Source organism: Aotus nancymaae, unplaced genomic scaffold (assembly GCF_030222135.1).
Source record: "Aotus nancymaae isolate 86718 unplaced genomic scaffold, 86718_ANA_hifiasm-v0.15.2.pri h1tg000058l, whole genome shotgun sequence".
NCBI classification, from domain to species: Eukaryota; Metazoa; Chordata; class Mammalia; order Primates; family Aotidae; genus Aotus; species Aotus nancymaae.
Window position 1 is genome coordinate 30,914,908 of NW_026988472.1, and position 72,089 is coordinate 30,986,996.

The window sequence follows — 72,089 nt, forward strand, 5'->3', positions numbered from 1 at the left end:
TCTGTTACCTTTTGTAACTAGTGAGAGTCTTCCTAGGTTTTTCAATTAGTTTCAGTTAATTTAACCTGAGGTATAGTGAAGGTTTTTTTGTTTGTTTTGCTTTATCTTTGGCTCAACAGACACTATTTAGGAAGACTATGAAAGGAGGTATTTTAGTAGCCATATCCGGTTTTAAGTTAGTATTCTAACTTTCATATTCATATATAAGTCTTTTCGACAAGTCTTGCTTCTCAATCCTCTTCATTTATGACAGTTTTTACTTTTTCAAATTAAAGTTAAAGCTACAAAATCAAACTTCTCAGCAAGATACACAAAGACCTCCATTATATCTCCTCCTCTTCTCTCTCCAGCCTCTTCAACAGCCACTTCACATTTCCAAACAGACACTCACGCATTCCCCAATCACTTTCCACCCCTAAATTATTCCTTGCTCTCCTTATCTAAATCCAAGTTTTTCTTTCTGCCTTCAATATCCTTTCTCCTTTTCTGTTTCTGATTGATTCTTGCACATATTCAACAATCAGCTTAGGAATCGCTTCGGTAAAGTTCACCCAACCCTTGCCCCTGTCCAATTCTGGGCTTGTTTCCTTTGCAACTGTCTATAATAGTACTTATCATCCTGTTGCTGCTGCATCTGACAGCCCCAAAAGTATTTCCTAAATTTCCCTGGCTTCTCACATTCTCATTATGCATCTCTTCTTTATCGTGAAAAGCAAAAATCAGTAGCATATGTCACACAATTTAGCATTTAAACATAAATGATAAAGTATATGAAAATGTATTACATATTTGTATTTATAAATTAGATAGTATGAATACAGATATAGATAACATATACTGATACGGACTTAAAGTCTTAGATGGCTAAACACAGAATGCAATGGTAATCACCCATCAGAATCATTTGCAAGTGATTGATGAATTGTAAATTTCTATAGAAATGACAATTATTATCCCTTAGATGTACTAATAGTATCATTACCCAGTTTTTTTAGTAATAAATTTTTAGTTAATAAAATCAGTCTAAATTACTGAGGAAATCCAAGCATAGCCTTGGAAGGTTTACTTTGTCTACAATAAAAAAATTAAATTTCATTTTTTCTTTAAACATAATATTGGTGAACTTGTTATATTTTGTAATGAGTAGCTTGAGTCTAATGAAGGAAATTTTAAGATTTCGGAAGTTTAAATAGAAAAATAACATAAATGATTTAAAAAGAAAATCAATGATTCAAACTATATTTATTTACATACTTGAATATAATGAACACCATGAGTCTTGTTTGTCTCTGTTGTCTAGAACACAGCTTGGTACATAGAAAATACTTAAATACTGGATGAATAATTTTGTATTGGGTTCTAAAGGAGAAAAGAAGTTACAGAGTAACATTATTTAAGTTAACAATAATTCTGTTCCCCCAACTATGATCAAATACATTGCTATATGCTTACGTTGAGTTGGGAAAAGTTTAATACATTATTAAATATGCATATCGGAGGGATTTTGAGGAGGTGGGTGAGGGTAGACAAAAAATTCTTAAAAAAATAAAAAATAAATTTTAAAAATGCATATCATTTTACAGAAGACTTGCACCATAGCCTAACTTGAATAAGCACATTAATGATTTGAATGTAAATGTAAAAGCATCAGTGGGCGGTAGAACAATTCATTTAACCAGCTAAGCCTCAGTTTGCTCATTGATAAGATCAGGAATTTGGTTGTGATATTTCTTTTAGCTCTGACATTCTAAATTTCTATGATTCTACATTTTACTTAAATAAACCAAGTTCATTAGACAACCTGGGTTTTATTGGTTATAAATGGGAAAACATATACTTAGTTCACAGCACCAATAGTACATAATGAAAATAATTTATATCTTGGAACTATAGAAGAAAAAAGAGCCAATTACTATTTAAAAGGTCTAAAAATGACTTTGTGTAGGAGACTTGCAAGTTATAACAATGCGGGAATTTCTGTTTCTAAATTCAGTGTTATGGTTCCCAAAGGATTGGGAAGTATTTTAAAACATTATGAGAGTTCACCTTCATGACTAATTGCTATGAAGTATATTGTGCTCATATAGTATTAGTATTTGTAATATAGGAAATTCAAATTGACATTTGGTAGTACCCATCTCACAGTTTTTAATTGTAAAAAAAAATTAAATTTGCTGATGTACAGTTTCTATGGAACTACTTTTCTGAGCTTTATCTCAAATGTTGCAAAGCACTAGGGAATAGTATTAACTGCTCCTCACATAGTCAACAAATCTAGTGTTGAGCTAATTTCAAAAGGTTACCCACACTAAAGAAAAAGAAATTCATAGAAAATTAAAGGAAAATAGGAAACCTTTTTATTTTGATAAAAATAGTAAGTACCTAATAATTTGAGATTTTATTTTTGCTCACCAATGCAGCACAAAAGATATCAGGGAGGGGGTTGCTCTGTTTATTTAAAATGACATTTGGTAGGCACATAAACCTTATCTGGATGTATTTTAGTTAAATTTCTTAAAATAATTCACTGCTGGGAAAAAAGCAAGCAAGAAATTTCAGCCCCCAAAAGTGATTTTTCCACGGCAAATAACTGAAGCAAGAATTTGGAAGGAAGCTGTCATCTGAACTCAAGTTGTAGCACTGATAATTTCAAGCCTGAGGAAAACTGATTATAGTGTTTGCTCATCTTGGAAGACAGGGAAGTCCTAGCTAACAGAGGGAGGAAAAAATGTAGTTTAAAAAACTAAATGTCCATGCTTAAAAATAAATAACACAAATAACAAAAAGCAAAGAGATTTCTTTCTGTTATTATCCAATCATATGTGTTAAAGTCTGGATTGGAATCCCTTGAAGTAACGGAATTCACTTAAGGAAATTCTAAGTGCCTCTATCACTACAGAAAGTTCTAGTGTATACATGGCCAGAGACAAAAGTCCTAGCTGAAAACTAGACTGAAAGTGGCTCATTACATTGTGGCGTAACTTGACAAATGTGATAAAACACAGAGTTGTGTACCTACAAGGTTATAGTAGTTCATTATTTTGCATATTTTAACTAAGTATGATAAATGAATTCTTTTTCAAAAATTCTGAAAACTTTCCAAAACGTGGAAATTAGAACGTTAATGCAGGAAAGAATACTCAATGGCGTTTAATTACCCTCCACTTCTTACCTCCATTTTAAAGATCTGGAAACTGAAGCTGTGGAAGCATAAGTGACCAGATCAGATATTTCTTTTAGTCTACCATGGGGCTGAAATTTAATCTTACAACACTCTGCCCTTGGATTTTTCTCTCCTCACTGTACTGACTCCAACACTTAGCTTTCCTTTTTTCTTTGTATATATTTTATGTGACTTTTTTCTCTTCATTGCTCACTGGGTAGCAAGATTAATTAACCAAACATGAATGTCTGATTTCCCAGACAATTATCAGTTGGTATGATTGTGTGCAGGATGTCATGGTTTTACATAGTCCCATGCCTGTTGAGAGAGGAACAGGCAAAAGTCAGGTGCCAGATGCCAGGACCTGCTCTTCCGTCCTCCTCCAGCCTGACACAGTTACTGTCTCTGGGATTTCCATACCTTGGAATCCATTCCTGCCTAGTACTCAAAATGATAAGAGGACTCAGGTTGAATTTCTCTCCTTGGGGATTACCTCCTGATGTTTTAATTATTGACATCTTGGTTTGCCTTTTCATATTTGATAAATTCTTGCTGTAACTTCTGTCACGAAACATTAGGGAATGAAGTATCCCCAATCAATTGCACTGTGGCCCAAGTGTGTGGTCTGGGAGTCAGAAGATAGGGTTCTGGTCCTTCGCCCGATTTCTAACCCACCACCATACATAGACCTACGGTGACGGATGGTTCTGGAACATAGTTGTCAAGAGTCAAACACTGAGTTCAAAGTTAGCATGTTTTTAGGAAATAAAACATGCTAAGGGATTAACCTGAGTGTTAATTTTAAGGGAATAACATGAATGTTCTGTGCCAGTTTCCTCATCAACCAAAAGAGATAATAAAAAAACATAAATCGCACAATCATTATGATGGAAAAAAACCAGCAATTTACTTGAACAGTTTATCATGATGCCTGGCAAAGAGTAGCATTTGATAAAATATAGCTATGATTATTATCATTATTGTGGTGGCTATTGCAATATCTATACAATAATTGCTACCACTGTCTTCTCCCTCCTAGAAAAAGTTTGTTGAAATCTGCTTCTACAAGCTACTAGATACATAAACTCTGGATCAGTTATTCATTCTTTCACAGGCTGGTAGTCCTGTTAAATGCAGCTTGTATATAATAATTGCTTTTAAAAATATAATAAGATGTGACAGTTACTAAGTGGGTGTGTGCCTGTATTTTTCTGTCTGGTGTTGGTATGGAGGTAGTAAGCCTTATGGAAAAACGTGTGCAAAGCAGGAGCCAGAGGAGGGAATGGAAACTAACAGGGAATTCAGAATCCTGAAAAGTTCTTAAGTAAATAATTTAGTACTGGACATAGTTGTGTACTTGGTAGTACTTTGGAAAGTTTTGTATATGTGACTTAGAAAATAAAGTGACCAAATGAAAATGTAAGATTATCTGTGTTACACTGTTTAATATAAAACAGCATCCATAGCAATTTGCAGCTGTTGTGGATTTGGTATGTATTAAAAGCCCAAAGGTCTGCAGAAATTTGAATCCTCATAGATAATAAAGAACACAAATGAAAATGATAATGTTGCAGTTTCAGTAGGCTGCGTTTTGGATTATTTTATAATTATGATGTTATGATTTTCTGTTACGAAAATACCAACAATTCACTAGGCCAGTAAAGCCTAAAAGTTGGTGGCTTGCCAATTATGGTGATCACATTGTTTGATTTGGTCCTGTGGTTCCATAAGAGTCTGAGTGTTTCTGAAGGAGAAACAGAGCAAAAGAAAGCTTATTTAAATAATATTATCCAGAAGTGAAATAGAAGAAGGAGGAGGAGGAGGAGAAAGGAGAAGAAAATCCTTTCCCATTGTTCAGGGCTGGTCTGTCTATGGTCTATAAAGGTTCTCTCTAGAAATACAGCTCACATGGGAGCTCTGAAATGACACCATCAGTGATTACATTTATTTTATGTTTGTTTTTCAAAATACAAATACTTTTCCAAAAGATAGTACATCAAGTTGCTCATATTGTGAGTCCATTTCTTACTAATTGTTTTTTTTCTCCCAGAGCTAAAGAAGGGGCCAACAGAGAAGAAGCAGAGAAGAAAGGAGGGTGTGGTAGATTATATTATTGCTCAGAAATATTTACTTACTCCTGCCTCCCCCACTGAAGGAGTGGAGTATATTGCCCCATCCTTTGACTTTTTGGGTTTATCTGTGTGACTTGCTTTGGCTAATAGAAGGCAGTGAAGTGACAGTTTGCCTGGTTTGAGGCTTGGTCTTAGGGACCTTCTGTTTTCCTGTTCGCAGTCTTGTGCTTCTGCCATTGCCATGAGAATACCTCTGAGCTTGTCTGTCAAATTAACCAGGAGGAGGAGAGACACACTGAGCAGAGCTGCTCCAGCCAAACCCAGCCTAGATTAGGTGATCCCAGCTTATGCACTGGTGCATAAGAATTCGATGCATAGTGTTGTATGTAACGTAGATTTTGCATTTGTTATATTGTGTGCCATAGTGATAGATAACTGATACAGTGGGGCATGCTGAAAACCAGTTTTGCTTACTCTCTACAGTTTTTCAAGTTCCTTTCTCCTTATGTTAGGCCTGGGGAAACTTGATGAAAGTGGTGTAGTATAGACACAACTCTGCTAAAATCATTAAGCATTTTCCAGGCCCGAGTAAGACAGTCATGATTATGTTTCCTCTTGAAGTATATCAAATTGCCTCCTTAAAGTCTGATGTTTTTAGTTGTATCTATTGTTTTTATTCCACATCATTTCATGAAGAATCTCTTACACAAGACAAATGATCAGTGAGGGAAGTTTTACTCATCTCTTTTGGTCTAGTTTTCTTGAACCTTCTCATGGTGATTTATATAAGCTGACTCTCTCTCTCTAAGATTGTCTATTCACATTCCAGATCCTTAGTCTTAATATTTTCCTCTTTAGCTCAGTGTTACTTGTTATTTTGTATTGTGTGGAGGAAAAGATAATTATTGGAACTTCAAAAAAGTATATGAGAAGGAAATACAGTTAAGCATGTCTATCTAATTTTATCCTTTCAGACATGCTCTTTCACTAACTCATGAAACTTAACAGAAACTTGGGCACAGGGTAATGGCATCTTGAAACTCTCTTTATTCATGTGCATTCCATTAGTCACAAAGTAAACCAATTCATTCAGAACCGTAAGTTAAAACATTAACTTCCTTCTTCCCTCTTCATTCAGGTGAATCCTGCCACAGTTTTGTAAAGGGGAGACCGTAGAATTTAGTTCCTTGGTAAGCTATAAAATTTTTGGTAAGTTGAGTGGCATACCTACAATAAAAACCTCTGACTTTCTAAATGTTCTCAATGTTTCAGTAGGAAAAACAGAACTTTCACAAGACGTTTCTACATAACTCCGGTATTTGCATGATTGATTTAAAAAGACGACATCGTTATTTTTCAAAACATAGTTTTCTCTTGTTCAGATCTCCATTTATATTGTGATAAATTGACAATTCTGAGTATTACAGTATTTTTCCTTTCCTATTACTGTAAATAACATTAGAGAACCTTTATATGTTCTAAAAATTATTTTTTTACTCCTACTTTTAATTTTGATTCATTCTTCATGTAATAGTCAAAGTGACATTTTAAAAATTAAAATCACATTGTCTTGTTTTTTTTACTAAACTTTTAAATAATTTCCAATCACACTTGGAAGAAAATTTAAAGTCGTAAGCATAGTCTTGGAAGAAAATTTAAAGTCTTAAACATAGTCCTAAATTCTCTATTTCTTCTACTTATGTCAGCCTTGCTATCTTTTATCATATGCTCTGAGAATCCCTTTTCTGAAAAAACTATTTTTCCATTACAGGCTAATTCATCTGGCTAATCTTCTCCCAGGTCTCAAGTTAAATATCACTTCTTCATAGGACCCTTCCCAGATGTCTCTCTAAAATAAATTGGGTTTATCCTATCCTTTCTATACATGTCCTTCATGGTATTATCAAAATTCAGAATATGTATTTGTGTGATGTTTAATAGCTGAATGTCTTCCACACTAAAAGCTACATGGTTTAGGAATTTTATCACTTTCTTAAAGACTCAATTCAAGGCAGTATTTCTTACACAGAGGAATCCTTTTGTGCTGGTCTTCATTCTTCACGTCAGTTTCTGTTCTTAATTAATCTCAACATTACTCAGATTGTTGTACTGGCCCGAGCATAGAAAGTCAACACCAAGACAAAAGTATGCCAAATTGCAGGGTTTTTATTGCCAGTGGCCACGGAGGACTCAAGTCTCTCCAACCCATGGCCCCGAAAGGAGGGTGTCAAGACCTTTTATACCCGTAAAACCACCTCAGGAGTGAGGGTGAGGGGCAGGGGTGGAGGTGAGGGGCTTCAGAGGTTCTGAGGGCTAGTGGATTCTGTAAATCACCTCCTGGGCAGAGATGAGGGTGAGGGGCTCCGGACTTTCTGAGGGCCAGGGGACTTTTGACATTCTGATTGTTACTTAAATGGTTCACAAAAGTTAAGATTAGCATTTGTTTACACATTGTCTGGGTAGGGTGGAAATTACAGTCCTTAATTACTTATTCACATTTGGGTTATAGAGAGCAGTTTCAACAGAAAGCCGAGGTATGGTTGAGGTATGCAGTTTTATGGGGCTTTTACCATGTCACAAGATAAACCTTCTCATTGTGCAAACTTTATACTCTTATATCAGCTCTAAATTGCTCTGCTACTCTAGCCCTGATGATACCTTCATTTTAGGAGAAAATTCTGTGCTCCAGATCTTCATCTCTCACCTCAACCATATTGCCTCCATCATCCTTACCCAGACAACCTCAGCAACTAGTGGGATTTAGATGGGGAATTGAACATTCAACCTCTAGCTATCATTGTCCAGCCTCCTAATCATTTGTGAAGAGCTGGATGGCATTCATCTCATCTAACCCTTTCCATGCCTAAGAAATATGAATTTTCAAGAAAAAAATCAGAGATGAATTAATAATAGACCAAGGCAGAAGGGGGTGAGAATCAATTCTTCCCGCTTCCTACTTGTAATAACAACATTTCTTCAGGAAAAAAATGTATGTTTCCAAGTTTGAAGATTTATGGTTATTTTTTTCACATATAGGGTCTATCATTAGAGGAAGAAAGGTAGAAAATATCTCTTCTACCCTGTAAAGGGATTGCTGGGGTTTGCTGATTACCCTCTGGCCTCTGCCTTTCCATCTCTACCCCCAATAATAAGATCATGACAATCACTCTTATCTGATCATGCTAGCAAGAGAAAGGAAACAATCATCTAATAAACTTCCAATTTCTTTGTATTGGTTCAACAAATGAACTGAAATAATCCAACATTTCAGATTCCAGGGTGGCCCATGCTTTTATAACCAGTGAACCTGCAATAAAACATGTGACTTTCTAAACATGCTCAATGTTTCTCCTTTAGTGTATGCATATGTCTGTATGTTTGGGGTTGGGGAGGGAGGGAGAGCAAACGAAGAAGTAGAACACACAACCTGAGTCAGAGAAAATGGAATTTTGTAGGTTTAGTTTCTCATGATGCACCAAGGACTTCATCCTCAGCAAACTAACACAGGAACAGAAAACAAAACACTGCATGTTCTCACTCATAAGTGGGAGCTGAACAGTGAGAACACATGGACACAGGGAGGGCAACATCACACACTGGGGCCTGTTGGCAGGTGGAGGGAAAGGGGAAAGAGAGCATTAGACAAATACCTAATGCATATGGGAGCTCAAAACCTAGGTGATGGGTTGATAGGTGCAGCAAACCACCATGGCACATGTATACCTACATAACAAACCTGCATGTTCAGCACAGGTTTCCTAAAACTTCCTAAAGTTAAAAAAAAAAAAGCTAAATTAACAGATAAATTTTTGAGTAGAGGTAACATAAATGCCAAAAATGAGATGGGGGGATTGAATACTGATATAAGACTTTTGGATTAAAAGAGTTATGGTATTACCCAAGAAAATATCTCATATATCAAAACAAAGTGTCAAGGGGGGTGATGCCAAGGAAAATTGAAATTCAAAGACAATCAAAAGAAAAAGAGGGCTGAGAGGAAATTCCTCCTTTGTCTTTTGTGCTACTGTATAACTTGAAAACACAGTCTCTGACTGATTTGTTCTAAACCGTCTTTAGACGAAAACAGAGATCCTTCTGGAGCAAAAGGCAGGCATGCTTACTACCCAGAATAAAACATTTAGGTTTCCTAAGCTCAGGACTCCTTGCATACTAATGCAACCCACTCTTTATGTATGCTTCACCTAGCCCTCTTCACATCACTCTGTGGGACCTAGGCTCAGGGAACCAACACAAATGATTGGCCACTGTTATTGCCACTGGTAATAAAGTCTTTTGATTGTAACTTAGGAGTCTTGTGTTTTCGGCCATCAACTATACCAAAATGCCAAAAATGAGATGGGGGAACTGAATACCTATATAAGACTTTTTAAAGCTAATTTGTTAGTTTGAAATAGGATAAAAATCTCAGACTCTTGATCATTCTTGATAAGGTGCTCATAGGAAAACTAAGAAGCCAGATAAGTTGAATGGAAAACAAGAGAGGACTCTATAATATTACGTATACTACACTGACAAAAAGAGGAACATGAGAATATTATAGATAAATGAATTTCACTACTTTGATACTCCTGTATTGTCAGCAGCCAGATCAGGAAACAGAACATCACTAGCAACTCAGAAGCCCTCCTTGTGCTTCATCCCCCACACTTTGAGTAATTCCTCTCCTGACTTCTAATAGTGTGAATTAGTTTATTTTGATAAAAATGGAATTATATATGATATAGTTTGTGTTAGACTTCTTTTTGTGAGTTTGATCTAAAATTGTTGAGTGTGGTTGAATATCAGTAACTCTATTTTCTTGGCAGCATTTCACTGGATGAATATATTATGATATATTTATTCTTTCTACTATTTATTGATATTTTGATAATTTCCAGTTTTGAGCTAATATAGTAAAGGGCGTTTTGATAATTTCCAGTTTTCAGCTAATAATACTTCTATGAACATTTAAGTATATATCATTTAATGAGCAAATGAACATATTTCTATTGGGTTTACACATGGAAATGGAATTTCTGACCCACAGGTAAGCATATGTTTGGATTTAACTGATACTGCCCATTAGTTTTCCAAAGTAAGTTGAATAGATTTACACTCCAACTAACAGTCAATGAGAGTCATCTTTATTTTTTACCTTCATACCAACAGGTGACATTGTATGTCTTTTTTTAATTTCTGACATGCTAGTAGGTTTATAGAATAGCCATTAATTTTTAAACATAATTATATGCAGATTCCTATGAAATAAACAGGGGAGGATCTGACATTTATTGAACACATACTATGTACTGGTCATCACCTTTAAGGTTAAAAATCAAAGACAAATACAACACCTAATAGGCTTCAAAAATGTTAAAATGCGTGCTTTAAATGAAGAGCACCCCAAACAGGCTTTGTGTAAGCGACATGGCTGTTTATTCACCTGGGTGCAGGTGGGCTAAGGGCGATGGGATAGGAGTTGGTTTTATAGGTTTGTGGTGGGTAGTGGAAAGTTACAGAGTAAGATCAGTTACAGTGGTGGGGATAGGGGCAAGGAGTATACATTACCATAAGTTCAGTTACAATGGCGGGTGGGGTGAGAGTAGTTAAGATGATAGGGTGGGGTGGTGAGTATTCACATTATCATAGTAACAGTTAAGATGGCAGGATGGGGTGAGGGGAGGCTTATGTCCCTGGGAAGCTCTCCTGGGCAATCAGGGATAATGGCTAACGCAGGAGTTGGGGGTTGGGTCGTAGGGGGTGATCAGCAGAGGCAGGCAGGACTTTAGACTTTCTGGGTCCGGGCTTGCACATGGAGGCCTACCAAAAAAGACTATAGTCTGAGGATAAATCAGAAAATGCCAGGGAAGCTTTCCTAAAGGAAGTGACGTTTAAGCTGTAGTTTAAACAAGAAGACCTAGGCAGACAAAGTGGGGGCTGGACATTACACACCAAGCAAGCATCATTTGCAAAAACATAAAAGCACAAGAAAGTATAGAAAACTTAGGGAAGGAAAAATTGTTCCTTATAAATGTGGCATAAGGGGTAGGTGAGGAGTAAATGCAAAAATTAGCTCATGTTTGTTCATAAGCTAAAGAGTGCATTTGTGTTTTCATTTGTGTATGTGTGATAATATATGCATTATATAAATGCATATAACATGTTTTACTTGATAAGTGAAGATTAAGTGTAATAAATTCAAGTTTGCAAGTGTGATTGAATGTCTCTTACAATATAGGTGATATAAATCATTTAAGCTCTCTGCGCCTCAGTTTCTTATCTGAAAGAGAATAATAATACTTACAGGGTTGTTGTAGAGATTATTTTTTTGTACAGCCACACTAAGCATTCAGCACATTGAAGATATTTTGTGCACATCAGGGAGTTAACTGCAGTGAGGAACATTAAACACAAAACATAGATTTTACTCCCAATGAGATTATAAGCTCCCTCAGAACAGAAATCTTCAAAGTGCAAAAGGGGTAAGTACCCATTAACCTACTCATCTTTTAATATAATGACTAAAAATAGTAAAGCTTTCTGGATCAAGAATTCCATTTCCCAAATGCAGACTCCTGCCACGAGGTCACTAAGGGAAGCTTTGATTGTGAGCATTGACCTCAAATATTTAAACAACTAAATTCACCATGATGTGTATCCAGGACCCATTCCCCTTTAGGTTCAACTGCCATATATTTCTCTCTGATTACTACACATTCCAATGTTAACTAACATCTTAAACGTGATTACTTCTTGCTAAGCAAAGCTTTCACAATTACTTCAACAAGCTGTATTATTCAGGAAAACAACTTAAAATTACTACACTAGTTTAGCTTTGAAAATATGAGCAAGTCAGGTAATAGAGACTACTGCAATGGCCAAAGGAAAATGAATACAGAGAACATGTGAAAAACGAAACAAGTTAAGAAATTGTCTGTGTATCACTTTGCAAAGAGATCGAAATTTTAGACTTAAAAAAATAAAGAGAACCTTGTTCTTTACAAATTTAGGTGGGAAAACTTACAAGGACACATTTTTTTACCAGATTGCTAATGCTCTTGGTAAAAAATGGAACTATTGCTAATGCAATTGTAACATTCTGACATTCAATAATTTTATTTTGGTCAGAAGCCATAATTGGAGAAAAAAAGATTATTAAAAACAAATTCAACTTCAAAATATTGAAGATCCACATTGATACTAACAGGGAGAGGCCTAACAGAATAAAATGCAAAATTAATCATGACTTTAAAAAGGAACACAATCAATAATTATTGCATCTTACAGAAACTTTTGTTTTTGTTTTTAATTTACTTTATGCCAAACACAGGACTTGGTCCTAGGAATTTTTTTTTTAATTTAGAAAGTTCATTTTGCCAAGGTTGAGGATGTGTGCCTGAGACATGTGCCCAAGGTGATCAGGGCACAGCTTGGTTTCATATATCTTAGGGAGACATGAGACATCAATCAATATATGTGAGATGTACATTGATTCCATCTGGAAAGGTGAGACTGCTGGAAGCAGGGAAGGGGCTTACAGGTCACAGGTAGGTGGGAGACAAACGGTTGCATTCTTTTGAGTTTCTGATTAGCCTTTCCATAGGAGGCAATCAGATACACATTTATCTCAGTGACAGAGGGATGACTTTGAATAGAATGAGAAGCAGTTCCCAGCTTGACTTTTCCCTTTAGCTTAGTGATTTGGGGGCCCCATGATTTATTTCCCCTTCACATTTCCCCCTTTTCTTTTAAAAATCTTTTGGAGAAAGCATTTTAGAGGAAAATGAGGAGTCTCTAGTCTCAGGCTTCTTCTGATCTCTCATGGCTAGGATGGTTTATTCCTAGATGGGTAGGTCCTGAGTTATTAGGAAAGCTGATTTTTAGCAGGTTGTGAAGTCTCATGTCCTACGAAGAGAAAACAGCAGGAGGAAGGGAGAAAACAACAAACAAAGGAACAACCCTGGAAAATCGATATAGGCTACATTACTCTGAAGTCCGTAATACATCAGTAGGCAGGTATGAAAGTGGCTTATGTATGTAAATAGTTTGCTGTTATTTTCTTCTGAAGTTTAAGTTGTCTAGTTTCGGTTTGCAGGACTTAAAGAAAGCACAACTCAGTTTTCCGTGCTTTCAAAATAGGAAAAATGTGGGGGAAAACCTTACATTATTTTGGAAACTTGTAGCCAGAAAAATTAGAATTCAGTCCAAACTCTGTAGAAAATAATAAAAATAAAAAAACATTAGGCAAGACATTAAGGAGTTGGTTAATGCTTCAAGTAAACATTGTTAATCTGACACAGGGGCCCATATGCTGGTTTTGTCTTAGTGTCCCTTTGACATTAATGGTGAATTTACAGAGAAACTGAACTTTTTTCATTTCCCAAAATCGGCCCTTACAATCTCACATGCCCACCTCTTCTGTGATAGTCCCCGGGCCTTGAGTTGATTTTCAGAATAACCTGATAAGTTTTGTATCACTTTCAACAAGTTACTATGAAGAAATTGATGACAAAAATGGTATGTGTAAGCCTTTTAATTTTATAAAGCCACTATATAGTAAAATAATTTTTAACAATATTTAAAAATCTAAACCTCATGGAATATTTAATTTCAAAGGTGTGCTTGGCTTTTGCTATAATTTATACTTTATTCAAGCTTTTAATGCCTGCAAAGATTTTGCTTTTTTATATGCAGTAGGCAACAAGTATCATAATGAGATTAAAATGCTAGATTTTTTTTCATTTTCATATGTTGGTATAAATTTATTATACTGATTTTATGGCATTAATAAAACTTGTATATCATATAGATATTTGGACCAATAGATCTAGAATTTTCATAAACAGCTGACAGGTATTCTTGTATTTTATATAAAATGTATTGGTGCCATAATTTCTTACTGTATTATTCATTCATTCTTATTTAGAAGCAAGAGGGAACTGATACAAATGAGTAGTAGTTACCTGTTAAATGACAGTATCCAAAATAGAATAGACTGAAAATATCACAAGATATAATGTATTAGGCTCAAGTTAGGTAGTCTCCAAGCAATGGACAGTTATTCACTTTGCCATCTCAGAAGAAGGCAAGCACAAAAAATGATAAATAAAAACTGTAAATATTTGTAATACTTCACATACTAGATAAGTCATACCTAATTTTTTTTTGTATTCAGAATAACAAAGCATAGGAATTTTAACAGTCTATATAGAGATATTTGATATGATGATAATAAGTAGTTTCCACTGAGAGATCTTAGTAAGAAAATTAAAATGTTAATCAATGAAAGATAAAAAGAAAATATCAATTTTATTGGCAATATAGATAACTAAATAACCTGGAAATTCTCCTGCTATAATAACCTAGGGAGAGATGTTTCTTATCTTTAAGCTACTTATTATCTTCAGTCCCTATATTCAACATTATTTTCAGCTACCTATCCTCAACAAAGGACACATGATATTTCCACAGATAAAACCTTGATGAACTCAGTACACCAAATTTAAAAGCACATGGGAAAATGATATATTATGAGCAAAATTTAGCAGACACATACAGAAAAGAAATGCTAAATACTGGAAAACTCGAGATACTAAAACAAGCAACTAGCAACATTTAAATACATATACTTGAATATTTTAAGACATAATTATATAAATTTTTAAAAAGTAATGAATAAGTTTGTTGCAATATTATTCACAATACCCAAAATAGGGAATCAACCTAAGTGTTTATCAACAAATGATTAAAGAAAATGTGATATGTATACACAATATAATACTATTTAGCCTTAAAAAGAAGGAAATCCTGTCATTTGCTACAACATGGATGAACTTGGAAGACATTTTGTTAAGTCAAATAAGCCAAGTACAGAAAGACAAATACCACATGATTTCATTCATACGTGGACTCTAAAAAAGAGAAACTTGTAGAAGCAGAGAGTAGAAAGGTGGTTACCAGAGACTTGGGAGGGAGGATATTGGGCAGATGTTCAAAAGTTACAAAATTTCAGTTAAACAGGAGGAATAAGTTCAAGAGATCCATTGTATCACATGGTAGTATATGGATTATAGTTAATAATAAGGTATTTTATTCTTGAAAATAGCTAAGAGAGTAGATTTTAAGTGTTCTCACCACAAAAAAATTAGTGAGGTAATGCATATGTTTATTAGCTTGATTTAACCATTCTACAACTTATACATATATCAAAATATCATGCTGTACACCAGATATACAGTATTTGTCAATATAAATAAAAAAAATGGAAAAAAGAATATGATATTATTTTAATAAGAAATAAATATTGAAAATAATGGCAAAAAAAAATGACAATTACTTTTGCACCAACCTAATAGAAGACCTGGAATTGAAAGAATAAACTAAAGTTCAGACAGAGTTAAAGAAAGTGTCAGAACAATATAAAATAGGTCTGAATTTCACATAAAGACATAAAGATAGGGGAAATATGAAAAATACGTAAAGACACATAGAGATGTGTCAGTTTCCCAAGGCTGCCATAACAAATTACCACGAACTGGGTGGCTTTAAAAAAATCCCAGAAATGTACTCTCTCACAGTTCTGGAGGTCAGAAGTCCCAAATCAAAGTGTCATTAGGGCCATGCTCCCTCCAAAGGCTCTAGGAAAGAATATTTTTTTACCTCTTCCAGCTTTTGGTGGCTTCACAGATTCCTTGCCTTGTGGCTGCATAACTACAATCTCTATCTCCATTTTCCCATAGCTTTCTCTTCCTTTCACTATGTGTCTCTCTTATGTGGGTCTCCGATAAGGACACTTGTCATTGGATTTAGGGCACACCAGGATAATTCAGGATGACCTCATCTAGACATCCTTAATTACATCTGCAAAGAATCTTTTTCCAAATAAAGTCATATTCACAGGATCTGCTGGCTAGGACATGTCTTTTAGGGGGCCACCATTCAACCCACAACACGGAATATAAAACTAAGTTCTAACATTATTTTTAGTATGCAAATTGTTATGAGTTAATATTTATTAGTTGATATAGCTTCAGCTATTTGTAAAGCAAAACATCCGAAAATATGAGAAATAGACAGAAATACCACAAAATAGAATGTTTTCACTTATATCTGTTAGTCCTAGACAAAGTAAGCATATAACATATTTGTAGAGAATTTTTCCAGAATAGGGAGTCAGAGGACTTCTAGAATCATCACAAAAGCTTACCCAACAATTTTGAGCTACAGAATATCCTTCCAAATGTTATTTGACACATTAACAAGTAGAAACATAAATAACTATTAGAGCAAAGAGAAAGCAATAAAATGTGTTGGAGCTAGAAAATAACAAAACATTGGCCATTGAAATCTTTGCTATTTTGACTAAACCAACTTATTTTTATTTATTTATTTATTTTACACAATTATTTATTTATTGAGAGCCTCCTCTCCGCCCTTGCAGTCTCTAGGTCACTTTTTCCACTTGTAGATTTTGCGCGCAAGCCCCAGAAAGATAGCTGGGGGCAGGGGCGCTGCGTACTGTTCAATGAGACCCATAATGTGGTTGTAACTGTCTTCCTCATTCTGCGAGAACACAGCTGGCAGATCCAGCTCCTCATATAACGCCTTCACTCGGGCCACCTTCTCAGTCTCCTTCTGCCCGTAATTTTCCTTCAGGATCTGGCGTTGTTGCGCAGTGGATCGTTGCAGACACTGGACCACCAGCCAGCTGCATTTATTGTCCTGGATGTCAGTGCCAACTTTGCCAGTCACACTGGGTTCCCCAAAGAGGTCAAGGTAATCATCCTGAATCTGAAAGAACTCTCCCATCTCCAGCAGGATCTTCTTAGCATTGGCATGCTCCTTCTCGCCATCAATTCCCGCCATGTACATGGCTGCAGCTACAGGAAGGTAGAAGGAGTAGAAAGCTGTTTTGTACTTGACAATAGATTTGTACCTGTTTTCAGTGAATCTGCCGAGATCCACATTGCCCTGGGGGGCTGTGATGAGGTCCAGGGTCTGCCCAATCTCAGTCTGATAGGAACTCTGCAGGAAGAGCTCAATCAGGTTCAGGTAAAAGGGCTGCTCCCGGCAGTAGAGCTTCAGCAGGTGGTAGATACATGTTTCCAGAAGGATAGCATCATTGATAGCATCCAAACTCACGCCTGGCTTCTGATACCAGCAGATCTATCCCCGGCAGATGAGGGATGAATCCATGATGTCATCTGCCACCAGGAAGAAAGCTTGCAGCAGTTCCACACACCAGCCCACAGTCAGGGCCCGCTGGAGACTATCAGCATCCTGTTTCCTTGGCTCCATGAGCTCCTGGAATGCTACTAGCACCGTCAAACCCCAGTGATACTTGCCTCCAATGGTGTTGTACTCCAGGACCTCCTTGAGCCGGGCAATAGCATCTCCTGTCTCTGGGTGCCCCATCTCGTCCTCAGTCAGCACCCTAACGATCTGGGAGAAGTGCTGAACGAAATCCTGCTTTTCTTGGGCATAAACATCTGATTTCTGGTCTCCATTCATTCTGAGGGAGGAGCAAAGGGCTCTGTTCCTGGATGCGGGTTCAACCAACTTATTTTTAATAGAAGTTACAAACAGAAAGAATTAAGAAAAATGGGGGAAAGGAAATATATGAACTGGTAATAGCTAAGGATTATCCAGAATTGAAGAAAAACATGAATGTGTAGATTCAATAAGAACAAGTCCTAAGAAATGCATACCTATATCATTATGTAAATAGAGTAATCTAAATAAAATAGAGTATCTTAAAAGCAACCATGGAGCAAAACATGTTAATTTCAAAATAATAAAAATTATATTGAAGAAAAATTATTGAACATTAGAAGCTAGAAGACATTGGAATAACATCTTTAGTCAATAAAGAAAGGTTAATCTATATTCAGAGATAGGATTAAAATATCATTTCAGACTAAGAGGGTTTATAACTGAGGAGTTCTTGTTTCCATATACACTAAAGGATGTATATATAAAACAAATAAATAAAGACAACAAAAATAACTGAATGATGCTTTCCCATGTAAAACAAATGGCAGGCAGTGAAGAGGAAACACATGGGTACATTTAATTAAGCATTCACCCTATGAAACAAAATAAATATAATGACTAAATTGGAGTTATAAAATCAATATTAAAAATTTAACAAAAACTTTATGTAGACTTTTTTGTTATTTCTTTCTTGAATGAAGTGAGATCTGCCAAGAATCAGTATAACAGAAAATCTACATTTTTCTTGGCTATGCTTACAAGTCTCTTAACTGATATTTCATGGTCCTATTTCACTGAAATAGAGGCTAGTGTGCGCAATTGCCAGCCATTTTCAGCCAGATTGCAAACACAGAAAAGGCAGAGCATTCTACTAACCTTGGACCTGTCGGGAAGGTAAAATTGTAGGATAATGGCAAACACACACATTATGGAGATTGCTGATGAGTGATTAAAATGTTAAAGCATATATCTGAAAGTGGATATGGAACGATGATAGTGGGAATCGGGCTTATGAGAGGTGCTGAGGAAGCAAATAGGTCAAGTAGGGCTCAATGAGGTCTAAGCATAAAACAAATGAAATTTATTATGGGTATAGTAGACATAGTGGGTATGTAAGTTAGGTAATAGAAGATTTAAATTTAAGATTTCAGTACTACAGCTTTTCTGAGGAAATATTCCTCCATTGGAGTGGATAGTTGAAGTAATGATGAGTTGAAGGTCACTGGAGAGAAGGAGATTAAGTACCTGAGAGTGTAAAGTTTTGATAGGTAGACATTGAAATAACCAATGATAATAGCAGTGGACAAAAGTGAGGCAGGTGTTAAAGTCTTTAATAAATTAGACAGACTTACTGAGATGATGGTAAATTATAGCATAACGGATGGCATGATTGTCAAAGGGAGAGAGGTATTGCTTGGTATTTAGGGATGTCTATACTGAAAGTAGTGGTGGAATACACTGTGTTCTCTGAAATACATGAAATAGTGGAGCATATGCAGTACACCATGAGGAGGTATTAGAGAATAGCTAGGCTTTTGAAGTAGCTCAGATATAAGGCAGGGAAATAGATGGCATATTTAGTGAAAGGAATGAGAATTTAAAGGCATTTCTCCATAACCAAGGGCTCTGAGAAAAGTCCTTACAGGTAGAGACAAAGTGAAAAGGAGATCCAGGTGAGAAAAAGCAATCATGGGCATACAAGTCTTAAGGCAGGCAGATAACAGGAGTGGCTAATGTTTTGGGCTGTGACCAAGCATTGCAGGCATATAAAGCATGTTGGGATTGGTTATTTTAGAATGCATCCAAATTGTTTTTCTCAGCAGCTCAGTGGTAGAAAGGGACCACAGCAGCCTCCAGGTCATGAGATCCAAGATTGCAGCTTCATCACATGAGAATTATTGAAAAAACTCCCCCAGGCTATGGCACAAAGTTCTCAGAGTGATTTAGTCTTTGGCAATGATATAATCTATTTTTCATCTTTTGCGAATATGTCTTCACAATATTTTAGAGGCAAATTGGGATGTATTGCATTGGGACCTGGCTGCTATATTAAGGTGAATTTTAATCTGGAATTTATCTAACATTCCTTTTCATAGGACTGGCTCGATAGCTGGGAAATAGCAGTTTACCAAATCTTCCCCATATAAAAGCTAAAATCCAAAGAATTAAGTGTAGTTTGTCCTGGTTGGTCCTGATAAAAACTCTTTTTCTAGAGTGACAGTGGGTACGTTATTTATTATTCTAGTAGTCCTAGTGTAGAACAAGGTAGAAATAGAATGTCACCTGGCTCATGCCTGCAATCCTAGCACTTTGGGAGGCTAAGGCAGGAGGATCGCTTGAGCTCAGGAGTTCAAGATCAGCCTCGGCTACAGAGTGAGACAGTGACTCCATTAAAAAGAAGAAGAAGGAGAAGAAATAGAATGCCACTTTGTACAAAAATGGAGATTTGATTTGCTAATTTTGGAAATAATTATTTTTAAAAAAGGGTTTAGATTGTTTGAAGATACCAGTGTTGTATTACTATTCTTGTTACATGCATAATAAATTTAGAAGCTAAAGGATGAGGTGCTCACTAATGACAATTGAGGAAGCTCAATCTGAAGAATCTACTGCTAAATAAAGCCAGGGGACCTTCAATGTCTCAGGGCAGTGTCCCAAATAACCATTATGTTGGCTCCAGTGTACCTACAACTTCCTCAGGTAGATTATAATACAGAGAAGTAAACGTTAAGGAGCATGATAGGAGCAGTGGTGTAGGAGCTAGGAATAGGTGGATAGAGAGCATGCAATTGAGGATAGTCCTTCTTAGTGGACAATTCTAGAAAGACAGTAGTAAGATCATATCTCTTGATTATCCTATTTCAGGGTCACAATGACAAATAACCACAAAGATTATAAGAAAATTTATTTATTTTTTTATTTTAATGAAATCTAAGTAATTACTTTTTATTTTTATTTTTTATTTTTTTATTTTTTAGATGGGGGTTTCACCATGTTGGTCAGGCTGGTCTTGAACTCCCGACCTCAGGTGATCCGCCTGCCTTGACCTCCCAAAGTGCTGGGATTAAAGGCGTGAGCCACCACGCCTGGCCAAAAATAATTTATTAAAGTGACCTTGGTGTATGGAATACTATGCAGCCATAAAAAAGAGTTCACGTCCTTTGCATGGACATGTATGAAGCTGGAAATCATAATTCTCAGCAAACTAACACAGGAACAAAAAAAACAAACACCACATGTTCTCACTCATAAGTAGGAGTTGAACAATGAGAGTACATGGACACAGGGAGGGGAACATCACACACTGGGGCCTGTAGAAGGGTGGGGGGTAAGGGGAAGGAGAGCATAGGATGAATACCTAATGCAGGGGGGGTTAAATCCTAAATGATGGGTTGATAGGTGCAGCAAACCACTATGGCACATGTATACCTATGTAACAAAACTGCATGTTCTGCATAGTATCCCAGAACTTAAAGTAAAATTTAAAAAAAATCCTTGGTGTTAGAGGATGCCAACTTTGGTAAGGAAATGGGTTACAGTTATCATCATCATGGTGAAACTTTCTTAAGCATTTAGATTAACCAGGCAGTTTTCTACGTATTTTTAAATTTGGTGCTTCCCTAAGGACCAATCTTCAATTTAGATAAGGACCTTGTGCTAGAATGAAACTCAGTGCACTGCTTCCTTCACTGAGAAAGGCTCACTGTGAAAAGCAAAAAGTTAGCTAAATTGGATACTGTGCTTAGTGATGTAGTTGATTTACATTCCGGCATCCTTGTCTCATTGCAGCCTGTAGTACTAGTTCATGGACAGCCAGCCAGTATGTGAACTCGGTGTAGCATAGTTTTACATGTATCATTTAATTTAATCCTCAAATCAATGTGGTGAGGAATAAGTATTAACCCCATTTTATAAGGAATTGAGATCCAGGGAGTAAGTGTAATTCACTCAAGATTGTGCACTTACAAAGTGCTGGTTAAAGATTTTCAATGCAAATTGACTCCAGTGTTCTCTTATTTAATTATGGTACTTTACTGATGTTCAGGATATTAATGGACTTTAGAAGCTTTTACACAATAATTTTTAATGAAATATCATGGATATATAAACATATAAAATAGATAAAAGTGGATATGTCTGGTTTGACTTGAGAAAGCAGGGAATTTGACATCTTACCTACTAAAACTCCATGAAAACCACTCACCTTATCCTGTGTCTCTATACACAGCTTGGAACACTCCAGACAAGATATCCTATTGGCATCATTATTAGAGCCAAAATATTTTGCTTTATTCACTTTACAAAAGAACATGTGTGTGTATATATATATATATACATATATATATACACACACATGTTCTGTTTGTACATATTCTGTTTGTACATATATATATATTAGAGTGCACAAATAAATATATATCAGAGTGCACAAAATACAATTCCATTTTGTGGATGAAAACTATAGAGAACAGAACGAAAGGAAATACATATTTAAAAGTCTGGGAGAACATTGATAGAACCTACCCCAAATCCTGTGTGGGAATATCTTAACTCCTCGTTGCAATGGCTCCTGTAAGTTGTTTTTCACCATATCTTTATTGGCAGAAGGAATCACTGGGAAAGCTCAGATGTGATAGAAGAAGCATGATTCTTCAGTCTATTGCCTCTGGCTAAGTAGGTACATGTTTATTCCATTTAAAAGAATTTTTTGGAGGGTGTTAAAAGTATATCAATATTTTTACCATTTTATTAAGAACACCATGTTAGGGTCAGTTGCCTCAGGTTTTTTTTTTTTTTTAAGTGTAAATATGTTGTTTCTTTTACTGAAATAAGCTTTTCTTAAGGCCCAGAGGGATAAAGTTTGAATTGCATCTGTGATTACCGATGTTCCTAAATTGAAGTTTGCATACACTTAAGGTTCTACAATGTATTAAAGGAATCATCAACAAATCTGTTAAGTTTGCATTTCTTCCAGGCAAAAGTTAAAAATAAAAATATAGAGTTAACAAAGAGACATTGCAGTGTGAAAATGTTTTATATAAAAATAACCATATAAACCAAGTAAAATAGTTACATGTCATAACCTTATTTTCAGTAAAATAATTTTATACCACATGTGTGACTATTCTTAATAAGTGATCAAGCAAAACAGCATATTGATGCTAATTATTTGGCTTATCCCCCTCAAAATATTTCTTACAATATGCTTCCATTACTAAAACCTTAAATGAAAAAGCTACAATATCATTCAAATAAATATTCCTGATTATGCAGTTTGCCATCAAAAGAAAATGCATTATTAAGTATCAGAGCATTTGCTAGCTCCAGTCACATTCTGCTGGATAGTAGTTACTGCCATTTGCCACGACATAATTTACACCCCACTCAGACCTAACTGCTTGTAGCTTCTAAAACAAACAAAACTGTCGAAGTCTCGGGTGCTTGCTGACACTGTTCTTTTTCTCTGGGAACCACATTCCACTTCTAATAGAGTAATTAACGCTGCCTGCTGTAACAAAACAAAAGAAAACAAAAATTCTCATAATCTTATTGTCTTAACATATGAAAAATTTCAGCATTTTATCAAATCTGTCATTTATCATAAGATGCATCATTTTGTGTAGAGTTAAGAAAAATACCAAATTATTCTAATTAAGCAATGGCACATTGCTTTCTTATCACCTTCATTTTAAGACATACTCTGATTACAAAAAAAGTGAAAATGTGTGTGACTCCTCAAATCTTTCCATAGGATCCCTTCCATCTGGATTGCCAAGAAACCAGGAGAGAAAGAGGGAGGTGGGGGGGCGGGTGGAGAGGGAGGTGGGGAGAGAGAGAGAGAGAGAATAGCAGTGGTTGTTTCAAGAGCCAGCCATTTATTTTGGTTAGAATGTGTTGTCAAAAAAAGTTAAAATTGACTACAGAACAGTGAACAAAGGGAAATGATATAAACAGTACTTCACCATGCAGTCAGATATTATCAACAGTGGTGAGTTAATATTGTTAGTTTTGAGACTAGTTATGGTTGGTATTTTTAGAAAAATAATTTAAGAAAACAAAAGAATACTATTTTTCTAAGTAGGAGGAAGTTAAGAAAACAAATATTCAAAAGAAAAACATATAACTTTAGATTTGCAAATGTTTTAAAATATATTCATTTCTCTGTAATTACAAAGTTTGAATCTTTCAAATGATATGTCTGTGTAGAAAAGCAGGAATTAAAAATTTTAAAGAATCTCTCATTTATCTATCTAGCAAGATTTGGGTACAAATCAAAATAAAAAGGTTGTATATATACATATTAATATATTTACCATATAAAAATATGTATGTATGTGTGTGTGTGTGTATATATATATATATATATCACCAATGATCATTAGCATTGTTGAGCCACACTGTATGTCAGGCACCATGCTCACTGATTTGCAATAATATCACAATAAATGTTCACATCAAGCAGATGAAGTAGGTGCAATTAACATATTGTTTCATAATGTGAAACCTAAGGCATTAGAATTTCATGCCAATATTATACAATTACAAAGTTGTGGAGCCCAAACAGTTTGGCTCCAGAATCTAGGTTCTTACCCTCCACAATACTAGATTATTTCTGATAACACTGAAGCATCAATTATGTGATTCATATCTAGAGAAAATAAAGTCTTAATAAATGTCATACCTCTTGTGTGTGGATATAAGTAACTTTTTATAGTACATAATTAAGAATAGATTAGAAACATTTTATTTCTATTCCTGCCACAGATGTACAAACAGAATATAGCCATAAAAACCAGCAGACAAGCATTCTACACAATAATTGTAGTTTTCCAAAATGTCAAGGTCAAAAATACAAAGAAAAGCTGAGGAACTGTTCCAGAATAAAGGATAAGGAGACTAAAGAGGCATGACAACTAAATGAAAGCATAACGTTGATTGGATTCCAGACTTGGTGTGAAGAGGGATAGAGAAAAAGGAGATTATTGGGGAAATTGACAGAAATAGAATATGAGCTGAGATTTAGATAATGGTATTGTATCAATGTTAAATTTCCTGTACTGTGGTTATATAGAAAAAGTACACTTGTTTTTAAGAAATAGATACTGAATAATAAGATAATGTTAAAGCAAATAGGGTAAAATGCAAATATAAACAATTGAGAAATGCAATGTTGGGAATAAGGGGATTTTCTTGCAACTTTTCTGTAAGTGTGAAATTATATCAAAATAAAACACTAAATTAATGGAATAGAAGAATGTATGTTATCAATTATTTAATTCGTAAACTTACTAAAATATAGATTAATAAACCATCAAACGCTACAACAGGCACTAAGGATCAAATGAAATTGAAACTAATATCAGGAATGTAATTATCTGAGAAGAAATACTTGAAAGTAATGAAAACCTTCAGTTAAATAGAGAAATGGGATATATTAGTTTAATTGTTTTTTAATGAAAAAAGTATCAAGAGAATAAAATAATATATTCCAACTAATAGTATTATTAAAATATGTTGGCTTCATTCACATAAAATATCCATTTTAACCATAATGTTTCCTTTCTTGTGGATTTCTGTGTTGGTAACATTTTTTGAATAATACGTTAGGTACTTTCAATTTTATTATTTTTAAAAAATTTACATAATCATTCTCTGAGTTGTGTTATTATTTCCATTTTGTAGATGAGTAAACTGAGGCTTACAGACACTAAATAATTTGCTGAAGGGCACACAGGGAGCATTCCTCTTGGATTTCACACCTGCATCAGCATGATTTTAATCCCATATTTTTTTTCTACCGTAGCCTTTGGCACTCAGCACAAGGTGATTCATTAAAATATATTAAATTAAAATAAGCAAGATCATTTTCAATGAAAAACAAAATGAGATTCCTCTGGATGGCAAAATGGGTTTTGAGCTGTGCTTTTGTTATGAAATGCTACCCCTTTACAAATTAGAAGTTTGATCTTTAAACAATGGCTATTTTCAGTCTGTTTACTGGAGGAAATAGACTAAAAATGGAAAGAAAGAATATAAGGAATAAAGCTCTTATCCAATAATGTCCTAGACATAAAGGTGGCTGATTAACTGAAAATTTTCACTTCTCACATAGATGGTCTGATACTGAACAGCTTCAACACAGTTTGCTTAAAACCAAATGATACCTTTGAGACCTTTTTCTACCCCCATAGCAGCAATGCACCTTAAGAAACCCTCACTGGCAGGATTCTGAAAGCTGCTGCAGTGTTTTGTATGACAAAATATCTGACAGGAACTCCTCTCACTGGGACAACCATTAGGATCCCAGGAAATATGCCAATAGACTAAGCGATCCATCAGCCTAGAAAGATGTGCCTCCTTGGCTTTTTCACTCTATTTTATACAGAATCATAAAATAAATGTGAGCCATTAATATCTGAAATACTTTTGAAGAACTACATAATTATTTACTTAACTATTTAGTAAAGACAATGACTTGTGTTAAATAATTATTTAATACACTTATTGCTTCACCACAGTTATTTTCAAAAGTGCGTTAGAATCACCTGGGAGGGCTCTTTAAAAGCAGATTGCTGGACGCCTTACTTTCAAATCTCTGGTTTTGAATGAGGCTTGATAAGTTACATTTCTAACAAGTTCCTAGAGGATGCTACTGCTAATGGTCTAGGGACCACACTTTGAGAACCGTTGGCCCAAAATATATGTAAAATTTTTAGATTTGCAAACTAAGATTCTTCATTGGTTTTCTATAATCACCTAAAATCTTTTGTATTCAGTAAAATATAAATACACAAACATAACTATCTTGAAAAGACTAAATCTCAAGATTTGTTAACTAACCCTTGGACCTAGATCTTCCCTATTCAATACAGTGGCTCTTAGATATATGCAACTAGTTAAATTACTTAAAATTATGTAAAAAAAAAAAAGTCCAGTTCCGCAGTCATACTAGCCATATCCAAGTGCTTAACAGCCACATGTGGCTAGTGGCTACTAGATTGGACAGAGAAGAACATTTTCTTCATCAAAGTAAGTTGTTTTGGATAGTTAATAGCGTCTTCCTTTACTTTTGTAAGTAGCTTAAACCCAGATCAGCCTTTTGCATAAGCAGAGCAGGCAGACCCATCTGTAGTGAGATTTCAAGCATTTGGCCTTCCTCACCATCCCCCTCCAGCTCGAAGCATCTGTGTATAAGTGCACACATATGCACACACCACACACACACATACACACACAGTTTTTTTTCTCATTCAGCAGTTAATATCTAAAAGTTAATCTTTGTGGCTTCAATCCAATTTAAAGACTTACATACTGGGAAAGATTGCCTCCTACACATTCTAATCATGTGAGATATACTCTGTGAGTTATAAGAGTTTCATAAAGTTCTCATTTGAGGGCATAAATGATAGAAAAAAAAATTTGATCCCTGGATGTTGGAAGGGGCTGATAGAAAACAGGAGAATAAACCATTTTATGAAACCTGTAAAGGCTTCGATTTAACTTCATTTTCTTCTAAATCAGCCTGGGTATTACTTTGCAATCTTTCTGTGGTGCCAGTTGGGCTGTGAGGAGTGGAAAGCAGAGAGCTGTGAGTTCCTATAAGGAATGCTGTATGCCCATGTCCCCACTCTACTACTCTCCTGTGGTACTGTGTGACATCTTTGGATCTCAGTGCCTTGTTGATAAAATAAAACCAATTGGAGTGTTGTGAAGAGGACATGAAGAAAGTGTGCTTGAATATACTTAGTACACTGTCAAGACTTATGCAAATTATGTGTATGCATTCTCTCATGCTATGAGAGATCTTCTGGTTGTGAAAGAAAGCTGATAAACAGCTTGACAAGAGAGTATGGCAGTGCAACCCCAGAAATTCTCATCTCTGTGAAATAGACCTGTCAACTGAGTGCTCTTCACAGAGCTGTGCAAAGATAAACAACAAAGTATTTCAATCTTTTAAAGCGTTACATATTTCACTTAGATGTATAAAATCAATATGTTGAGTAGGGTTGTCAGATGACCCTGTATGTCATTCATCCGCCCTTGTGTGATCTTCTGCCCTTGAGTGTGAGTGGAACCCTTGAACATAATAAGGTATTTCTTCTATGATTATATGAGATTACACAGAAAAAGGAGTTTTACAGATGTCATTAAGATCTCAAGTCAGTTGATGGTAAAATAGGGAGATTATACTAGATGAGTCAGACCTAATCAGATGAACCCTTAAAAGGCACTAAGGGTACCAAAAATATAGTTAGAAAGAATGAATAAGACTAAATATTTGATAGCACAACAGGGTGACTATAGGCAATAATAATTTAATTGTATATTTAAAAGAATAACTAAAAGAGTATAATTGCATTGTTCATAACACAAAGGATATATGTTTGAGGGGATGGATACCCCATTTTCTAAGATGTAATTATTATGTCTTGAATGCCTATATCAAAACATTTCATGTACCCCATAAATATATAGTTATTATGTACCCAAAAAAAATTAAAACAAAAAAATTCAGTCCTATTAAAGGACTGAATCAGCCAGGCACAGTGGCTCCTGCCTTAATCCCAGCATTTTGGGAGGCCAAGGCAGGCAGATCATGAGGTCAGGAGATGGAGACCATCCTGGCTAACATGGTGAAACCCCGTCTCTACTAAAAATAAAAAATTGGCCAGGCATGGTGGCATACACCTATAGTCCCACCTACTTGGGAGGCTGAGGCAGTAGAATTGCTTGAACTTGGGAGGCAAAGGTTGCAGTGAGCCGAGATCACACCATTGCACTCCAGCCTGGGCAACAGAGTGAGACTTTGTCTCAAAAAAAAAAAAAAATTGAATCAATAATTAACAACCTTCCCAAACAGAAAGCACCAGACCTGGACCAGTTAACTGATGAATTCTACCAAACGTTTACTTATTTATCTATTTATTTATTTATTTAGAGATGGAGTCTCTCTCTGTTGCAGAGCCCGGAGTACAGTGGTGTGATCTTGGCTCACTGCAACCTCTACCTACTGGGTTTAGGTGATTCTCCTGCTTCAACCTCCCAAGTAGCTGGGATTATAGGTGTATGCCACCATGCCTAGCTAATTTGAATTCTACCAAACTTTTAGGGGAAAAATTATACCAATTCTATACCATCTCTTTCAGAAGACAGAAGCAGAAGGATTATTCGCTAACTCATTGTATGAGATCAATATCACCCTAATACCAAAACCAGACAGATATTACAAAAAAAAAAAAAACTACAGACCAATATTTGCATAGACATAGATGCAAAAATCCTCAATTGAATATCAGAAATGAAATCTAATACTGTATAAAAAGAATTATATTCCAAGACCAATTGGAATTTATTCCAGGTATATAAGGCTGGTTCAGTATTTGAAAATGAATAAGGCCAGGAGCAGTGGCACACACCTGTAGCCCAAGCGCTTTGGGAGGCGGAAGTGGGACAATCACTTCAGCTCAGGAGTTCAAGACAAGCCTGGGCAACATGGCAAGACCCCATGTCTACAAAAATTTTAGAAATTAGCAGGGTATGGTGGCATATACTTATAGTCCTAGCTACTCAGGAGGCTGAGGTGAGAGGATTGCTGGAGCCAAGGAGATCGAGACTGCAGTGAGCTATGTTCATGCCACTGCACTCCAGCCTAGGTGACAGGGCGAGATCCATCTCAAAAAAAAAAATAATAATAATAAAATAAAAAAAATAAAAATAAAAAAAAATAAAAATTATAAAAAGGCACTGAGCTCTTCATAATGCAGGAAATTTGAAATGTGAGGAATTTAATGTAAGAGAGTCTCTGTTGCTGACACTGAAGATAGATGGGGCCTACATGGCAAGGGTTGTGGGAGGTCTCTAGAAGCTGAGAGTAGCCCCAGATGGTAGCCAACAATGGAATGGGAAACTCAGTCCTACAACCACATAGAACTAAATTCTGCTAACAACCTGAATGAGCTTAGAAGAGGATCCCAAGCTCCATATGAGAATGTAACTGGTCAGCACCTTGAGCTGAGCTTTGTGAGATTCTGAACAGAGAACTCAGTCATGCTATGGCAAACCTCTGACCTATAGAAACTGTAAGCACATAAAGAGGTATTGTTTTAAGCTGCGAAATTTGTGGTAATTTGTTATAGAACAACAGAAAACTAACACTGTGGACAATCACTTTGTATTTTTAGAGAAGAGAGTTTGTAACATTTTTATTTTTAAAGTATTTGAAATAATAGAATGTTATTAATATTCAGTGTAATTCAATTCCTCAGAATTCAGAGGAGTTAAGGGGGAAGAGAGTACACAGTGAGGAGACAATAATTCCTGGGCTCTAAATCAACAGGTCTGAGAATGTGGCCCACAGATAAAGCTATCCAGGAACATCTTTCAGCGGTTCTTGGGAAAAAATTAAAGTCAAGACCACTAGGCCCATACAATGAATTTTATGAGATTTTATGGATATACAGCATGAAAATCAGGTAATAGCCTCCCAAAACAGACTTAAAGAGAAAAACATATGCATAAATATATTAATGCATCTGTGATTACCAAAGTGTCAATAATACCCTAAGCTTTCTTACAATTCTTTCATCTTCCATTCAAATAACATACAATGTTCTGGAGGAATGAGGATGGAGAGAACATTATTGAGAGGTATCTATGTTCTGGAAAATCTAATATTCCAAAATGGCCATGATCAGGCTACTTTGTCATCTTAGGCTACACATCCAGTATTTTGATTCTGTATTATTATTCTTTCTTAAATAATTACTATTATTTTAATTAAGGATAACCAATTATCCTAACATCTATCTTTGGTATTCAACTCAGTTATCCACAAAATCAAGAAACAAAAGACTTTGCTTATTAAAAGTCATCCTGGCTGGGCGCGGTGGCTCACGCCTGTAATCCTAGCACTTTGGGAGGCTGAGGTGGGCGGATCATGAGGTAAAGAGATCGAGACCATCCTGGCCAACATGGTGAAACCCTGTCTCTACTAAAAATAGGAAAATTAGCTGGGTATGGTGGCACGCACCTGTCGTCCCAGCTACTCAGGAGGCTGAGGCAGGAGAATCGCTTAAACCCTGGAGGTGGAGGTTGCAGTGAGCCAAGATTATGCCACTGCACTCTAGCTTGGTGATAGAACAAGACTCCGTCCCAAACAACAAAAAAAAAGCCATCCTGTCTTAACACTTGAGCCACAAAAATGATTATAAGATTGAACATTTGAACATTTCCTTTTCTTTTCTTTTCTTTTTTTTTGAGACGGAGTCTCCCTCTGTCGCCAGGCTGGAGTGCAGTGGCACGATCTCGGCTCACTGCAACCTCCACCTCCCCGGTTCAGGCAATTTTCCTGCCTCAACCTCCCTAGTAGCCAGGATTACAGGCGCCTGTCACCACACCCGGCTAATTTTTGCATTTTTAGTAGAGACGAGGTTTCACCGCGTTAACCAGGATGGTCTCGATCTCCTGACCTCGTGATTCACCCACCTTAGCCTCTCAAAGTGCTGGGATTACAGGTGTGAGCAACCACGCCCGGCCCGAAGATTGAACATTTTCTATTTTTCTCAGTTAACTGCAAATTTTCCTCTGACATTAATATTAGACTGCCAAATATTTAATTATACTATTTCGCAACACACATGAATCCATATTTTTAATAATTCTTCAATTTCATTCTATTAAAGCGGGTTCATTGATCTACCTTTGAGAAGCAATCAGCAGTATCATTAATAGAGTACATTAAGAGTGACTGAGAAGTAGTTTGAGCACACCTAAAAAAGTTACCAAGTCTGCCTATAGAACCAATGTCGACAGTAAACTCCTGGTATAGGGATTTCTTTATCTTGAAAATGATCTCATAGACATACATGGTGGTGTTTCTGAAGATTGTTTCATGAACCACCCATATCAGAATCACCTAGACAGCTTGTTCAAGCACACATGACTTGGCCTCACCTCCAGTCTACTCAATTATAATTTCTGGTTTTAGAGCCCAGATGTTTGCATTTTCAAGAATCTCCTTACAAGGTTATTATGAACATCCAAGTCAAAAAATAATAATAAATGGAGGATAAGAATTGCAGTTGTTTGGCTTCCTCACAAAGTGCCTAGACCCTTTCAATCTCAGCATTCCTTCTCTTGTGAGCTTCATGAGGCTTATTTTCATGAACTCTGCTCTCAGTTTTAGTGACAAATATTACCTTGATATTGAGTGTATTTCTACCTTCTATCAATAATATATTTCAATTAAGAGACTATTTCCAACTTCTCTCAAGTTTTGTAAATCTCTTCAATTTCTCCCAACTTTATTCAGAATAGTAGATCACCTAAAAGGCTTTTGAATATGCTATCACTAATTTTTGCCAGGTAGGTTAAGATGCTAGGAAGTCTGTGCTTCGGGGCTTCACATTGTTATATGGTACAGTAGCAGAAGAAAAAATGGTAAAATTTTTAAAAATGACTTTTCAGTACAAAGCAAGTTGCATGAGAAGTTCTATTAAGTCAAGTCATGAGATTACGTGATTAGCATGAAACTTCTGGGAATCTAAAGAGGGATAATTAACTTGTGTAACCATGGATGAAAAGAGTCCCCCAAAAAGTCAAGTGGTGACTTTTTACCTATGTTTTTCATATGAAAAAATATATATGGGCTGGACGCAGCTGGTTGCCTCCAGTTACTGCGGAGGTGACTCACTTCATTCCAACGTCCTGCTACTTTGCTTCTGGAGGTCATATTTCTCTAAAATCTTCCAGAAAAAAGTCTTAAGGCTGCCTTAGACATTTTTCCAGTCCAGGTCTTAAATTTTTTCCTCCTCTTCCCCATTAATAACATGAGTATGGATCCTCTTTGTTCACAAAGCCTGCCTTTCTCCGAAGCATCCGACTGTGGAAAATCTTCACCTATGCCTGTGATTTGTGGGCCTGAAGAAAATTATCCAACCTTGCAAATGTGTTCTGCTGAGATGCCTCACACAGAGACTTGTCTCCCCCTTCCTTCCTCCATGGATCTGCTTATTCAGGCAGCCCAGATTCTTCCACCAGTCCCAAAGGCAGACAACCCACTGCTGCAGAGAGTAGCACTGCAGCAAAGGAAGACAAGGTCCCAGTCAAGAGACAGAAGACCAGAACTGTGTTCCCTTCCACCCAGCTGTGTGTACTCAATGATAGATTTCAGAGACAGAAATACCTCAGCCTTCAGCAGACGCAAGAACTTTCCAGCATCTTGAACCTCAGCTTCAAACAGGTGAAGACCTGGTTCCAGAACCAGAGAATGAAATCTAACAGGTGGCAGAAAAACAACTGGCCAAGGAATACCAGTGATGCGACTCAGAAGGTCTCAGCACCCACCTACCCCAGCCTCTACTCTTCCTACCACCAGGGATGCCTGGTGAACACAACTGGGAACCTGCTGGTATGGAACAACCAGACCTGGAGCAATTCAACCTGGAGCAACCAGACCTGGAACATCCAGTCCTGGAGCAACCACTCCTGGAACACTCAGACCTGGTGCACCCAGTCCTGGAACACTCAGGTGTGGAACAGTCCCTTCTATAACTGTGGAGAGGAACCTCTGCAGTCCTGCATGCAGTTCCAGCCAAATTCTCCTGCCAGTGACTTGGAGGCTGCCTCGGAAACTGCTGGGGAAAACCATAATGTAATACAGCAGACCACTAGGTATTTGAATACTTCACAAACCATGGATTTATTCCTAAACTACTCCACGAACATGCATCCTAAAGATGTGTGAAGATGAATGAAACTGACATTACTCAGTTTCACTCTGGGCACTGGCTGAATCCTTCCTCTCACCTCCTCCCCTTCCTCATAGGATTTTTCTTGTTTGGAAACCACGTGTTCTGTTTACATTATGCCTATCCAGTCAATCTGAACGGAGAGTGGGGTATGGTTGGAGCCTAATCAGAGATGTTTCTTTGTTTTTTCCTGTTGGATCTTCCTGGGGAAAAGACATTTTAATAACCTTGGCTGCTAAGGACACCGTGATAGAAGCTGTCTCTGGCTATAGATAAGTAGATCTAATACTAGTTTGGATATCTTTAGGGTTTAGAATCTAACCTCAAGAATAAGAAATAAAGTACAAATTGATGTAAATAAAAGAAAAAATATATATGAAAAATATAGTTGAAACACACACACTCACATGTATAAATAAATTAAGTCTAGAGAATTTCTGTAACCTAAGGCAGTGGAGTAGGGTAGAAAAATTGGGGGCTTTGGAGATGGATAGACCTATAATTGAATTCTGATAGTGCTACAGTGTTTCATTCAAACCCTATGTGTCTCGGTTTTGTCATCCTAAAATTCACCTTCCTTTTATCATAGGGTTTCCAAATAAAACATAGGATGCTCAGTAACATTTAAGCTGCAGGTAAACAATGACTTTTTTTTTTAGAATAAGTATGTCCTATAGAATATTTGGGATATATTAATACTAAAAATTATTCGAAGTTTACCTGATAATAAAATTTAGCTGGGCATTCTGTACCTTATGAAGTTTCCTAACTCTATCTTAGATATAAAATTACACACCTCTAAGGATTTTGGGAATAGTTAAATAAGTTGGCACATGCAAAATGCATGAATGAATGCTTGGCAAATATTCGTCACTACTGCATGCCATTCTACTATTCCTTTGCCTTAACTTCTGCCCCAGTTTGAGCACTCCATATAGGTAGAAGTGCTGATACAGAGAGCTCTACTGGCCTTCAAAATTTCCTATCTGATAAAACACAACTTTTATAGCTAAATTTCTATTAGTTTTCATAGCTTAGCTATAAGTAGATTAATAAGAAAATAATTACTTTTCTTAGAATAGGTACATTCTCATATTCTACCTTAAAAATTAGCCTCATAGAAAATGTGAACTAAACAATTTTTATTTACTCTCTCGAACAAGTTAATAAATATATCTAATAATTACCAATGAATAGTCCTTCTTATTAATATGAAATCTCTAGGTTAGAAGTAGGGTATATTACAGAAAAAGTTATTTCCTTTGGGTCTATCTCAACAATTTCTGAAAAACTTTATGCAATTGCATAAGCAGCTTTTCTCATAATGCAGAAATATTTCAGCAAGCCAAAACAGTAAGCCAATATCTGTATTACTTCTTCATAAACTAAAATGGTCTTTCAGCCTGAATTCTAGTTGTGATTTTGTTGACATGAACTTTTGTATAGAAAGAAAATTTTTTGTTGTTAAATTTCATGTTAGATACTTATATAAATAAGTCCATATTAGTGCAATGAAAATTGGAGATTTGTTTATTATCATTCACATGAAATTGATGATTTGATTTTCAGTTGGGCTGTATTCAGCAGATCCAATTAATTTGAACTTCCCAGCACAGTTCAGCAAATATGGCTAAGTGATTTTCAATTGTCCTCAGGCAATGATTAGGAGGAGGATAATTTTTCTGGCCTTTTTACATCAAATATCCCAATATTTCAGATTGAATATGTCTAATAGTAAAGAGACATATAGTACTACATACTACAGTAAAAGCTATGTGCTATTAGACATAGACAGAACAAAGGAAAATGAAACAGGCTGCCTCTGGTAACTTATAACTCATTGAGAAGATAAGTTTGTAATTACTTATCTTTCTGGAGTTTTGAGAATATTCTTTTCTTCAAGTTCCATATTGGTTTCTTAAATCTCAGGAGATTTTCACTTAACAATTATGTCAAATTTTGGTAGAGATACTGTATCAATTGATCACTAGATTGTGTAGTCCCCAACTTTTTCCTTCTTTCAAAGTTCAGGGACTTTCTTGTAAGGGGGAGGAGAATGAATGTGAAACAGATGGCCTACTCTGCTAAAGGAAAAACAGTTCCCTCAACAATGTGACCCTTTCAAATTGTAATGTGGATAGCTGCAATTCATTTGTGATCTCTTCCTAATCCTATCTCTCCAACAGAAAAGACCATGTCTTCTAGTAGTAGCATAGGTCCCACTGGGTCATATCCCTCGAAAATTTCCCAGCTTTTTAGACAAAGATTGCTCTAGGTATGTGTCAGAGAGTCACCTTGGAAAAGAACACAAATAAATAAAGTTTATTGTAAGCTTAATCAACTGTGTCAATTTGCCATGCACTTTTCTAAGTACTCTCCATATATTGTCTCTGTTTATATTCTCCACAAACCTGTGAGATGGACATCATTATCATCATTTAAAAGATAAGATAACTGGAGCACAAAAAATGTAAGTAGCTACCTAGTATCACAGGAGAATGAACTAACTAGTGGAAACCAGATTTGAACCCAGGTAGTCTTATTTCAGAGCCTCTGCTCTTATTTTTATACCATATAATTGCATATGAGATGGTTACTCATTCATAATTCAGCTTTCTTCAATCATGAAACTATTACTATTGAGTAGCACCCAAGTTAAATCTGGTATCAAAAGTGTTAGCCTAAATTATTGTCTTCCTTATTGTCTGTCACTTGTCTTTAGTTTCTCGGCACATTCAGCCATTCAACAAATATTTATGGAGCATCCATAATGTTTTGGGGATTATTTGAAACTTCAAGGTAAGGATGCAAATAAAATAGAGCTTTTGACTTTAGGGAAATAACAGCCTATTAGGAAAAGTCAATTATTTAGAAAGTAAGGTCAGGGAAGTATCAGAAACACTCCTCTGTGAAATACTTGCTGGAGAGCACAAACAAATAATAAGGGTTTTAATTCTACCTGGGCCTCTAAGAAAGCCTTCCTTCAGATTTCCTCCTTAAAATTATATGGTTTTAAGGTCAACATTAACAGAAAAAGATTTTGATTGCAAACATCAGAGATCTACAGCAATCACACTCTGCCTTTACAAGTCATTACATCAAAAATAAGCCATATGAAATATAATCTATTCATATAATTTTGATAATGCAGAGCATGTTCTACCAGTTCTTACTCATAGATTCTGTTGAGCAAACACATAACTATACATCTATGTTATTTAGAAATGCTCATAATCTTCTTCATGTAGAGTATGATCGCTTGATATCCCTCTGGTACTCTGCCCGTCTACACTAGGAAAGAAATTTTCAAAAGTTATTTGATCTTGTAACATTGCCATTTCTCCACCAATACTATCTGTAATGATGACTTAGAATCTTCATAAGATGTTTAAAATTATTCCATTTAAATGGACATGTTTTCACACCAGTCTGGGTACTATTAGAAATATAAACAAATGAATAAGGCAGCATGTTTGTGTATGCAACTGTGTGCATATATGTATGACTATGCATGTGGATGTGGTTTCCGAACTTTGGGAAACAGGGAAAAGTTTTATGTTGTTACTTGTGGCCCTAAAATTACCTGAGTTCCCTGGTATTCTTATGCCCAGTTTAAGATAATAGAGTAAGTTGGTACAGAAAAAAATATATAATTCAAGCCCTGAATTATATTTATAGTATAATATATAATCTTTATTTTCCAAGTGTGTTTTTATTTACAGGTGGTTTAATCTTGTCCTATTCATTCATCTGTACATAAGAGAAAGGTAGAAACAGTTATAATAATAAATCATCTAATAAGAGGTTGAACTTAGGGACTACTGAAAACTTACCATAACTAATGAAGTTTATAATAGAGACTTCCGGTGCTCTCCCATAACCAGTTCTCTTTCAAGGAACACAAGAGGTCTATGCATTCTTACTCGTCTACAGTTATGTTAGGCTACAGTGAATTAAAATCTTTGTGTCTTGAATCACTTCTAGTCTGAAAGATTTAACTTTCAGAGTAAGACTCTAGTATTTTTCTTTCCCTATTAACCAAGGAGACTGCATGTTCCAGATGGTACAGCGAGAAGATAACAGAGCTTTCATAAGCTTGGACTACTATGTCGCCACATGAAGTATTGCTGACCTGAAGAGTTGCCCAGAACTACAAGAAAATTTGCATGCTGTGCTAAGCCACTGAGATTGGAGATTGTGTGTAATGCAATCCTGTTTAATACATATTTCAAGGGATATTATATAATTTTGCAATAACATGTTTCCAAATAGTCTTGCCCACTTGGGATTCTTCATTTGTTTTGAATGTCTGGTAAGATTTAAAAAGAAGCAAGTAACAATTATGTTACAGATATTACAGATATATCATTGATTGCAATTTTGCAAAATGATTTCAAAGATTTTATGCCATTTGATCCTCAATCTTTATACAAATTAAGTGAGGGAACTGAGGCATAATAATTTAAATGATTTTGTCAAAAGGTAGAGTACAGATGATTTTTCTTGCCTCTGTACTCCTTCTATTTTACTAGCATTAATAAATGTAGCCTTACTTTTATGTGAAATAACCATATTATAGCAAATCTGATGACAGGTGGAAGAACGAAATATGGTTTGTTGCATTTGTGTCTTCAGTAATTCTTTAAATAATCCTGTAACTATTTTTCATGGTATTAATCTCTTATATTTAAATAATATGCAGATTGTTCTTAGATTTTTTTTATCCATTCCATGTGGTTATTTGCTTTGTCCACCAAAACAGATGGTTGGAACCCCAAATAGTTCTTCTGGGAGAGTTTAATTTGGGAAAATGGGTTCTGATGATCATAAAACCTCAGGATCGTAGCTATACTAATGATGTCTATATTACATCAACTTGACTCTGTAAGAGATTATCATCTTAAACAATGAAGCATTGAGCCATTAATTATTTTGAGGAAAAGTGGCTCTTACCTTTAACACTGACTAAAGGAAGAAGACAAAGAAATTCCCTTTCTATCCTTTTTTATCTGTCTGGTTTTTGGTGGTTAAATTACAGATGGAGTATCACAGCATATAATACACACATAAAATGTATACACCAGCAAACGTACTTCCCCTCCCTCCCATAATATGTGCATACACACACTAATACACACACACAGGAAAACACAAACTCAGCAAATTTCCATTTATCTTGCATTTCATATAGAGCAGAAAAATACTCATACTTGTTTTTCTCCTTTCTTGTTTGCTTTTCTAAACAATTCAGGATATATGACAATGAGATGACACAGATATATTACTCTGTGGAGATATGTGCTTTCACGACGTTGGCAAGTGGTTTGAGATTGATGACACAAAACTGCTCCAGCAGTTGATTTGGCATTGTATGCTCTTCGCTAATGAAAGAAAGAGCTACACATGGATCATAATTATCAAGAACTATCTGTTACTGTCAGTGACAGAAAAAAATCATATTCAGTTTCACTGGGTGTATTAGATATTACTGCTGAAGATTAAATAAAGGTAATACATTGTAGATACAGAGAGAACACATTAAAAATTAGCTGAGATATTTATAAGATGCCACAATAGGAAGCAGAGTTCATGGCATTATCCAAGGTAATGATGTTTTTGTCATTGAACATGACTTACATATTCATGCAAGGGTAAAGGTTTTCCTGTTTCAGAAGTTTCTTTTTATAGAAAAAGGCAACAAGCATGTAATCACTGGTTTTAAGTGTATTACGGGGAGTAACTAAGCAGATGAAATCTTTCTGAACATTCTCCAGCATTGCAAAAATATGCTTAATTCATGGCTATATCATTGGGTACATGACCTGTTTTTTTTTTTTAAATCTGAATATGAAGCAGAAATACTTTAAAATGTTTTCAGTGTTAAGTGAAGCAAAAACAAATATTGTGTTTTTGGTAAGAAATAGGGATGTATAAAATGTTATCTAATTTCTATAAATTAGAATGACTACTATGTTCTTTACTATGTTTTAAAAAATCTCTTTAAGTTCAATATTATTTAACTTTGAAATGAAAATGAGATACAGAAATATATTTACAATACTGGATATAAATTTTCAAGTATTCATAATAATAGAGGGGAACCTGGAAAGTACTGGTCTCAAGTAAATTTGGATTTAGAGTTATAGTTAACCTATTCACAACCCCAGGATGATGCTAACTCTGTTTTTCTATTGCGTTGTTAAATTATATTAGCTATACCTATGAAAATGTTAGAGGACTTGAGAGTATAATAACTTAACAATTTCCTGACTGAGGAGAAAGTGAGTGATCTTCTATCACATTAATCAATTGCTACAATTGATGACACTGAGCAGAAAGAACAATCAGAATGAAGAGCTTCAGAATTCCCAATGGATACTGCCTGGTTTCATTGCAGCAGCTGTCCTACTTTGGCTGTGTTTCTGCAGTGGCAGAACTTCTCTCTGAAATCCACTTTCAGAGAATCTCTCTGTTTATTAGGGTTTTTTTTTTTTGCTTGTTTATTTTGTTTATTTATTTCACTAGTGTGATAATTAAGAGTATGTTTCTTATAAATCCAGCCAATACGTTCATGCAAAATTGATAGTTAACTATAAAGACAGATGAGCCATCAATACATATTCTGTAGAGAAACTCCAGAACAGAAGTAGAGTTGTCTGATGTAACATGGAATTTAACAAGGTATAGTAATAATTATAGTAAATGCTATTTTCTGATTTATTGGGTTTTTGTCACACCTTTTTCTAACTGGACAAAGTTTCTTTACATGTTTTTCTTTTACTCTGTCATTTAGAAGGCAAAAAATCTTTTTAAAACTTGTGCATTTGGATGACTAACATGTTTGACATTATCAAATATTAGGGATATGGAGATATTAGAAAGTTTACATTGCTTGTTATCATTTAAATTTGTACAATTGTTTCAGAAAAAATTACCTAACAGTAATAACTTAAGCAATACATCAACTTCAGCAACTAATTTTACACCTGGACATACACCCAACAGAAATAAGTGTTTAAGAATGTGCAAGGAATGTACAGGAATGATTACAGAAGTTTTATTCATAATAGCCAAAAACTAGAAACAATTCAAATGTCCATCAAAAAATGAATGGGTAAATCATGATATATTTATGCAATGGAATATTACACAATAAAGAAAACAGCAAAGCTATCATTACATGCAACAATGTGGCTTAGTTCCACAGACATGATGCTTAGAGGAAGAAGTCATACAAAAAAGAGTACACACCATATGATTCCATTTACATGAAGTCCAAAAAGGCAAAATTAATCTGTGGTAGTAGAGATCACAATAGTGTGTACCCTTGTAAGGGGAGGCTACTGGCTGTGTAGGGGCACAAGAGAGTTCTTCTGGGGCACTGAAGTTGTTTCATGACTTGATCTGGATAGCGGTTACATATGTGAACAAATGTAAAAATCCACAGAAATTAAGATTTGTGCATTTTAATGTATATCCTTAATTAAGAAAAATCTACTGGTAATTATATATATATATATACTTTAAGAATTACTGAGTTCACACTTCTTTATTCAACAATGTTAGGAATTAAACTAGACCTTCTGGAATTGTCCATCCCTATATATGAAAATAAATTGGCGCCTTTTCTCTAGGTTTTGTTTGTATAGATTGGTGTCTTCATTTTAAACATTATTTTGATTTCATTTTTCTTATTAATTTAAAACTTATAGATGCTTTTTATTTCTCTTTCTGGCTACATTTTTAACAATTATTTAAAATTAAATTTTTGTTAAATGGTTTTAATTATTCCCATCAGTCTCCCTAGTTCTTGAGTTTTTTTTATTCATTTCCGATTGCTCCTTCAAAGTTGAGTGATCTATTTTCTAATCCTTGCTCACATGACAGTTCAGATGTAAACGCAAACCACCATGGCATGTGTATACCTATGAAAGAATCCTGCAAGATCTGCACGTGTACCCCAGAACTTAAAGTATTAAAAAAAAAAAAAACCCAAAACCTCTTCTAGGGATAGAATTCTTTTTCATTCCAAAACTGTACTTACTGTTTCTTTAATTTCTGGCTTTTAATTTAAAACAGGAGAAGACTGATAGCAGTAAGGCTTTCGTCCTTTAGAGGAATCATTTTTTAAATTCTCTCTTTCTGCTTGGATGGTTATAGATATTTTTTATTATGTTATTGAAAATTGTATATTTCAAGCCCATATCTGGAGATAGTTCCTTTTTCAACAACTTTGGAAATCAAGAACTCTGGCTTTAGACCAAAGTTTTGTGTCTATATTCACATTTAGAATTGGGTTTATTACCATATTTTTGTAGCATTTGTTTTAATTTTTCTGGTTACTTTATATGATCACAAATTTTCTGTATATTGGATTTTCCTTTTCTTTATTTCACATTTGTCATTTTCTCTTCTTTTAATGTTATGGACTGAATATTTGTATCTCTCCAAAATCTGTATATTGAAATTCTAGCCCCCAATGTTATAATATTAGGAGGTGGAGCATTTGGGGGGTAATTAAGATTAGGTGAGATCATAAGGATAAAGCCCTCAAGAATGAAATTAGTGGCCTTATAAGTCAGGAGAGAGTGAGCCTGCTTCCCCTCTCTGCTTTCCACCATGTGAGGATGCAACAAACCGACAACAATCTACCTGAAAGAGGGCCTTCACCAGAACCCGACCCTGCTGGCACCCTGATATCAGACTTCCAGCCTCCAGAGCTGTGAGAAATGCATTTCTGTTATTTATAAGCCACCTTATCTATGGCATTTCAATATAGCTGCCCCAGGTGATTAAGACAATTTATATCATCTTGTCTTTTCCCTATTCATTTTTGAAGAGAATTTCAGATTTGTCCTCCATATTATTGTTTCCATAGTCTTGGAATGATAGTTTTTGCCCTTGCCCTTTTCTTATGCAATTTACTTTTTATAATCAGAATTATATTTTCTTTACTTTTCTTATGAACTAGAGCTTCCCAATTTTTGCTTCTTCATGTTACCCAGTCTCCTTTCCGGATAACTCTGTTATCTCACTATCTCATTGCCTAATCTTGCTTCAGAAATCCACATCTTCTTGAATTTAGTTGAAATGACATAACAATTGGTTACTCTATTTTTGCATTTCTCAAATGTTTGTTTTCTTTGCTTTTCTTATGTTTTTATCGTATAGAAGTTACTGTGTAAACTCCATATGTCTTTAGATTCTGTTTATTTGAACAATGGCAATTATGAACAGGCCTGGTATTTGTTTTCCCAAGGTAGTAAACAAGGGCTACTTTCATCTTTCTGCTGTCTACCACCATTACAAGCCTCCTATCATTTACTAAGCTCTAGAGCTGCTTGGTAAGTAGTTATCCAACAGCTATGAGGAAAAAAGGGGCAGTGAGGTCTATAGGACATCTAATCAGGGAACATTTACATTGCTTCCTCTTCTCTGTGTTTGGTGAAGACGGCAAAGTGTAGTGTGACTTGCTTGGCTCCTTCCTACTGCTGTCTTTGTAATCAGGTAACATACATATTATTTGAGATGTATCATCCTCACTGCACCTGCAGATGAATTTGTATTTCCTATTGGAGCCCCTATCCTGGGCCTAACATTTATCTACTCCAAGTACTGCTGATCTAGTGAATCGAAGAGGCCACCACATTGTGCCTTCTTTCTCTTCCGAAATTGCCTGCTCTTCCTTCTGCCTTTACTCTTTTAGCCTTTTTTCTTTTGAATTTCCGTTTTCACAGATCCATACTTTTTAAGATAAGCAGCTATTTATTTCTTGGTCTCTTTCTAAGAATTATTCTTCTCTGAGCCACATTTAACAGAAATACCTTTCATGTGCTTTCCACGTGTATAACTCTTTCCCGTAACTCACATGATTCCGAGTACCCATAAAACAAAAACAACTATTGCCCAGAAATAGCAGTTTTTTTGTGTCAGAATTAGAGTGATTTCCCCCAAGAGCTACCATAAAATACTATTTTTTCCTTTGCTGTACAATACATTTGACTTCTTAATCATCAATAAGTGAACTATTTAAAAATCTCACTTTGAAGCATAAGACATTCTGACCACCATTTCTTATCCTTTTAGGTCACTTATATCAGTACTCTTAATTCAGTAGCTATTTTTCTTTATGGAGGCCTCTCACATACACATGATGGATTATCCATTGCCTGTGGTTGTCTATATTTCTTTCTTATCCAGCTAAGGATCCTTGATCCATCATTAAAATCACTTCTTTGCAATTATCTGCAATACTCTTGCTCCACTCTTTCCCTATTATTCATGCCTGACTAAAGGAATCTATCCAAGTACTTTATGCCTTCAGCCAGGAAATTGCAATCAACCTGAAAATGCACACAAATATTCTAATTGGACACACTTTACATCCATGATTGCACACCTCAAATACACTCAACATTGCCAGATGATCTTCTTTTACTTTCTTAATTTGATTGATTGCCCACTCTTCATTTTTTCATAATTTGCCTTCTTTCCTCAAATAGCCAATATTTTTACATCTATCCTATCTCTCAGCTGTATTCTTATCTTATTCTTCTGTGATCAAATAGAAACTCTAAATGAGAAACTCCCTCAACTTCCATTGACCAAATCTGTCATTGTGACTTCTTTCATATTCACATTCTCTGCATTTCTTTCTTTGCAATGCCCCCACTTCTTAGGACAGCCTAAGAAATTGCTACTCTTGACCTCAAACTTCATCTTCTTAAGTATGATATTCTTGAAACTACATACTATTTCTTCTGCAATGTCAAATCTGTCTCTCTACTACGCGTTTTCTAAAACATGCAAAATAGTATTTTATCAACAATCTTAAACAACTGCTGGGGTATTAGTCAGGATAGGCTTAGCTCTGATGAAGTAATAAATGAACCTAGATAACTCAGTGGCCAAACACAGCAAAGGTTTGTTTCTTCCTCATATTACAGTCCAACATTGGTAGCTTGGGTCTTCTTGGTGGCTTTCTTCAAAATGGACTCAGAAACCCAGGTTGCTTCCACTTTGTGGTTTTACCATCTGGAACACATGACTTTCGAGTTTGCCATTGGAGGGAAAAAATAAGTGGAAGATTGCATAGAATACTTTTGCAGTCAAATGCTCTGCCACTGAGCTATACCTCCTGCATAGAATACTTTTAAAGTTCCTTGTTGGAAATGGCATGCATAATTTCTAACAACACGCTATTGGGGGTTACATATGTAATGTTACAGTATTTCTAACAAAACACTATATGGGGTCCATATGTAACCCCATAATAGAAACTTAACTGCAAGGAAGGCCGAGAAATGTACTCTTTCTATGCTCAGGAAAAGGAAACACTGTTGTGAACACATAACATGTTCTCTGGCATGGTAGCACTGATCCCACATACCCCAATTAAGCTATTGCTTTATGCCCCCATTCTTCTTAAGAACAAAGATTTTTAAAAGTTGTGTCTTTATTCTCTATTTCAACATCCTCAAATTCTTTTTTCTCTTCAACATACAACAATCCGTTTTTCCATGCCACTAATTCATGCTGCTCTTATCAATGATCTGAAAGGTGACAAATAGAATGGTTGGATTTCTATCTTCCTCTTAGTTGTACTCCAGCAACAGTTCACACAGTTGACCACTTCCTACTTCCTGGTATTTCTTGATAAGTATTATTTTTGGTGCCCATGAAATCTTAGTTCTTGTCTTCCGTCTACTCTGCTGACTTCCACCTATTCTGCTCACTTCCATCACAGTTTGCTTTATAGCTCCTTTAACTCTTCCTGAAGTGTTTTCCTGGGCTCTCTATTTTTTACTCCTAAGGGTCACATCTCGTTTCATGTCTTTAAAAATGTATCTTCAGTATAAACCTTCCTTCCATCTCCACTGCTCTTCACTAAGAAAAACTTACACATTTTTTTCTCACCTAGCCCAGTACAGTAGTTTCATAACTAGTCTTCTTGCTTCCTTCCTGTTAAAGTTTGTAACTCTTGTCTTCCTAAAATCTATTCCTCCTTCAAATAGCCTGAGTTACTTAGAGATCAAATTACATTAGTCTCTGGTTTACAGTCTTACAAAGGCTGACTATAAGCCTGAACTCCTTTATATACACATTCCTGTAACACTAATATTTGCCCCTTTGACCTCCTTGCATACCACTCACCGCTTACTCTACTCTAGCCACTCTGGTTTTAGTGCTCTTCATTCTCACCTTGGGGCTTTTGCAGTAGTTCTTGATTCTGCCAGGAACTATCTTCCCCACATCTTCTCATGCATGGTAACTTCTTGTCATTTAGATCTAATTTCTAATATAACTGTCTTAGTGTGATTGTTCTTAATGATCCAATTAAAATATTCTATATCCCCTTCCTACTATCTTACTTTCAGTTTTCCTCAAAAGTAATTCTTGAGACAAGGATTTGCGTGTAAGTAATTTATTTAGGAGGTGATACCAAGAAACAAAAATGAAAGAGTAGGGAAAATGAGGCAGGGAAGTGAAAAAAGTCTAAAAATATGTCTTAATTGGCAGGCTGTTCCTTTGAACAATTAAGACAAACTCTTTCAGGGAAACTAAGACACTGTGGAGCACACCTTAGACAGAGCAGGAGGCTGTGATATCCATATACTAACTCTCATCCCTCATTGGTTAAGGGTTGAGGTCAACTCTATTCCTGTACTTTTGAGTTGTGCCTGGTCAAACATGTGCCTTTGATTCCAGAGAAAACTCCAGAAAATGAGGCAAAATATGCAGTATTTGATAATTTCAGAACTATAGTCTACCATAGCTGCAGGTGATCTCAGAGGTAGGCCAAGGAGACACAGGGAAGAACATCAATAGCATCTGTTACACATCCCTGTCCCTCAAGCTCACATGCACACCACTATGTCTACACAGCTTGTTACTTATTAGCACATTTCTATTTCTTCTCATTTATCATTATCAAAATTATCTTCTTTACATATTTGTTTGCTTGTTTATGTTTGTTTTTCCCACAAAGAATGTAAATTTTACAAAAACAAGTTTCTCATATTTCTTATTCACCGTGACTTCCTTGAGTGCCTTGGACAGTGATTGAAATGCACACAGCAAATATCTTTTAAATGAAGGAAAAAGTAATATTCTTTGCAAATTTCTCACTGAAAGTACTGGGATCATTTTCTAGAGCACTCTGAATAAAGGTCTACTTTCTCATATTCTTAGAAGTTTATGATTTTCCTTTTCTTATAAATGCAGGAACTGTGCTTTCTAAACCATGACTGTCTTGAATTATTTACTGCTGGAGATGTCAGCATATTTTGAGCAGTTGATGATGCTTCTTCTAAAAAATGCCATCTGTCAGCCATATCAATCAGCAAGTGACAAGGGATATATAGAAAAATGTCTTTAAGCTCAAGTGACAGGAACATATAAGCATGCATTATCAATTGCATACAGCTGTCCCAAGAAAGAACTAAATGTTGTACATAAGATGAATTGGAAAGAAAACTGAGATGAAAGAAGAGAGACGAAAAAAATCATTAAAATAATAGAAGTAATTCATCCTAAGTAGATTCTGACATAACATAAAAGGGAGATACATTAAGGTAAAATTTTGAAGGAGCAATTAGAAAGTTTCTTGAAGCGAGTGGCCCTCCCAGTTGGTGCGTGCCCTGCAGCGGAGCTGGAGGAGCTCGACGCGGAGCCTAGTTATGTCTAGGAGGCGAACGCAGTTCGGAGGGGCCGCTCAGCGCTCCAGGCCAAGGGCCCCGTCTCCTACTAAGTCTGTGTGGAGGTCCCAACGGAAATCAGGCTCTGATCTCCCAAGCATCCCCCCTGAAATCTGGCCGAAGACACCCAGTGTGGCTGCAATCAGAAAGCCCATCGTCTTGAAGAAGATCATGGACCATGCTGTAGACATCCCAGCTGTTCACTCGCCTCTCAGGAGCCCTGGGATTGCCTTTTTCTTGGAGAAGGAAAACAAGCCCCCTTGCAGGGAGCTGACTAAGGAGGACCTTTCCAAGATATACAGCGTCCCTGCCACTCCCAACACTTCTCCCGTGCTCAACCTTGAGGCTGATTCCAGCTCCAAGGAGAAAGAACTGGACTCCAGAGACTTGGGAATGTTTAAGAAAGTCAGGCGTTCCTACAGCTGGCTGGAGACCCTGGGCTCTGCCTCCACCTCCACCCCAGACTGCCGGTCCTGCTTTGGCTTCGATGGGCTGCTGGGGGCAGAAGATTTGTCCGGAGTCTCACCAGTGGTGTGCTCAAAATTCACCGAGGTCCCCAGGGTCGGTGCAAAGCCCTGGGCCCCAGACACGACTCTCCCTGGAATCTCTCCACCACCCGGGAAACAGAAACAAAAGAAGAAGAAGATGCCAGAGATACTGAAAACAGAGCTGGACGAGTGGGCTGTGGCCATGAATGCCGAGTTTGAAGCTGCTGGGCAGTTTGATCTCCTGGTTGAATGAGATGCAGTGGGGGTGCACCTGGCCAGATTCTCCCTCCTATCCCTGTACATAGCAACCTACCTGTGGAGAGGACACTTAGGTTCCCCTCCCCTGGTCTTGTTACTTGTGTGTGTGCTGGTGCTGCGTGTGAGGCCTGTCCACCTTTGAGGGCTTGGGCAGCATTGGCAGCCATCTTGGTTTCAGGAAATAGGGCCGCCTGGCCCAGCCACTCGCTAGTGTCCTCTTTTCATCCTGTCCTTCCTATCTCCCTAAAGTAGCACAGCCAGTTTCCAGGTGGTCCACAGACTGGGGAGGAGAATCACTGGCCCAGCTAGAAGTTAAAAGACTGGGAGTTATGGTGAAGGGCACCTCTGCTCTTGTTGGGAAGGGTGGCTGCTTAGAAACAGGCCCAGGGGCTCTGCCAGCCTTGGCTTCTCCCCCCTGAGTTGCCTTCAGTTAGTGACTTTCTTCCTGAGCCCAGCTATGTAATGAGGTTTTGGAATCTGTGGGTTTCCTCTTCGATTTTGTAGATAGTCCCAGAGAGAATTCATGGGCTGAGAGCAGTTCCGTCTTGGAGGAAGAAGCTGGACATTCAGCCCGTAGAGTCTGGGTTTTGAAGGACATGGGGGGCCTTATTTGGATCTCAGACCATAAGTATTTACTACCAGAAGCTGTGTTTTCTAATTCTGGTCTGCTGTTGAGATGTTTGGTAAATGGCAGGTTGATAGGGCGCTGGCTGCCTGGAGCAAAGTGTGCATCTCGGCGTATGGCCACCAGGTGCGGTGAGTTTCCATGGCTCACAGCCCATGGTCTGCTGCGCAGGGCCGGGGCTGGAGTTTTAATACGCTGCTGCAGGGGCAGAAGGTGGCCCCTCTTGTCACCCACACTCATTTCTTACAAAATAAGTTACATAGAGTCTACTTGGCCCTAGAAGAAAAAGTTGAAGAGTCCCAGCCCTACTAGCATTGTGCAACTATGCTTGTAAAGTCCTCGGAAGCTTTCCTAGAGCGCCAGACAGCGGCAGGGCTTTACAGCAGCTTGTTTTTGGCCTCCCTACCCTCTCACATGAGAACACTGCCTGGGATGCATCTCATGATTTTTGGAGAATTTCCCCACTTTCTCTTCTTTCAATACTGGTAGAAGGTGTGGTTTCGGAGGCTGCCCTGCCCCCCACTCTCCAGCTGCATTCCAGGACGTTGGACCTTTTGATGTTTACAAGTTCATGGAAGTAGAAGCTGAGGTGTACAGAAGAGCTGGTGGATAACAGAGAATGCCAGGGAAGATGCATGCCGGGTCAGGGTACTTGGATGAAATGGCATAGGCTAGGCGGGCCTCAATGAAACTCTCTGCCAGGCCTGGGAGTCCCAGGCCATTTGTTCAATGCTCCATGCTTTGTCAGACCTACAAGCAAGCCTAGGTGTCCTTGAGCTGAGCCGTACTGAAGAACTCTTGTCCTCACTGGCTGATGGGGCAGAACTCTTGGGAAATGTCTTAGTCCTACAAAATTGGGGTCATCAGATGATGAGGAGTTGAGATCATCATTGCAAACTTCTCTGCTCCTGAGGAACTGAGTTTAAGGGGGAAATGGGGTTTTGTTTTAGAGTTGGAAAAAACTCTGATTAAAGACTTTATGGCCAGGTGCGGTGGCCCACACCTGTAATCCCAGCACTTTGGGAGGCCGAGGCAGGTGGATCACAAGGTCAGGAGTTCAAGACCAGCCCTGGCCAACATAGTGAAACTTTGTGTCTAAAAATACAAACAAATAGCTGGGCATGGTGGCAGGCGCCTGTAGTCCCAGCTGCTTGGGAGGCTGAGGTAGGAGAATCGCTTGAACTGGGGAGGCAGAGGTTGCAATGAGCTGAGATTGCACCACTGCACTCTAGCCTGGGTGACACAGCAAGACTCTGTCTAAAAATAAAATAAAAGTTTCTGTCTGTTAAAAAAAATTTTTTGAAGGAGCATAAGGACATGGGTTTATAGAGAGAGCACATCAGGGAAAGGCATACGTATTTCCTCAGAGGTGAGTGAGAATGAATTGAAGATAAGTAAAGATCTTAACATTAATTGTGAAGACAACAAACTGGGCTGTGGCTGGAGTGGAACTCAATGTTGTGAAATATGACTCATTAGCTAAGCTCTTTAGACACTAACATATACGTCTGTAAGTGTTTACACCTGTGAAGGGACTTCAGTTGTTAGATAACTTTAGTGGAGAGATAGCTTTGAGTTCAGCACCTATAGCTTTTCCTCCCAAATCACTATCATGGTATTTTTATTTAGGATGAATTGTTATGGTGATTCATGGCTTGAATGGTCCTAGAGGAGACTACAATGACACATGGTTATCTGGAATGGGTACAGTGGGTTAAACAAAAGCTATTTCTGAAGCAAAATTAGCTTATTACTTAAGTATACATTCCCATTTTTGCAGATTACTCCTTTGTTTCCAGATCAGTCCTTAAGTCTGAATCTTCTTTTTGCCTTTGTTTCCAGATAAGTCTTCAACTCTGAATCTTCTGCCATTACTTAAAGCATGAAAGCTTCTTTAGAAAGAAGAGAAAATGGAGATGAATACCTACAAGTCTTTTGTTGCAATATTTTAGAAATCATTCAAGGTGAATATTGTTGATAAAGTACCTAAAAGGAAGATGGGGACATTTTAAAATTAACAAGATAATATTTTTGCTAATATTTATCCAAAATACATGTACATTCATTTCAAGGCATAGGAATAAAGCCATTTCAAAGGAAGGGAATTATTTTATTATATACTTTCTCAAGTCACTGTCATCAATATCTGTTTATATATTATTTTCTCTTTACATGCATGTTAAGAATTGGTGTGCAGCATGTTTAAAGCATGTCATAATCAGGCAGAAAGGTCACTCAAATCTATTTTAGTGTCTAACATATTACAGCCTCACATGGTGTGACATGACTGCAGATGGAAGGGAAAACTATAACCTGCACTCTTGCTTCCTGGACTCTTTTAATCCAAGAAATTCTCTAAGAAAAGATGAAAATGCAACTGAGATGTGAAGAGGGGGAATAAAATCATTTGTTGCTTTTCAAGAGAACAGCTACAGACTTGAATAGAGAAATATATTTCAGTGGCCCTTGGGGTAGGAAGTCGTTGACCTTGAATTGCTCATGTTAGAATTTCTCAAGCCACACATAGATTCTAATCACTGAGAATAGCATTAAATTAATGATAATGGAGGTTGATAATAAGTGTATGAAATGGGGGCAGTCCAGTGAAATTCAAACCCACAACTAAAAAGGCTCTTCCAAGAAGTGTTGCCATTGCAGCATTCAGATTGGTTTTGGGTAGCCATTCCCCAAAGTGAAAATCACAATAGAATAATCTAATTTGTGAAGGTGAAGAGGGGTAGGAGCAGTAGAAATTATACACAAGCAAGAAAATAAAGGAAATGAAATAAAGGGAAAATAAAGGGCAGCAGTGGGATATAGGAAGAAAGGGAGAGAAGGAAAGTGGGTGGAAGGAAAAGAAGAACCAATATTCTTGGGATGATCACTAAGTTTTCACTCTCAGCTAGGCATTTTATATAAAGCAATTTAAAGTTCTGCTTACAACTTTACACATAACACTCTAAAGTATCTAATTTTATTTATACATTCACTTGTCTATAATTGGACTTCTCTTCTAGTTAAGTGAGCTCCATGAGGGAAAGGACTTTGTCATTCTTATTCATCATTGTATCCCCTGTATCTAAAACAGTCTGACTCATGGAAGATATCTAAAGGACATTTGCTAAGTAAACAATCAGACAAGGTAGGACCTTTTGTTTTCTTTTTCAGAAAAGATAATAACTGAAGGCTGAGCTGATGGTAGGAGGAACAAAGAATTTTTCACCAAAAACTTTTTTCTTATTAAAGACTGTTTTCAGAGACCTGATGTCCACTGTCAAGTTCAGAGTTCTATTATCCCTGTAATGACAAGGTTCTTTTGTATCTAGGCTGTAGTTATGTTTAATTCTATTATAAACTCTTACAATAGCATTTCATTTTTTATTCCTCTGCCTCCCCCAAATATTGAGAATTGAGAGAGCATTTGAAGGCAGATCTAGTCCTTTTTTTTGTTCTTTTTTAACAAATAGTAACCTCTTGGCTGTTGTGTCAATTAAAATTCCCCCCAAAATACAATAATATTTGATAGTGCTTTTAATAAGTAACTTTTACATGTTGTCAGAGAAAAAGGATCAAATTGAGTTATATTTAGAGAACTTCAACAGTTAGATTAAGAAGATAAATAAAATTTATATAAAATTTAATAAATAGGAAAATCATAATGACCTTATCAGAATAGCCATTTTATTTTTGTATGGGTATAATTTGAGTGAAATTGATGAAAATTCATCTGATCATGTTAGCTTTTTATTCATTACAAAAATTCCATTCAACCCTGAGTTGTCAAAAGCAAAAAGCTTTGCTTAAATTTTACACTTCAAGAGGTAATTCAACCCTCTACTTTGTCACTTTAGGCTGCTTACATAGATCTAATTAACTTGATGCTTTACAAACCTTTGTATATGCTGAATAAAACTGGCCTATATCTGGCAAATTACTTTATAATCTCCATATCAGTTATAACCTGCTTTGAACTGAATTCTAATTTTCACTTCCCTATTCCTAGTTATTGATTAATTGCACATTGCCTATCAGTAATTTTCCCTTTTAAGCCTGTGCTATAATCAATACATATTTACCTAGTTATATTCCTCTTTTATAGGACATTTTGACAGTTAATTCTGTAGTCTAAGTACCATTTTGTAAAGAAATTTGCTTAAATTGCTTATAGAATAATACCCTCCTAAAATTTGATTGATCAGCCTCTTGTTTATCTAATTAGTTATTACAGTGGTGCAAACTGCTTACTGGAATCAATCTATTTCTTTCTATTTAAAATCTCTGTACCACTCAGTGATCTTACAATTTTATTTAACTCTACCAGTCAACTATGGCTAATCTGTCTTTATAATGCATACCCACAACCCTGAACTATTTCTGTGCCGTTTGACCCATGCTTTTCAGTCACTACTATCCTTTTCCTAGTTTAAAGAGACTAGAGGTAAGCCTAATATTTCAAATATAATACTACCTTCTTTCAATGGGACAGACCTAATAATGCTGTTATAAAGTACATTTTATGTTCTTTTTCATTTATATCCTCAGTTTGAAAATATTTTGGCTTTTGTTTGATCTATTGCTGATACCCTAAAACAAAATAAACTATGCTTAATAAATTTGAAACTTATATGATACAATGTGTCATAGTTAAGATTTAATAGTTACTGATGACAAATTATAAAGTTGTTTCATTCTTTAAAAATTTTTTAAATTTTTACATACACAAAATACAGTCTTTGTGATATACAATTTTATGAGGTTTTACAAATACACAAAGTCTGGTATCTATGATCAGAGTCATGATACAGAACAGTTCCATCAACTCAAAAACTTTCATCATGCTTTTCTTTTGTCATCAGCTTTTCCCTCCACCTAGAGCCCCTAGTAACCATTGAACTATTTTCAATTTCTACAGCTTTGCCTTTTCTAGAATGTCATATAAATGGTTATATGACAATTACATGTCATAAAAACAGAGGCCTTTTGATCTGGTTTCTTTCAGTTGGCAAAACACATTTGAGATTTATCCATGTTGTTACTTGTATTAATTGTTTGTTTTTAAATCAGTGTTATTGCTGAATAGTGTTTTCCTGTATACATATACCATAGTTTGTTTATCCATTCACTGATGGAAGGACATTTGGGTTGTTCCCAGTGTTTGTTGGTTATGAATAAAGCTGCTATACACATCCACATAAAGGTGTTTGTGTGAACACAAGTTTTCTCTTTTTGGGGGATAAGTGGAATTTCTGGGTTACATGGTATATGTATGTTTACCTTTATAAGAAACTGACAAACTGCTTCTGCTTTTCAAAGTGATTGTACCATTGTGCAGGGTATGTTCCAGTTGCTCTACATGCTTGCCAGCAACTGAATTTTTTAGCCATTCTACCAAATATGTGTTAGTGTTTCATTATGGTTTTAATTTGAATTTGTCTAATGACTATAGATGTTGAGCATCATATTATCTGCTTTTTCCTAGCCATATATCTTGTTTGACTAAGTGACAATGAAAACCTTTTGCCTATATTTGTATTGGGTTGTATATTTTCTCATTGATGAGTTCTGAACATGTTTTATATATTCTGGGAACAGATATGTGATTGACAGATATGTGTTTGACAAATATTTTTGTCCTGTCTGTGGCTTGTCTTTTCATTTTCTTGACAATGTATTTTGCTTTCTCAGGTCTTCTACCAATCTATGTGTTTAGGGCAAGGGATAGGGAGCCCAGGGTGGGCCAAAGAGGTTAGGTTCTAAGAGTGGGCTTGCACCCTCCCTCTGTAATCCCCAGGGCTCTACACTGTCTTGCCAGTTCGCATTTGTTCTTTACCAATTTGTCGCCTGAATTTGTTTGAGATTTTGGGCTAGTTGTTTGACCTGTGACTGAAGCTGACTTATGGATCCAAAGAAAATTGTAAATTTATATTTTGTTTAGTTTTTGTTGCTATTGTAAAAGTGAGGATTAATGCTTTTTCTAGTTCTCTACTTCCCAAGTAGAAACCGGAAGTCCTTTTTCTGTTATTAATGTACATTTCATCTACCTGTGTTGGGAGAATATAATTAAAAACAAAATCTCCTGCCAAGTCAAAAAACTTATCCACAGAGTTATAAGTGAAAGAAAACAGTTTTATTATTATTTTAGCATAAAACCAGAATCTGATGCACCTAGTGGGCAATCTCTTTAGAATGTAAAAACAGAAAGGAAGCTTATCCTTTTATAGGGCCAAGGAGATGCCTATTATTCTCAAGATAAGTGATAACTAGTCCTCAAGTAAGAAGACTTAACAGTATTCTTTGTCACAGTTAGTTCATCTTAAATTCACCTAGTAGTTGCATTGACCATTGGTGTTTCTAATTGTCTTTATCTTAAAGAAATATGAATTCCTCAAATCTTTATGACAGAAGTTAGCTTTGTAATTTAGAACCAGACCTGAGCCAAAGTGAGGTTTCTACCTTCCCATAAAAACTGGGAGATAGGGGTGCTATATTCCTTAATGATAACCTATCAAAGAGATGGCTCTCAGGTCCTTGAGAAAACATTTTTGGATTTAAAATTGGCAAGAAGTATATTTAGCTTTTGAAAAATTGTAAGTACATTTCAAACAGGCAGAAAAAAAGTGTTATAATTACAAGTTTTGTATAGTAAATGTGCTTTCAAAAAGGAAGAAGAGAGAAGCCTGTTTCCCTGTTTGCATCAGAGAGAATTAATTCTTTTCTTATTTTAAGTGTGTATTTTCCCTTATACCTGCAAACATCAGAAACACTTAGTCCATTTATACAATATATTTAAATGCTTAGATTACTTAAATTTCACAATGATCCTATGAGGTAAGCCAAAAAGTAATTATTTCTATTGATCTGATTTAAGAAATGAGGATATTAAGACTCAGAAAACCCAGTTGACTTGTCCAACTGAACACTTCTAAGAAGAAATAAAACCAAGGCCTCAAATCCAGCTTCTCTGGCGCCACCTCCAGACCTGATTGTCTAGGCTGCCTTCTTAAAAGCACATCTATTGATAATTGAGTTTATGTTTAGGAACAAAAAAATACAGACCTGCATACTTTGCAGCTCACAACAAACTTTTAAGATATATAATCTAGTTATATTGAATGTGCCAAAGATTGGTTCAATTGACAAATCATTACATTAAGAGCAAAAGGGCCAGCAGAAATTTAATATTTATTGACGTATTTATTATCATTAGGTATCATCTAACCTTATTCTTTCCTTCAACCAACATTTACAGTATATCTATCATGTACCACACACCATTCTAGGGGCTAGGAAAGCAGTATTATCCAAACTGATAAAATCCCTGCCCACAGGAAGCTTATATTCTAGTGAGTGGTAGACAGAATAAATTTTAAAAATGCGTAAAATGTCAGCCTTTGATATATACAATGCAGAAAAACAAAACAAGGAAATGGGAAGAAAATGTGTTCGGAAGAGGAGATAAAGCTTGTTTTGTGGTTGTTTTTAGTTTTGCAGAGGCCTGAAGGAAGACAAAATTGTGTCATGATGATACTGGGGAAAGAGCATATAAATAGGGGAAGAATAAGTAAAAAGTTCTGAGGAGAACAATGTCTGTGTATTCAAGTAACAGTGAAACCAGTATGTGACTGGAGCTAAGTTGAGGAGGAAAGAGAGGTCATGTGGCTAGATAATTAAGGGCCTTGTGAGTGAAATCAGAAGCCTCTGAGTTTTGAAGATGGTGATATGATCTTTTTTTTTTCTCTGGCAGAGTCTCGCTCTGTCACTCGTGCTGGAGTGCAGTGGCGCAATCTTGGCTCACTACAACCTCTGCCTCTTGAGTTCAAGTGATTCTCCTGCCTCAGCCTCCCAAGTAGCTGGGACTACAGGTGCGTGCCACCACACTCAACTAATTTTTGTATTTTTGGTAGAGACAGGGTTTTACCATGTTGGCCAGGCTGGTCTCGAACTCCTGACCTTGTAATCTGCCCACCTTGGCCTCCCAAATCTCTGGGATTACAGGTGTGAGCCACCATGCCTGGCCAATATGATCATTTTTTAAAGTTCACTCTTGGCCGGGTGTGGTGGCTCACGCCTGTAATCCTAGCAGTTTGGGAGGCCGAAGCGGGTGGATCACCTGAGGTCAGGAGTTCGAGACCAGCCTAACCAACATGGAGAAACCCCATCTCTAATAAAAATACAAAAAATTAGCTGGGCGTGGTGGCGCATGCTTGTAATCCCAGCTACTCGGAACGCTGAGACAGGAGAATGGCTTGAACTCAGGAGGCGGAAGTTGCTCTCCAGCCTGGGCAACAAGAGCAATACTCCATTTCAAAGAAAAAAAAGTTCACTCCTTGTCAGACAACACTACAGAGGGAGCGGGGTAGGAGCAGAGAGACCAGTTAGAAGACCACTGCAATTCAGCTGAATTAATGGTACTAAATAGGGAGAAACTTCTCTGCTTTGACTTATTTTTATAGTTTTGAAATTTCTTTTTTCTCCAAATCGTTTCAATTTTTTTACAGGAGTTACAGTTAATTAGATTTATGACACCATGTGAAGAGAACATGCTGCCTTTAATACATCAGAAAGGCATTTGCTTAGAAAACATTTCATTGACATTTCTTGTAGAAAGTAACTTCACATTTCCCTAGGATAGGCTGAGACTGTGACAGCATGAGTCAGTAAGAACTCTCTGAGCTTTGTTTTTCAAATAAGAATTTACTTGATAGTTTACTAAGCAGACAATATGTGGGGTGAAAGAGTTCACACATTTGAATTTATTTTGTTATAACATTTCTGATTATTATTAAGGAGAGATACACTGAGGTAAATTCCTATTTGCTTTAGTTAGGTTTGTCATCTTCTCAGATATTACTGAAATGTCTATTGGTCTATTAATAAATATTTGCAGAATATCTTCCATAAATTCAATATTATTCTGCATGGTGTCTTTGTTTTTATCAAGTGACAATATACTACATGATTCTTCAACTTTAGAATAGTCTTTAAATTCCTTTTTATGTTAAGTAAATATCTATCTTAGTTCTTTTTAATTTTTTTATAACTTCACTAAGATCTGGTCCCTGTTAAGTTTGAAATAGCTAACTGTAAGCTTTAGATGAAAAACAATATTTAAAAATGTTTTTCCATTTTTAGTGTTAAAATAAAAGAAAATAAGTAATGAGATCTCTTTTTTCACCTTTAGATTTCTCATTACCCTCAAAGCATTCCATTGTTTTGTGCTTCCTTAATTGAAAGCCCCATGATCATAAATGCTAGCACACTCATGTAAATTAATGCATTTCTTGTGTGGTACTTGTTTCTTAAATATGTTAAAAAAAAACTTGTTCATTATTGTTTATCATATTTCACATTAACGTGTGCTTGAGAAGCAGCATCTGTTTTCCATTTTTTTCTTTTCTTTACTAAAAGCTTCTACCTTTTCATTCTCTTTGAATTTATCCTCATTATTATTAATTAATTATCACTCTTAAGAATCTAGATCCTAACCTCAGCTTTTACATAGACTTAACAATAAGAATGATTAAAATAAAGGTGTCATTGACATCTCTAGGCCATAATGTAAATAAGCCCAGTCTAAATTAGAAGTCATCATCTTCCAGGCTTCCATTTCTTTGACCTGATGCCTAGATGCCTATCTTTTTCATGTAGGTATGCAAAATCAGTATTCTTCATTTTCATACTCTTCCTAAGATCATAGAAATTTAAGTCCTTATTCTATAAATTCACTTATTTGACATATCTTATATGTACAGCATGTAGACCTATTAATATCAGAAAAGGCAAAGGATATGCATTGTATCCTAAACTCAGATATAATTTAGAATTAGAATGAAGCTTCCAGATTATTTTTGGAGTTCTTTTATTTGTAAGAAGATCAAAGGCCTAAGAGGTTAAGTGGTACATTTCAGGATACACAACAAAGGACAAGTCTGGATTGGACCATTGTTATCTTGACTGCTATTTGATGTTTCTGCTGCTATACCACAATGAACTCACCTTCACAAGTAGTCATAGTAACAGTGAAACAATATTGGAAAAGTAGGAGAATTAAGATTATGCTGACGATGATAATTATGTTATTAAGCACCTCCTTGAACATGCCATTCCTCTTTCTTTCATCCTTAATTACTAAAACAGAGTATAAAGCACCTAGATACAATTACTGTCTTATAGGAACTTATAAGGATGATGATGCTTATTATATAAATAAATTCCATAAGTGTAGCTAATTATGAAACATTTTCAAATGAGGAAAGTAAGCATTTGCTTTATAAAAAATAAAGTACAAGTTTTCTTTGATCTGAAAGACAAGAAATCAAAGGAGGGTCAGGTAAAGTTTAATATGCCCTTTTATTATTTTTTAAGAAGAGTAAAAATTTTAGTGGTGATTTCTATATGAATTTTACAATATAAAAAGTCATAAAGGCATGAGAGGTTCTAAGAAAGAATCAAGAAAAATAGCCATTCAACAATAAACCATATTTATTGGATTCTTAATATGTTCCAGATATTTCCTGGTTCTGGGCGATAAAAAAATAAGACTAAGTTTTCTCTCTTAGGGACTTCAAAGTCCAGTTAGAAGATGAATATTGAAATGAATAAATACTATTATTCATAAACTAATTACTACAATATAAGTAGAAAACATGATCCAGAGCACAAAGGACGAAGTGGTTTACTCAACATATTAATGTCAAAAAGGCCCTGCCAGGAAGTGATGACTAATATTGATGCCAAAAGGCCAGAGTTCGCTCATGGAGATGTGTGGAGCGTCATATCCTAGCAAGAGAAGTAGTAGTCTGTTTAGTGGTGCAAAAAATGGAGGCCTTACTTAAGCAAGGGCCAACATTTTTTTTCTGGGTTCTGCTGACTAGTTTCAGGAAATGAGGATGTAGAATCAGACAGAGAACAGTACCTGAGAAATCTTATACATATATGTATCAAACAACTTTTTCACGAGAAGAGAAACACACATGGATAAAGGAAACAACAATAAAAATGAGAAAATCTATGTTTATTTTGGTGAAAATTGTTGAATCAAAAGCTCAGGATTATGGATATAATACAAAGTATAATGAAAGGTATTGTTATAGCTTTAGATAATACAGAAAGTAGTCCACAATCGCATCATTTACCTTGACCCTTTTGAAAAGTAGTGGCATCACACTCCCCTCTATGTGTCCCTTCTCACTTGACATTTCCATTAAGAGCTTCAGTATTCTTCTTCCTAGACATCTAGGCTCTTTGCTGTCATCATGCCCATAACCTCGTGACCTGAGGAGATAATGGGATTGTAAAGTAATTCCTTAGCAAATAACAGTGAAGCCTCTGATTTCAGAAAAAGAAGAATGTTCAAATCAACTAATTCAAAGGGGAAAATAGTTTGGTTAAAGGCAATGGAAATGGAATGGAAGGCTGATGTTTCAGTTGACAAAAAATGAGGACGAAGAAGATGTAGTGATTTGTGTGAAACGGAATAGAGACTAGGTCCTATACTAAGACCCTTAGAGCTATATGTTAGATTAAATGTACAAAGTGATAGTAATTTCAAGCGAAGCTATTGGAACAAAACATAATAAAGAATCCAAATTGACTATACCTTTTCATAAGCAAAGGCCATGATTTAGTGGCATTTTCTTTGTCATGGGAACTCTATAGGAAATCTAAGATCAATGCTGGATATAGATTTACTTGCATTAAACATGCTGATTCTATGCTATTTTGAAAGGTTAAGAAAATATTTCAGGAGACTGATGCAATGAAAAATGTTTACTTGAATTCTTTTTTAATTTCAATAAGTTGAATCAAACCCTAAAGTGATTCTGTAAAATAGTACTTGTAGCAGTCATAGTTGGCATTCCACATGTATGAATCATCTCACCCTTACCATCTCTATTCACGCCTATGGACTTTGAAATTCACCCAGCTGCTGAATGTATAGTCTTTTGGCCTCTGGGACTTGATTTGTAGCTAGGCAGCAGGCCAGAAATGATGATCAGTTATTAGCACCCAAGAACACCCCTCAATCAATGATTGATGGAAGTCAGCATAAATATTCCCATTTGCCTCTCAAGTGGGATAACTATGAGATGTGTGTCTTCAGTAGAAGTAAGCTTCATTCGTTCACATTGGTAAATTGCTTGATAGTCATCCTTTATTGGCTGACTTCCCTTTCCTGTCTCATTTTCCCAGTCTTTTACTGCTATATCTTTAATCTCCAAATTAAATTATTTTCACTCAATCCTTATACTGAAGATCAGTTGTTTTCTAGTGGAACTCAAAGGAAGACTTTAGAATTTCCTTATTATAAGACATATCAAAGGAAGATTATACTACCTTATTGAATTACTATGGTAAACATGAGGAGACATGTTGTATGTCAAATAGTGCAAAGTACATAAGATAATAAAGACTATCCTCAGTCTATTAACCCAGAAACTGTCTATCTGCAAATGATAAAGAACAAATATAATATCTGTTGTTACAATGATTACAAACTCTAAAAGCTTCTTTTTCATTTTATTTCCTATCATTTACAAATTAATTTCTAGTTTTTTTTTTTCTTTGTTTAAAGGATAGGAGTAAAGTCAATACTGGTATGGGTTTTGTAGATTACTGTAACTTCTTATCAAAGTTATGGCATTATCAAAATTGTGTGCACCATGACTTGAATATTTAGGCCTATATCAGTTAGTATTTGCTGCATAATAAACCGTCCCAAAACTTAGTGGCTTAAAACAAAGACCATTCATTTAGCTTGCAATTCTGTAGGCCATCAATTCAGGCTGGGATCAGCTGGTCACATCTGGTTTCAGCTGGGCTTCTTCATGGGTTTGTGATCTGCTGGCAGATTAGCTGGAGATTGGAGGGCTAATGGTGCCCTTGGCTGAGAGTACATGTCTCTACTCCACGTCTTCCAGAAGGTTAGTTGAGACATATTCTCGTAGCTGTGGCAGGCTTCTAACAGAAAGAGAACAGGCACAAAAGATTTCCTTGAAGCCTAGGCGTGGAAGTAACACAATGTCACTTCTACATTCCATGGGTCAAAGCAAGTTAGGAGGTCAAGGCAGATTCTAGAGATGGGATAATAGACTGCATTTCCTAATGTGAGAAACACTGAGGTCACGTGCAAAGGGTATGCATTCAAGAAGGGGAGAAGAATTGGGTTTCTAGTCATAATCTGTTTATACATTTTCCAATTAAAACTAAATGATGATCAATTTAAAACTGAGAACAAGGGAGCAAAAATATACTTATATTTTTTCAAAATATTTTTATATTTTATAACAATTATATATTAATTATGCTGTAATACAACATATTTGTCAAAAGGAATCACAAATTTAAAGTATTTTTCTATGGATACTTTTGGAATTACCAAGGAAGGGCAGTGTTAGGCACAGTTAAGAAGAAAGAAAGCCTTTGATGTAGAAGTTAATCTCACTTATCTATATGTTATAAATGACCAATGTGCCACCAACCAAATTTGTTAAGAAGAAAATGCCATTTAAAATGACTTCAAGTATTTATTATGTGTCTGATTATTTTCTTTTAATATCTATATGTTAACCCCTGGAAAGGAGGCAAATTGTACGAAAATAGTGACAGGTCCTTAATTCTGGTGTAGCTCTTCATCGTCTCCAATTACAAATTCAATTGGCCTATTACAATAGAAAAAAATACATTGATTTTATTCATGTAACTCATTATATCTCTCTTTTCTATTAATGTTGATCACTGAAATTTGCAGTTCTTCCAACATCCCAAACATACTCATATATTCTAGACAAAGAATAAAGGTCAGGTTAGCCTTAACATTCCTAAACTAGCCATCCTAAATCAAAATTCTACCACTAAGGTAAAAAATATGGAGGTGATAGGATGTTTGTAATAGTAATTTAAAATTTGAAATGTAGAGATGTTTCTGGCCTCTTCTTTAATTCTTGTTATGCCCCCAGATAAATTTGTAGATGTTGGAAAATAAATACTTTCTTTAAGTCATAGAGGGTCTCCTGTAAAAATGAACACCACCCTCCCACACACATACACTACACTTGTTTCACATAGAAATCACTCTGTTAGACATTTTATGGCATATTTATGGTCATTAAATATTTTTCTAGTATGACATCAACTTCCATCTAGAAAAATAGGGAGAAAAATATGGTTGTTGAGCAGGTAACAAGTCATAATAATAATAGATAACATTTATGGACCACTATCCACGAAGGTCACAAAGCTGAGAAGTGGTAGAACAGAACAGAATAAATTTTCTATTTAATCTGTGTTATCCAGAGTAATCAGAGATCTTAGATTTTTTCTTTATTCCTTAAGAATATAAAAAATATTATATTGGAAGAATTAAATCTTTTAGCTTATACAGAGATGTTTTACTTCTTTTATCATTGAGATATGACAAATTTTGTGTATACTAAAATTATTATTTTTCAGCTCTTAAATTTTGTAGACAATACAAGTATCTTTCCTCTTTGCACTTTTGCTTTTCCTGTGCTTCAAACATCCTCATTCCTTCCCTTTACCTTCTTACTTTAGAAAACAAACCAACACAAAATTCCCAGGATAGTCAAACATTCTCATCAATTAACAAGACATTAGTTTTGAAGATCTGTAAGAGCATACAGGACAAAATAATCAATCACTAGATAAATGTCTGTGTTTTTTACATCTATTTATTATCTTTCTATTTCTGTATATATGAGCACACACACATACATATATATAGAGATAGATTTAATTTACAACTTTGAACTTAATTCATATTATAATGTAAGTTTAGGTAACAAACCTGTTTTGTTGTATTATGTTTCCTGAATGATTTGTTTAAAGTTTTCTATTAGACATTTAATTTAAAATTGAGTTGATTTCTGACATCTGCATATTGTTTGATTTCTCTCTTCTTGGAACTTACGGCAAGAGAGACAAGTCAAAGAAGGAGATTTAGAATGAAGTTATGCAATTTGTTTCTGCCAAAGACAAAGAAAAGTACTTTATGCACATAGATGAGATTTTGTTTCTCTTTTTAATTGTATTTCCTTCTGGCAATGTAAAAATTCAGGAGCATTCTTCATTCGTATGAAAGACAGTAAAGCAAAATCAACAACTTGAACTTGATTCTATCAAATTGCAGAATGCCACTTATGTATTGATAAGGAAAATAACAGTAAAATTACAAATTTCCCTAAATATCTTAGCATCTTAGAGCTTTTACAACTACAAAATAATTCATTTTCTATGAACTTATAGCAGAAATAGGAAATCTTTCTCTGCATACCTGCAGGTTTACTATCTAAATTACATCTTTCAGCAATTCTACAGATGACCTCATTTTGAGAACTGACATGGGATATTAAACTGTAGAAACTGTAAGCATCCCAAATGATACATATAAGTGTGTGCTGAGTGGTTGAGTAACAAGGGAAAGGACATACTGTTTTTGAACATGACTACACCACTACCCACATTGTGACCTCTATCACTGTAGTGTTTCTATTGGTCAGTGGAAAAGCTATTGCTCTGGTGGTTTAAATTCACAAAATATATAAACATTTTAGCAAACTGTAAGTCAAGGATGTCATCAGCATCTTTTGACATTATGATGACAAATGATTGGCTGTTAATCATTTCTTACTGTAAAATACAGCAAGATATGACCATTAGAGGATTTTACTTTTCTGTTGGTTTGCCAGGACTACTGTGGGAATGAAAAATGAGTAAGAATTAGAACATGATATTATGTAACTGTGGAACATCAAATAATTTCGCTAGTAATACATAGACCCTTGAATGTTGATATTGCCTCTCACTAACCTAATGCATAAAATTGGTTAAGTCCATGGTTTCTTTGTTTCTAAAAACATAAAAGATTCCCCACTCCTTGTAGGATACACAGATTTCAAACTCCATGTTTGTCTTCATAAACTACTATGGATATATGGAAGGCAATGTTTGTGTCTCCTAAAATTGTACTACATTTTTGTGGGCTCAATTGTAAACATGAGTGAAGGCAACTGTGAACTTGCTTGTTATCTATATCATCAAAACTTTTTGAGTCTAGACCATCCCCTTGTGTTCTGCCCTAATCCAAGCCCCTGTAGCCATTTTTGCTAGTTAACTATTACTTAGTTTTTTTTCTAATATTCTTGATAGAAACAATAAAATCCATGGTTGTCTGTATCCAGATTGCTCCCGGAAATAATAAGTTTAGATTATTTTCTCCTCAAAATGTGTCTGCAAAATAACTAACACAGCAAATGTTATGCTGCTATATTCAAGTTATATCAAGCAAGAAGCCTCACCATTTTCATTCATAAATCATTAATGATTTCCACTTTATCCTGTTCCCAAAGACATGGTTCTTGTTATCTCTACATTGAAGTGCTTCTTGCAGATTTTCCTTCAGAGAGTTTCGGTTAATTCCTTGCCAGGAACAATCAAGTTCCATTCCCTTTGTTGCTTCAAAAGTATTTTTCTGGCCACAGTGACACAAGGATACATAACTTGGCAAAGGATTTTTCTGCTGCTGTCACATCTCATAAAAGATGCAATTTGAGTATATAGTGTTGGAAATTCATAGTTATTTATTTGTTTGTGGAAATAATCCAATACGGATTTGTGTGGGATTCATTTCTAAATCTAGTTTTATACGGTTCATGATTTCTTTGGAATGTCTTTATTTACCCTTTGTTCACAACTATTGTTTTTTCCTTGAGAGCTTACATTTTGTCTAAATTCTTGCTGCTTAAACTGTGGCCCACAGATCAGCAGTATCACCATTGCCTGGAAGTCATCAGAAATGTAGAACCTCAGACCTCACCTCAGACACTGAATCACAATCTGTATTTTTAAAAGACCTTCTCCTTGGATGATTCATATGCACATTAACGTTTGAAAAGCACTGTTCAAAATATTTTCTGAAATGAAAAAGAAAATTTCACTTGGTCATTCTAATTTTCAGATAATATACTCACTACTTTTCTCAGGCCTAGACCACAATGGGCAAACACATCTTTGCCTGGATGCTAACTGTTCAAGATATCTAAAAAATACTGGGTTTTTTTGTTTTTGTTTTTTGGGTTTTATTTATTTATTTTTTGCAGAGATTAAATTGAACAGGTACCATTTTCATGTAAATGCTTTTTCTACATTAACATGTGGCATTTAATTTTTTGAGTCATGAGTTTCACTATTCAATACAGCACACAATACCCACATTTGGCTATTTAGAGTTAAATTAACTAAAATCTAAATAAAATAAAAAATTCTGTTCCTCAGTCACTCTGATCACATTTAAATACAGATTATGTTGGATAGTGCAGATATTGACCATTTACATAATCACAGAAAGTTTTGTTGAACAGCAATTGTCTAGAGACTACTATATTCTAAGTTGGGCTTTGAGACTGCTGGTTGCAACTGCCTGCAGATCAGACTGGCAGCTTCAGTGAACCAGAATAACCAGTAGAAAGAGAAAATCTAGTTAACTCAAGGGGTTATTCCCAGTACACTTGGTCTATTTCTGAAATAGCAAGCTATTTTATGCAAGTTATGAGTGTAGGAGGAAAGGTAGTAGAAAATGCCCCATCCTCACATTCCTCTACCATTATAATGACATCATGGCAAGAACGTCCTACTGGAATGGGGATTTGGAATGAGAGCATAGACTCCACTTTCCAGTCAATCACTGAATGTGTGATTTGACCTGTCTAAGTATGTGTTTGTTCATCTATACAATAAGGATATTGTGTTCAGTGGCCCTTAGGGTTCCATCTGTTTCTGTAATTCTCAGTCTATGTATTAGAAACCTCTAATTCTGCTACCTGAAATCAACCCCAAATTATCATGCATATCATTTAATGAGGGATGTGTATTTGCTCTGCATCAAACACAGGTGCTGGGGTTACAGATAAGTTTTCACAAAGCACCTTCTCTCAAAGAAATCCTTTTATTGAGAGGAATGGCCTAAAAGTAAAGTCCCTTATACCTCAGGAGAATCCAGACTGAATTACTGAACTGAAGGAATGGTATGTTAACTTCTTTCTATTTTTATTGTTTATTATAAAACAAGTCTTGGAAGAATTTATTCTAAGGATTAGTAGCAATATGCATATAAATGAGTGAAATATTGCCAAAACTTATCAAGAAATATACATACATACATAGATATCAGAAAGCACACATTTATTATCATACATTTTAAATATTTTAGAGTAGACAGTCATAGAAGTTTGTACAGTACTTGCCTGGAGGAGAGATAGACAGGAAAACAATAATAGAGTGAGAAAACTGCTTTAAAATGATTGTAGGATTCAATAAATGCACAAAAGACAGCACATAACCCTGAGTGGGGGTCAGGGGCAGGACAGCTTCTTGGAAAATGTGGTTCTTGAATTGAATTATCAAAGTGGAAAGGAAAGTGATCAAGGCAGTGAAGACACATATGAACTAACCAGCATGAATAATGTAGAAACTGCAACTGTTTTAATGCAGTTAGCAGCTACATTATGTAAGGGAGAGATAAGAGAAGGACAGAGCGGAAGACGCAAGCTATAAACACCAACCTATATCTAAACCTATATACATCTATATATATGCATCTATATATGACTTTCCAGGGTAAAGTTTCTATTTTAATAAAAGTTTCTCAAAGTATTTCAGCTATAACCCTTTTGACAAAATTAATTGTTCTTCAAATAGTTCTCTTAAAAATCTAGGTAATGTAACTTTTGAAAAATAATTTGAATAATTGCCAAATTATTATAGAGGAAAAAGGGAGCATTTTGATAATTTTGCAGGTTTCCATGTTTTATTAAACTAGCTTAAGCTTAGTGCAAACACTGAAGCACTTAAGACTGCTGCAAGTCTCCAAGAATTTTCCAAATGCTTTCAAAGATTTGACCTAACCTAAGCAGCAAACAGCATTGTTTATCTTTCTAATTTCCAGTGTTTAGCATTGTTCTTAACTTTATTCTCTTTTCATTATTTTTTTCAATCCTAATATTTACAGAAACATAAATAACATGGGAATATGACTTGGATTTTTCTCAGGAGAAAAAAAATATATTATTTTTCTAAAACACATGATGCTACTTATAGTCAGGGAAATGGTTGAATGTTTATCAAACTGATAAATACCCCAATAAGTATACCAATAAAGTATAATCATGATCCAGCATAATTTTATATATTAATCTAATTAATTAGTATAAATATGTCAATTTAATAATTACCTCTGATTAATTATAGATGTCATTATTTTTTGCTAGAGTTATTTAATTAAAAAAAAATAGGCTCACGCCTGTAATCCAAGAACTTTGGGAGGCCAAGGCGGGAGAATCACTTGAGGCCAGGAGTTTGAGACCAGCCTGGCAAATATGGCGAACCTGTCTCTACTAAAAATACAAAAATTAGCTTGGCTTGGTGGCGTGCAGCTATAGTCCCAGTTACTCTGGGGGCTGAGGCAGGAGGATCACTTGAGTCCAGGAGGTGGAGGTTGCAGTGAGCACTGAGCCCAGACTGTGCCACTGCACTCCAGCAGCCTGGGCGACAGAAGGAGAGCCTGTCTCAAAAAAACAGAAGAAGTCATAATGTGAAAATCAAAAAGACTTCAAAATAGATTTATGTTTACATTATCTTATAGGAAATAAGTATTTTACTGGGAATGTATTGCCTACCCACCTGAAATATTTGAGTTTATTCAAGGCATAAGGGCACTAGACAATTAAATTTCTTCTGCCAGGCCATAAATAGTATAAGAGACATCATTACATTTTCCTTTTTATCCCTTTCACTGATTGCATACCTCTTGGCTTTGAAATGTAACTATAAAATACATCATAATAATAAGGTTAAGACTTAAGTTGCTGTTGCTCTAATCTTTTTTTTTTTTTTTTTTTTTTTGACGGAGTGTTTTGCTCTTGTTGCTCAGGTTGGAGTGCAATGGCACCATCTCGGCTCACCGTGACCTCTACCTCCTGGGTTCAAGCAATTCTCCTGCTTCAGCCTCCCGAGTAGCTGGGATTACAGGCATGCGCCACCACGCCAGACTAATTTTGTATTTTTAGTAGAGACAAGGGGTTTCTCCATGTTGGTCAGGCTGGTTTTGAACTCCTGACCTCAGGTGATCTGCCCGCGTTGGCCTCAAAAAGTGCTGGGTTTACAGGAACGAGCCACTGTGCACGGCCGCTCTAATCTTTTTATTGGCTGGTCAACAGCATCAATTCATTCCTAGGTTTGCATTGGAGAGGAATTATGGATACCTGAAAACCCTATTAGGAAAACAGACACTATTTATTATTTCTAATTTACAGGTATATTAAAAATAATATTGATAAACTCTAAATATTCAGCATAATAATAAGATTCCATAAGTTTTACTTTAACATTAAGGAGGACATCTGGACTGTAGGCTACAAGTGAAAAACTTGTATCAATTTGCATCCCAGTAGAAGATTCTTTTTAAAATCTTTTAAAAATTCTTAAAAAAGATTCCCTGGGAAAGCATTGGATTCTGAGTTTTATTACCTTAAATGACTGTGAAAACCAAATATTTTTGTGACATTTTCAGTTAATAACATTTAAATTACAGTAAGCAAGGCAAAATTTCCTTTCAGAAATTAAAGAACAGCTGCAACTTTACTACTTCTACTGTTGATTCCAGGAATAGCAAAACTCTGAAAATGCTGAGAAGGAAAAAATTCTTTATATTGGTATTTTGTTTTTTATGGTATATTTCTTTGTTCTCCATCCTATGCAATTATTTTGCAGTACCAAAGCATTTCCAATAAGAAAACAGGAGAACAAAATGCTTCTTAAAAGACATTTTCACTCTGTTAATAATAGATGGATATTTGGGAATATACAATTTTATCAAATTCACTTTTAAGTTGACTATACATGACTTAGAGGACAAGCTATACAGAGGAAGACTTCATCAACTGTGATGTATTGACATCAACAATGTGAAAATTATAAATTAGCAATAAAATATGTTTAATTCGCATAATAGGATATTGAAAACTTAAATTTATTTTTAATAGAAAACATTTATTACATACTACGTACTAGTCACTTACTAAGCCATTACTTAATATATCTTTTTCACAGACTCTTGAAAAAATTATGTTACATCTTTTTAGCAATTAAACAAATGGAGGTTCAAAAAAAACATGGTGCAGAACAATAAGCAAGTAGATGGTAAAATATTATGTGGATTTTAAAGCCAGAGTTTCTGAGCTCTGTTTTAGTCAACATTTCATCTGTTTATTTGAATGGACATTCAAAGTTTGACTTGTCTTCCTTCCCAAATGATTAAGTTGATTATAATTTGTGGATGCCATATATACATACCTATATAAGAAAATAAATTTCTCTATCAAAAAATAATACATTGGTCAAGGGAATAATGTACTTGGATTAAAGAAGAACAGCCAGGGTTTAAATCTGAGTGTCGACTTGCTATGTAGCCTTGAGAAAGGCCCTTTTCTTGCTCTGCAAATCGGTTTCCTCATTTCTTCTTGTATGCTTTTGTTCTCTGCTACAGCAATACTGCGAAAACCTCTGTTAGATCCCGACTGCTTACAACAATAAACATTCTTTTTTTTTCCTCACTGACAGGTTTGCAGGTCAACTAGAGGACCTTTGTTTCAGACTGTGGGTTGGGTCTAGGTCTTCTCCACATGTCTTTCATTGGAAAGGAACAGTTATTTTTGCTGCACACATAGAAGGACAAGAGGCCAAGCCAAACCACACAAACACAGTTAAAGCTTCCACTCACATTATATTTGCTAACTATTCACAATCCAAAGCTATTCAGATGATAAAGCTCAAAGTCAATGGAGCAAAGAAGAAAAATCTACCTATTGGTTTAATAGACAGTACCAAGTTTCAGGGCAAAAGGAATGTGTGGCGAATTAAGTTTCAGGAGAGAGTAGAAAATTAGGAATGACAATTGAATCTACTCTATTCCTCTTCAGCCACTGGATATGTAGCTGTGCTTTGATACATGAAACTATCTCAACAAACTTCATTTCAAGGAGCTGCATATTTACATGTAGCTTTAGAAATGATGTGCGTGTGCAACGACCCTTTCGTATAATTATGTTATATTATTTACAGGCTAATAAAAAATTCACATTAGAAAAATATGCTTGCATTTATTGGATTAAATTTTAAATACATACTACTAGGCTCTCATAGTATTAATTATTCATTTCATCTACATTGTTGTTTTGCTTACATTATTTCAAGAAATAGAAATCTTATGGAAGCTCAGCAATTATGTAAGTAGAAATATTATTTTTAATCTAGTTTTACATATTTCCTTTGTTAAATAGGGCATGTAGTTTACCGGACAGTGCATAAAACACAGTTCTCCCTATTGGTATCAAGTTGGCAGACAATTTGGTTTTAATCCTGTCCAGAGATTGCTTGCGCATTCCCATACATTTCAATACTGATCTTTTAATGGTCTTTTGTTGTGCTGGATGAACTGCAAAGAGTTCATTTGACTAAACTGTCAACTTAAGCGTACAGTATCTGTACAAGGGAAAAATGCTGCAATTCAGAATAAAATAGGTAAAATAGGCCAGTGATTTGCAATGAAGTTTGACACTTTAAAAATAATACAACTATATCACTTAAAAAATTCTGCTCATGAAAATGTCTTAAGAGATAATTGTCTTTGTTGTTGACAATCCCAACAGAATGGCAGGATTCAAGATGAGTTCGAAGATATAAATACATTTGTGCTCATATGGTTAGTAATGGTAAAGCTGACAAGTGTCCAGAGGTGACATCACATCTATGGGACCTAAGAGCTGAGTTTTGTGCAGCATTTTTTGTTTTTGGCATTTCTGTTAACCGAAAAAACCTGCCCATTATAAGCTTTTCCCAAGAATACTATAGTTCTTGGCTCAAAACACTATCACTTTCTTCAGTGCTTCCTTCTATGCAATACCAATCAAATACAAACTTCGACAGTTTAGATACAAGAGATTGAGGTCTGGAAAGGCCAAAGTCCAAGGTGAGTAAAAATCTCTTTCTTGGTATATAGGGCTTGCTACCCAATCCCCTTTTTACTCATGCTTTATCTGGAATGTCAACAAAGGTTGCATACTTCTAAACATCTTGCTTGTGATATCTCAATATCCAGTTCCATGTACATGACTTCACATACAAAACATAACACCTGTGTTACTCTCTGAAACTTGAGGGCACTTAATTTCACTATGACTTTTATTCTCTTCTCATAATTAGTTAGCATTTAGTGAGAATTTTCTGGGCTAATTACATGCTATACATGTATCGTGCCAGCTACACTATCTACTAATTAACTGTTTCCTGGTTCATTTCCTTCTGAAAATTGGAAATAATCATAGCACCCGCCTTCTGGGGTTAAGGATTAAATAAAATGATGGATGCAAACTGCTGCTATGGTTTGGATATGGTTTGTTTGTCCTCATAAAAACATGTTAAAATTTGATCCCCAATGTGGGAGCTATGAAAGGTAGGTCTTAGTGGGAGGTGT

General features: G+C 35.7%; 1 protein-coding gene and 2 pseudogenes across 1 annotated transcript; 2 read left to right on the top strand and 1 right to left on the bottom strand.

Moving 5' to 3' along the window:
- Positions 1 to 16,683: 16,683 nt before the first annotated feature.
- On the bottom strand, positions 16,684 to 17,745 carry LOC105714799 (farnesyl pyrophosphate synthase-like; annotated as a pseudogene).
- A 14,810-nt stretch (positions 17,746 to 32,555) lies between these two features.
- Positions 32,556 to 33,472, top strand: LOC105714798 (homeobox protein NANOG-like; annotated as a pseudogene).
- A 13,683-nt stretch (positions 33,473 to 47,155) lies between these two features.
- Positions 47,156 to 47,914, top strand: LOC105714797 (sororin-like). Its single transcript, XM_064364616.1, has one exon. The coding sequence runs from the start codon at positions 47,156 to 47,158 to the stop codon at positions 47,912 to 47,914; it is 759 nt and encodes a 252-aa protein (XP_064220686.1).
- Positions 47,915 to 72,089: the final 24,175 nt, after the last annotated feature.

Excerpts from the sequence above, each read along its gene's own strand:
- LOC105714797 (XM_064364616.1), top strand. The coding sequence starts at position 47,156 with ATGTCTAGGAGGCGAACGCAGTTCGGAGGGGCCGCTCAGCGCTCCAGG.